Raw genomic sequence first — 72,089 nt, 5'->3', positions numbered from 1 at the left:
TGAGTTTGGGAGTGTTCCTCCCTCTGCTATATTTTGGAAGAGTTTAAGAAGGATAGGTGTTAGCTCTTCTCTAAATGTTGGATAGAATTCACCTGTGAAGCCATCTGGTCCTGGGCTTTTGTTTGTTGGAAGAATTTTAATCACAGTTTCAATTTCAGTGCTTGTGATTGGTCTGTCCATGTTTTCGATTCCTTCCTGGTTCAGTCTTGGAAGGTAGTACTTTTCTAAGAATTTGTCCATTTCTTCCAGGTTGTCCATTTTATTGGCATATAGTTGCTTGTTGTAGTCTCTCATGGTCCTTTGTATTTCTGTAGTGTCAGTTGTTACTTCTCCTTTTTCATTTCTAATTCTGTTGATTTGAGTCTTCTACCTTTTTCTCTTGATGAGCCTGGCTAATGGTTTATCAATTTTGTTTATTTTCTCAAAGACCCAGCTTTTAATTTTATTAATCAGTGTCTTGTGTAGGTTTCCTGATGGGAGGGACTGGTGCCTGTGTTCTGGTGGGTGGAGCTGAGTGTTTTCCCTCTGATGAGCAGGGCCATTTTAGGTGGTGTGTTTTGGGGTGTATGTAAGCTTAGTATGACTTTAGATATTATGTGTGCACATGGGTGGGTTTGTGTTCCTCTCTTGTTTATTGTTTGGTGTGAGGTATCCAGCACTGGGAGCTGCTGGCACTTGGGTAGAGCCGGATCTTGGATTCAGATAGAGGTCTCCAACAGAGCTCTTGGTGATTAATCTTCCCTGGGGCTGGGAATTTTCTAGTGGTCCAGCATCCTGGACTTGGTGTTCCCAATCCAGAGATTCAGACCCAACTTCTGGTTGAAGGAAAAAGACCACACAAGTCAGTCGTCCTAGCAATAAAGTGGATTTAAAAAAAAAAAAAGACTAACAAAACCCCAGACAAATGTTAAAAATTAAAATCTAACAAAAAGAAACAGAAATAGGGAAATAGGCATACACCCAAAAGAAACAAAAACAGAACCAAATAAATCAAATAGCAAGGGAACAACCAGACAAACAAAAGAACCCAAGAATGAAATCAAACAATTAAGAAGAAAGCTGACAAAAGTCCAAAACCAAAAAACAAAAACAAAACAGTGTGCCAACTGAAGAATGAACAAAGAAACAAAGCCAACTGACAAAAGTGATATAAAAAAAGAAAGAAAAAGATAAAGGGTAAAGACAGAACAACAGAAAAGCAATGCAGAAACAGAAATAAAGAAAAAAACAACAACACAAAATATATTAGAGGAAAAAAAAAAACCCAGAGAAATGGTAAAAACAATGTCAAATGAACAAAAACAGAAACAAGGAAACACACAGACATGTAAAAGAAACAAAAACAGAGCCAAATAAAACAAAATGCAAGAGAATACCCAGACAAATAAAAGAACTCAAAAATGAAGTCAAACAAGTAGGATTAAAACTAACAAAAACACATAACCTAAGAACAAAACCAAAGCAGTGTGCCAACTGAAGAATAAACCAAGGAAAGAAAAACCGATAAAAATGATTAAAAATAATAATAATAAAATAAAATGAAGTAAAATAAAAAGGGAAAAAACACAGGACAACAGAAAATCAAAGTAAAAATAGAAATGTATAAAAAACAATAAAAACAAAAAATAAAAACTGTTATAAATGATGGAGATCCCAAAACACTAAAAAACAACAACAAAAAAACTAAAATAACAACAACAAACAGAAAAAGAAAGAAAAAGAAACCTCCCCCCCCAAAAAAGCTAGAACAAACAACACAATGAATCAAAACATAGTAAAATTAATAGTAGTAATTACGATTCCCTGGGATGTCTGCTGTAAGTGTCCTTGCACACACAGTGAGCCACAGCTCATCTCCTTCTCCCCAAGAGGCTCTCCTCTGCCTCTGAGCTGGTATCTGGACCTGCTGTGGGCCCTGTGGGGACAATTCAGACTCTGATCTTCCCCAGTTCCTGCGTGTCCTGCCCCCAAAGTCCACAGGTGCCAGAGCTAGACTGTTTTCATTTGTGGGAACACTCATTGTCTACTCACATATTCCATAGATGCAGGGTCTACCTAGCTGATCTTGTGGATTTACTCTGCAGCTTGTACAGCTGATGGAAAGGTTTTCGGTCTTCTTCCTTAGTCACTCCATCCCTCGGGTTCAGCTTTGGTTTTATCCCCACCTCTGTGTGTGGTTCACACACAGGAGTCTGGTCCTGAGGCTGCCTTGGAGCTCTTGGGTCTGCCCCTGTGAGTACCGGGCACAGAGATGGTATGACTCCTTGGATGGCAGGAGCTCTGGCAGCACCAAATGCACAGGGAAGCAGGTGGCTATGGGTGCAAGAGATATGGCCCTAGTGAGGGCTTTTTCTGGCGCCTGGCATAAGGCACATGAGGGCCAGCACTGGCCGGCGTTTTTCTGGCACCGGCAGCAGGCATACAAAGGACAGCCCTGAGGGGGCATTTTTTTTTTTTATTGCCCTGCAGCCGGCGGCGTATGAGGGCCAGCTCTGAGGGGGCTATATTTTATTGCTCGGCAGCCGGCGCACAAGAGCCAGCCCTGAGGAGGCTTCTTTTATTGTTGCCGGCAGGTGCTGGCACGTGGGGAGAGAGAGGCTACAATAGTGGCTCCTCCCCCTGCGTGTGACTCAGCAGTAGCGCCCTGCTTCCATGGCAGTCCCGTGTCCCTCCATAGGCATTCCCTGCTGCACATTTCCTCCCTCTCGTCCCCTCAGTCCGTCTCCCCACAGCCAACAGCAGTTCTCTCTCTGGGCCTGTTCTCCAATCCCCACACACCAGCTCCCAGCCCCCTTGCACACCTATGAACACACATCGCAGTCTGGGGCACGTAGGACAAAAGTACGGACAGTCTGTGTATTTCTCACTCTGTCCCGTCTGCCACAGATCTGCAGCTTCACCCTCTTCCAACAGCCTCAAATGCTTCCCTTCTGTCCTAGTTGATTTCCCTGTCAGAGAGGGGTTTTCCTCATTGGAGAGGGGGTTTCCCCGAATTCGGGAATCTCTCCTCTGCTTCAGCTCCCACGCCCTGGGGTGCAGGTCCCATTCCGCTTCGTCTCCTCCTCCTTCTCCCTTCCTTTTTCCCATCCTACCCAGTTATGCAGGGATCTTTATAGTCCTTTCCGGTGTCCAAGGTCTTCTGCTAGTTTTCAGCCGGTGTTCTGTGAGAATTGTTGCATCTATAGATGTGTTCCTGATGCATCCGTGGAGAGAGATGAACTCCACGTCCACCGACTCCTCTGCCATCTTGAATCTCAGAGATTGTTTCTTGAAGAGAGAAGGCAAATGTATGCATTTACATAAAACAAGTTAAGTCTTGCAGTTTAAGGTTACCAGCTGCAGGATGTCTCTGAGGCTGGGCACTAGCACTTGAATTTTACTCTTACCAATGGCCACATACAGCAGTCTACAAGCTTACAAAAGACATATTCCAAGTTCGACATTTTACATTCTGACTCACATGATAGCAAGGCCACCTTCAAATTTCTGACATAAGGAAATCTTGTTAAGAAGGGGAAAAGCCTTGATTGTTAGTCAAAGGAGATAAAAGAAAATTGTTTTAACAACAGATAAAAGGCAGAAACCCTGTTCTTCAGAAGACAGGGCTATGCCCATTCTCTGTTTCCAAAGGTGCTTACCCCACAGACAAGACCACAATGACAGCATCTATCTGAGACTTTCAACTGAGGGTTGCTTAAGTAATCTATTCTTTGTTAGCTATTGACTGAAAGAACATCACATATCTGGACTTAGTTATGGCCATTTGAATGCCAGGATTCCAGTTTTATACACACCTAAAAAATGACCCAAAGAGTCACTTATGTTAGTATGTCATCTAACCAATAGAGGATGAGCTCTGAATTCTCTCTCTTGACTGAAATTTTTAGGTTGGAATTTAGACTCTCAAGGACTTGGAAAACAGTAGAGGTGGAAGTACTTGTGGAGGCCCTTCATGTGTATTCAGGAACTGGTAGGAATTTTTTCTTTGGTTGAGTGGTGTACATTCCTGTTTTAACAGTTTTTCCGCCTGGTTAAAAGTAATAAATCTTATATGAGTTGGTTGGGATCATTATCTTTGCTGTCTACAAACCCATACTGAATAAAAGTGAAATTACATTGACAAAGAAAGAAAGGCTCAAATATTTAGACTGAGACCTAGTCCCTCAGTAGCCTGACAAATGTTAAGAAATGAGCACTTAAAGCCAGAAATTAGGGAGGCCTGGCTGCTTCAGACAGGCTAGCCTCCAAGAACTTCTGATGGTTCATTAACTGGCCCTGGAAGTGACTGCAAGAGGCAAGTCACTCCAGATTGGTAGGTGGCAGGTTTAATAAGCAAGGAACTTACCTACGAGGCTTGTCTTGTGCAGCCACAGGATGAGTGGATTCCCACACACGCCCACCAGAATCTCAAGTGTGTATACAGAGAACTTAACGGGGTTCAGTTATGTATACCATGCATATGGTCTCAATGACACCTTACTTACTCAAAGTTATGTCCTTGGAACAGCTCCCACTGTGGGAATGGAGAACAGAATGCACATTCCAAGAACAGGGGAGGGGTGAGGAGCCTCTGATTTTCCAGGTCCGGCTCACCGGTGAACCAGAGGTCATGTCCTCTTGCTGACCTGCTCCTACAGCACACAGCAGGTAGCAAAGCATGGAGAGTGGACCTGGAGATGGATCTTAATCCATTCCAGAGATTTGCTCAGAGGAAAATATTCTCAGTCCAGGGGAGATACACTATCATTGATGGATAATCTCAATTCAATTATTCTCCCCCATGAAAGCACAATTATAGCATAGCCATCACCTTTACTTTTCAGATAAGGTAGCAGAGAATGATCAATTAAGTTAGAGCTGCCATGGTGTCCAGGGGTATACCTGGTCACTAGGCCTAAAACCTGATAATTATAGCTTTTTTCTTAAATCAGTCGTTCCATGTGCTATTCTCTGACAACATCTCTTACCGTTTGACAGCATCTCTACTTGGTAGAGTGATTCAAATATTTATTATTATCAGACCCAAGCCCTCACTGGGCCAGTCTTTATTGGATGGTTACAGTTTCCCATTGATGATTATAACTGGACATGGGAATAATAGGCACCCCAGTGAATCTTCTGTATTCACTGAATCTGCCCCTGTGTGGAGTAGCAGACCAATTCTCCCTTCATAATTGGGAATAAACACTGCGACCAGTGGGCTGATCTTAATCACTATCCTGTTTCAGCAGCATGACGAGCCCCAGATGGTCAGTGAGTAGTCTCAGCTCTCTAACTAACAGCACCATGACTATATATACACCACTCCTTCAGCTACTAGTACCTCCACATCCACCAAGGTCAAGGCTGTAGAGACAAGCAGCAAATGTTCAACAAATGGATTCTTAAATATATCCATGAAGGGGGCCTATCTTCACCTTGGTTCCTAAACTTACACATTCTAGCGGAAGAGAAATTGGAAGCATACATTGGGCTACATTGTAACTGGAGGACATAAGTGGATCTTCAATAAACCATAAAACTATCCCCTCAAACCCCTTTTTTCTGGGTGAGGAGGTCATGGTAAGACCAATGAAACCCTTGCACATGAGCTCATTGTTACAATTCTTTCACCGTAAAATGAGTTATTTGTCTGGAGACAATGATGTGTGAGCTAACAAGGCCATAAATAAGGCATTCTGTAAATCCGCTAATGGATGTTCTGGCAGAAGTATTTCAGACAGGGAAGGCAAGTTCGTATTTGGAATATGTACTTATTCTCATAAAAACAAATCACTGCCTCAGACCTGAGGGAAAGAGTCAAAGCAGTTTAACTGTAACATCTATTGATAGGTTGGGCAGGTGGTAACCAGATCATCCTTAATGAGAAAAATTCCGTGACTTTTGAGTCCATATCTCTAGGTGCCTGTCTTCTTTGTACACAGCCACTGAGGTGACAGAGAGGTGTTTGGAGAATGAGGTTGAACTGACATCAACAGGATGGCTCATCTTATCCATCTGATTATTGAAAGTCTCTTCTGCAGTGATGTCTCTGGAAGGTATCTATTTGAAACATGAATTCATTCTCTTTTTGCTCATTCTGTAATGCCCATCCATATCTTCCCAATCCTCCTTGTCATAAATATTCCAATTTGATTGTTTATTTTTCCAGTCTTTCCACAAGACTTAGCCACTACCCATGAATCAATATAGATCTATACCACACATGATCTCTTTAAAAAAAAATTATATATATTATTTACATATATTTATTAATAAGATATAAATTTACATATATAAATATTATATTATTTATATATATAAATAGGTACATTATAACATAATAATAATATGTATATCAATATAATTATTATAATAACATATATACACTGCTTGACAGTTGGTCAAGAAAACATTTATCTTTATCATTGTCTTCTACAACTTCCCCAAGTTGAGCTATAATGTAGCAGCTATGCATTTCCAAATGGAACATGCTACTTTGCAAACCCATCTGAAAACCAGGCAGGCCCATGCTTTTCCCCTTCCATTAACTGGTCCTAATAAGCTCTCCATGAATCCCAGTGTGTGGACTGAGTAAGAAATGGTGAAATTGTTAAGAGCAGGTATTTGTGAGTTGCCATCTGCTTATGCTTATTACTCTAGAGCATTTAGACCTTGGTCTCACATATACCATTTCCATTTACAATGAAATGCTTTTGTTAATGTCCAACATTATGATTTTATGAATAAGATAGGCCTAGTATGTGATGGAAGGAAGAGGTATGGCCTCTGCTCTTGATGTCAGCTGCCCCATCTAGCATCCCTATCGGCCACACAGATTTTCTTCATTATTAACTGTGCTGTGTCATTGGGTAGAAGCTTGCATCTCAGACTGAGTCTGTGGAAAAGTTTTCTCTTACTCTAGATTCTACTCAAAACTGATGATGTCATCATGGACTTCTCAGTATATGAGACAGAGCAGAACAATCTAAAATTCAACAAACCCCCAAAACTTTTTTTTGTTTTTAAAATAAAAGTTTTATTGGAGAAAAATAGAACCACCACATACACAGGGAAAAGAGCACAAAAATTCAACTGATACAGAACTGAAAGTCACAATTATCCAATGTTGTTTGTGATTACTTTTCAATTTCTTAAACAGCTCCCTTCAATTTGTTTAATAGTCTCACCAATTTTTTCAGCTGAAATAGCATCAAGTTTTCAAAAAATTAAGAGCCTCAGGGAAGGGACCAGCTTTCAAGATAACAAAGGTGACACCAAGAGTCTCCTAATAGTACCAATTCTACCTAAAAATTCCTTAAGAGTAATTATCGAGTCTGTTGGAACAGTCTACGAATCTCACAGACCATCAGGGATGAGTTAGAACACTGACTTAGATGGTCCAGTATGGAGAGAGGGTAAACAAAACAGCTGCATTTCCTTGTCAGATAAGCTCATGTAAGGAAACCAGGGAGGCGCTAAGAAAATACAGGCAATGGCTGCTCAAAAATAGTTAGGAAGGCATTCTAAATACCACATACTGTTGGACAACAGTCAAACCCCCAAAGCTTTAAAATGTGGCTTATTTCTTCCTGAATGGCAATATGTGTATTAAGTTGTCTTCCACCTTAAAGGAAGAGCCCCACCATTCCCCAAACACTAGAGAAAATCACTAATGTGGCAGCCTCCGAAGCTTCTCAGGGCTTCCTGTCTACACTCTGGTGTACATATATCCCATTAAAGCAGGGGTCCCCAACCCACGGGCTGCTGACTGGTCCGTGGCCTGTTAGGAACCTGGCCGCACAGCAGGAGGTGAGCGGCGAGTCAGTGAATCTCCATCTGCCGCCCCCCATCGCTCCCCATCGTTCACATTACTGCCTGAACCATCCCCCCGCCCACCCCTGTCCGTGGAAAAATTGTCTTCCACAAAAACCAGTCCCTGGTGCCAAAAAGGTTGGGAACCGCTGCCTTAAAGCATATGGAGAGCTTGCTAATCCCTCTTCACCAGCTCAGTTAGTAAAATGTTCATATGGTTAGAGATGGCTGATCCAGGTGAACATAATACATTTTCTCCAACATTCCCATTTCTTAACCCTTTGGATCCCTTTCTCTGTATATCAATAGTATACCAGGAAAGTTATGGTATCTTAACCTTATTAACTCTAGGCCATTAATGAGTCCAAGATTTCCTTAATCAGCACATCAAACTGTTGAGGTTCCTCCTAGGGGCTGGAGCTAACATGTTAAATGCTGAATTCCAAGTAACTGCACACATATCAATACATTTAGCCTAAAACAGCTTTATATTCCATCACCCTTTTTCTCACACAATTAAGATACTTCCTCATAAAGGATGGGAGCAAATACCTCAATGATAAGAAATTTAAAGGTTTTCTTTTTTATTAAAATGTAGTTTCCGCAGATTGGGGGAAGGTCTGATTTTGTTGCTAAGGGAAGTTCAGGGGAAATTTAGGGTGCAAGTTTCTCAGCGCTGTTGAAATCTTCATCTAACATTTTTCAATTTACTATAATTTGGCTTCAGTCTTAACAAGGTCATTCACATTTTCAATGAATATTTACTGACACCTCATGTCTATAAATACATCGTTGAATAAAACAAACAGAAATCCCTATATTCACAGTTACATTATTCTAGGAGATACAAATAACATGGTAAATAAAATATAAGTCTGTTAGTGATTAGTTCTAAGAAGAAAAATAATGCAGGAAAGGGACCTGATGGAACATGTCAGTGACAGAGGAGTTGTAAGTTAGATAGGTGTCCAGGTTGGGTGCTCACTAAGAAGATGACATGAAAGGTATGACCTTATCTTAACTAATTATGACCTTACCTTAACTATTTGTAACTGCAATAACCTTATTTACAAATAAGGTCACTTTCTAAGGTACTGGAGGTTAAGACTTCAACATATCTTTACGCGAGAGGCACAATTCAAGCCGTGATGTGGTTTTACTGAACTGCGTTTATGGGCATGATGTATACCTAAAGATTGTTCTAAGAAACCAAATTAGACTGGAACTCGTTCTTTTCTCACAGAGCAGCTGATATTGTCTCTCTATGATTTTTAACTATTCTGCTTTTACCATCAGAGATCAACAAGGAGCCAAAGGCTTAAGCAAATATTTCAGTTACAGGATTAGGGACATATTTTTGAGACTAAAGATATTGCAATTAATGTAGCCCAGGCTTCCTCCACAGGCACTCTTTTATTATAGGTAAATAAAGTTAATTCAATGATCTTAATAAAGATATATCAAGTTTGTCCTTGCTTATAACATGGAAAGCTTAACGGTGTACCAAATGTTTACTCACCTTACCATCACTAGATTTCCCACCAGAGGTACACTTTAAATCCAACTCCCCAGTGTTCAATAGTTTAAAACAGGTGGGCTTCTTATGTGTCTTGTGGGATAGATAGAAGGAGGCTGCAGGATTCCATATGCATTAACATTACTGTCTTATGAAGCAGCATGTTCTAATGGTAAAAGTGTGGGCTCTGAAATCAACCCAGAGTTTCTCCAGTTCTTAATTTTGTCATCATGTGTAAGATGGAGATAAGCTCCCATACCTTAAAGAATTCTGGAAAAGCCAACATAATGCCATCATATGGTTGGCACTGATACATATTGATTTCCATTTCCTTGCTTTCAGACTACGTGTGGTTGCTATTTCATTGAATTGCACATCAGGAAACCAACCTTCTCCTCTGATCTCCTTAACACTGTGGAAAGTGCCACAATACACCTTGCCAATAGACTCAAACGATAGTGTTTAAGAGTCTCATGAAAAAATACTGCTATGAACATCTAGGAAATGGCCAGGATAAATGTACATTATGTGGTGCTGACAGAACTGAAGGGGATTATGGAGCTCGGAAATGTGGATTCCATTACTCATGAGTAGAGCTTCAAAAATTTACTCGAGAGATCCCAAGTGACCCCAACTAGCCCTTATTTCACTGGGATCCCTGAGACAAGTTTTGAGAATACCTCTCACTCTCAGTTTGAACACAGGTGTGTGATCAAACTAGAGATGTTCTCCTGATCTTGCCCACTTATAAAGTTGTGCTCCAGGAAGGATAGGGGATATTTAAATAGAGGGACTATTATTGTTATGTATTCAAATGTTTCAAAACAAATATTCCTTGGGGATCAGTAAGGGCTTCCTGGAGGATGTGGGGTCTCAGATAAATACTAAGGGAGGAAGGGTATTTAACTATTAAAATGCGGTTGAGATTGAAGAGAAGATAAACTTTATAAACTGAGGGAATAACAAAAACTAATCTAGAGAGTAATGGATTGATTCAAGGCACAGGCACAGGATGTATTTAATTAGAACTGGATCATGGGGTGCAAGAAAGCCACACTTAAAAAATAAAGCTAGAGAGGCAAGAAGGGGTCTATATTGTAGGGTCCTATAAAATGGAAGGATGGAGATTTTATTCTGAATAAAACTAAGGAGGCAGGGAGAGAACAGACATATTCAGTTTTGTGCTTTAGAACAATTTGAGAATGGCTTACATATGGTCCATACTGGAAGCTGGCAGACCCATTAGGATGCTGATTCAGTGAACAGAGTGCAGATCATAATGGATTTAACTATGGCAGTGATAGTGTAAGGAAAGTGAAAAAGTAAAGATCCTCTAACACTACGTAGGAAGTCAAAAAACACAGGACCCAGGGATCAATTTGATATGAGAGCAAAGAAAGAGTGGTATCTAAGATGATCCAAGGATTTCTGGATAGAATGAAAGAGCATGTGGTGTTGCTATCTTCAGCTCAGAAAGCACAGGAAGGGGAAAAGGTGTGTTGGTGAGTGAGATGATTACGACTGATTCTGTGCCACTTTCGTGCATGAAGGTGATTATGATATTTCAGTACAAATGCTTAGAACTATACCCATCTCTGTGTCACTATGAGTGGGTCAAAGGCAGTGACTTTGCATACCAATGTATCACTAACACTATTACAGAGCTCACATATAAAGGGCATTCAATAAATATCTTATTTATATGTTTGTTCATTTATTCACAAATATTTACTGAACGTCAACTATGTACTAGACATTAGTCTAGGTCCAGCAATCTCAATCATTGCTGCAGCTGGAAATGTTTAAAAACCTCTGAGGCCTGAGCCCCTATGTAGACCCCTTATATCAAACTACCTGGGCCCAGCAAGCAGGTGATTATAAATGGAAGCCAAGTGGCCTCTAGAAAATTCCATCGAGTAACCACGGTTAAAAATTATTATTTTAAGAGCTGGAGATACTACAACCACACACACACACACACACACACACACACACACATACACACACACACACACACACACACGAGAGCCAGAGTCTCATTATTTGCAGCTTATGTGCAAAGATTTATCGAAGGCAGAAAGAAATAAAGGCAAGAAGTCAGAAATAGCTGCTATGCTAATTGAAACATTCCTATTTAAGTAAATCATAGTTAATAACACATTATGAAATAATTTAAAACAATACAACCAAATCATGTAATGAAAAAAAATCACATCTTTTATGTGGAGGTCATCACTAGAGACAACATCATCTTAGAACAGTCTTAAGCTTATAAGTAAATAACTAGATCATAAGGTTACTTCTTCCAAATTAAAATTCTTAACCCTCAGCCCTGTGTGTCATCTGTGACACAGAACATATTTAATTCACTTTAAAACAGCCTCGGAGGGCCTTCCCTGGTGGTGCAGTGGTTGAGAGTCTGCCTGCCAATGCAGGGGACACGGGTTCGATCCCTGGTCTGGGAAGATCCCATATGCCGCGAAGCAACTTGGTCCGTGAGCCCAACTACTGAGCCTGCGCGTCTGGAGCCTGTGCTCCGCAACGAGAGGCGGCGATAGTGAGAGGGCCGCGCACCGCGATGAAGAGTGGCCCCCGCTTGCCGCAACTAGAGAAAGCCCTCGCGCAGAAACGAAGACCCAACGCAGCCAAAAATAAATAAATAAATAAATTTAAAACAGCCTCGGTTTCTGGGTATTCTCTGGTTAGAGCGTATACACTAGAATCTACAGAGGACAGTGATGGGTGTATGGGTACACATTAACTGCTGCAAAAAGGGACCTCAGGACTACCCAAAGGACTGTAGAAGAACTGCAAAAATAAGACAAAAAGAATCTGGGCTTATTTTAAGTTAAAACAGCTATTTCTCTTATTCCAGATTTCACTCTTTTATTGGATAAGGAGGTAGAATAACAAAATAAACTATGGGAAAATGAATAAAGGGAGTGTTAAGTCCAATTTGCCTTAAAGGCCCCTACATGTTTCATGATGTTAGAGCATAGTACAACACCATGGTGCCTAATGTGACTTCTGAGTAATCATTTTGAAAAATTGGAATAAAAAAATTAAAAGGTAAGAAATTACATATCTCAGAGCATTTACAAAACAATGATAAAGAGTAAATATTTTATTTCAGGGTTTAAGCATTAATTATCTGGAAATTTTACTTATCCTGAACATCTAATTTCCCAGAGGGTGCAGTATAAATGAAACATTACTAGCCTATTACAAAAGGTGATCCATTATTGCCTATTACACAGAGCAAACTACTATTAATTTCATTTACCATTTGCCTTCAAGTAAAGCATGAGAGTCATTTCTCAAGAGATAATTAAAACATGGCTTCAGAATATTCATACAGAGGCAATAAGCACAAAATATCAGAGAGCTATTATGTATACATTTGCTGCCATAGGTAAAAATTATATACACAAATAATTTAATTCAATATTAGTAGATAAAAGTGTACATTTATTATTACATTAGAATATTACATATTATAGCTTTTTATACATTTCCACTGGCTTTTCATTATTTATAGTTCAATTAATTTAATTGATTACTCAAAACATATTAGAATAAAAACAAGTACTGTGTATTCATATTTATCAAGTACAAGGCAATGTACTAGGGATTTTCTCATGAAATTTCACAATAATATCTACAAAGTTATTCAAGATGAACACAACCATCCTCATTCCAAAAAAAGATGAATTAATTAATAATTGATGAATTTTAATATCTGAATAGATAAATCTCTGAACATCAGAGGAATTGGGAGAATTATTCACCGTTCAAGGTTAGTTCAAGCGAAGTCAGGATTCTAAATCTAGTTATTCTGGTTCTATAGTTCAGTGGTTCTCAAATTTTGTTCCTCGTAGCATCAATGACATCTGGGAATTAGTTAGAAATGCACATTCTAACAGGGAGAGGTCCCACTCCAGACCAACTGGCCAGAAACTCTGGAAGGGGGTCCAGTTATCTATGTTTTTAGTCTTCTAGCTGATTTTTATTCCAGCTAACAATTGTCAACTAAAAAAATAAATGTACAGTGTGAGAGTTGTGAGTTAAGTTTCATTTGGGGCAAAATGGGGACTATAGCCCAGGAGACAAAATCTCAGATAGTTTTGAGAAACTGCTCCAGAGAGGTGGGGGGGTGGGGAGAGGTCAGTATTATATATGATTTTAGTGAAGGGGGTACATGCTGTCAAGCACACGTTTTGGCAGAGCCTTGCTGCTACTTACGAGGAACAGATGTCACTGTTAATGATTTTAGTGCTTTTCTAGATATGAGGAGAAGCAAGAATTGGGCTTATGAAATCTTTTCCTGAAAATATCTATCTGAAGACCTGTTCTGCTAGTTTTTCCCAGAGCACAGAGTGCCTCATTCCCGATCTCTATCCTGAAGTCCTTTCTGGGTGTGTTGAGGGTCAGTGGCTGCAGCAGCTTGTGACTTAATTCTTGTAGAGGCAGAGGGCAAGTACCAATTTTTAGTTGGCACAATTGAGAATCACTATAATAGTGAAGGCTTCCTTCTCTGTGCCATACAACTCCCCTGATCTCATGAAATTTTGGTCACAAAAACTTTGTAGGCTGTAGTATTTTCATGTACTTTTCCAGGTCCATGCTCACTCTTCTGCACCCAACTCTGCACCCAGAGAGGATGATTCATATAGATGACTGCAAAAATGTCCCTTGACCTTGGACTTCTAGTTGGATTCTGTCAATAGATGGCACTGGTGGGAGATTTGATGAAGGGGAGAGAGGGCTTTTAGTGTGCTTATTACCCCAGTTTTTTTCACATCATGGTGTTGTGGCCTGGCTGCACCTCTTGATTAATTTTAACAATTCCATTTGGGCAACACTCTCCAGACAATTTCTCTCTAGTCTATAAATGTCTCATCCTCTTGTGCCTTCATTAATAGAGGTAGAAATGCAGCCTCCCCCTTTCACTAATCCAGGGTACTGTTTTCTGGTTTATTGTTGAATAATAACACATTGTCTGGATGTACCACATTTTGTTCATCAGTTGATAGACATTTGGGTTGTTTCCACTTTTGAGCTCTTAATAATGTTCTATGAACATATACAAGTTTTTGTGAGAACACATATTCTCATTATATATATATATATATATATATATATATATATACACACACACACACACATACACACTCACATGTGTGTGTATGTGATAGGACTGTGAGTCATGTGATAACCCTATGCTTATCCTTTTTTTTTTTTAATTTTTTTTTTTTTAATGCTATTCTTGTCTGCTTACATTTTTTTTATGTATGTATGTATGTATGTATGTATGGCTGTGTTGGGTTTTCGTTTCTGTGCGAGGGCTCTCTCTAGTTGTGGCAAGCGGGGGCCACTCTTCATCGCGGTGCGCGGGCCTCTCACCATCGCGGCCCCCCTTGTTGCGGAGCACAGGCTCCAGACGCGCAGGCTCAGTAATCGTGGCTCACGGGCCGAGCTGCTCCGCGGCATGTGGGATCCTCCCAGACCAGGGCTCAAACCCGCATCCCCTGCATTGGCAGGCAGACTCTCAACCACTGCGCCACCAGGGAAGCCCTATGCTTATCCTTTTGAGAAACTGCCACAGTGTTTTCCAAAGTGGCTACATCATTTTACATCCCCACCAGCATTATAGGAGGACTCTGATTTCTTCACATCCTGCCAACACTTTGTATTATATCCATCCTAGTGAATGTGAAGTGATATCTTATTGTGGTTTTGATTTGCATTTCCCTAATGACTAATGATACTGAGCAACTCTTCATGTACTTATTGTCTATTTGTATATCTACCCTTGAGAAATGTCTACTTATACCCTTTAACCAATTTTTAATTGGGTTGTTTGTCTTTTAGTATTGAATTGTAGGATCCTGTGTGTATCCTGAATACAACTCTCTTATCAGAGACATGAGTTGTGAATATTTTCTCCCATTCTGTGATTATTTTCTCCCATTCTGTGGGTTGTCTTTTTACTTTCTTTATGGTATCTTTAGAAACACAAAAGTTTTTCATTTTAAATTTATCTATTTTTACTTTTGTCACTTGTCTTTTTGTGTCATATATGAGAAGGTTATTCCTAATCCAAGGTCACAATGATTTACTCCTATATTTGCTTCAAAGAGTTTTATAACTTTTGCTCTTACATTTAGGTCTATGAACTATTTTGAGTTAATTTGTACTTATGGTACAAGGAAGGGATTCAACTTCATTCTTTTGTATGTGGATATCAAGTTGTCCTTAGCACCATTTGTTGAAAAGACTATTCTTTCCTTGTTGAATTTTCTTGACATTTTTGTTGAAAATCAATTAATCATAAGTGTGACAGTCTTTTCCTGGAATTTAAATTCTATTCTATTGAAAATACATGTTGATCCTGTGCCAGTACCACATTGTTCTGATTCTGTAGTTTTGCAATAAACTTTGATATAGTAAGGTGTGAGTCTTCCAAACTTTTTATTCTGTTTCAAAATGTTTGGGGCTTGCCTGCTTCACTTGAATTTCCATATGAATTTTAGGCTCAGCTTGTCAATTTCTGCAAAGACAACAGCTGGTATTTATACAAGGAGTTTATTAATCTGTAGATCAGTTTAGGGAGTATTGCTATCATAATAATATTGTCTTCCAATACATGGATATGGAATGTCTTTCCATTTGTTTGGGTATTCCTTAGTTACTTTCAATAATATTTTCTAATTTTCACAGTATATTTTTTAACTTATTCTGTTAAATGTATTCCTAAGTATTTTATTATTTCTGCTGCTATTGTAAATTGAATTGTTTTCTTAAGTTTATTTTTGCATTTTTTATTGCAGTTATATGAAAATACAATTGGTTTTTCTATATTGACCTTGTGCCTTGCAAACTGGAATTTTTTTTTAGTTCCATAGCTTTTTAAAGGATTTTCTATATACAAGATTATGTCATATGCAAATAGATGACTTTTATTTCTTTTTTTGCCTAATTGTACTGGCTAAAGTGTCTGGGAAAAATGTTAATAGAAGTGGCAAGAGTGGACATCCTTGCCTGGGCAAGAGTGGAAATCCTTGCCTGGTGCCTGATTTTAGATGAAAATAATTCAGTCTTTCACTAAGTATAATGTTAGATATGGGGTTTTTTATAGATGTTCTTTATCAGATTGATGAAGTCTCCTTCTATTTCTAGGTTTCGTTTCATCTATTTTGGAGCTCTGTTTTAACACATATACACTTATAATTATTGTATCTTCCTGATGAATTAACCCTTGGAGAGTTTTGAGCTCCTTGATTAATATTTTGCATCAAATTTAGGAAGTTTTCAACCATTATTACATCAAATATTTTTTCTGCTCCTTTCTCTCTCTCTTCTCATTCTGGTACTCCTATTATGAATCTTTTCGTGTGCTTAATGATGTCCCACATTTCCCTAGCTTTGTTCATTCTTCTCATTCTTTTACCTCTCTGTTCTTTGGACTGCATGATGTTTTTAAATCTATCTTCACATTTGCTGATTTTTTCATACATTAGTTTAAATCGACTAGTACATTTTTTATATTGTTTATTATGCTTTTCAACCTATGTTTTTGTGGCTTGCCTCACCTCCTTGGCAAATCTCTGACGCACTGCTCTGGAGAGGGGTAAGGACTTCTTCTCTCAGAATGACACCATTGGTTTACAAGATGGGCATTCAGCAGGAATGGCAACCTCTGGTCTTCTTGGCTTGCTTTTTCTGGCATGGAACCTTCACTCTATGAGGAAACTAGAGTGAAAGTAATAAGAGCCCCAGTATTCTTGGCTTGCCATGCCTGAGGTATAGCCTCTATATAATAAGTTATGGCTAGGTGGATGAAGGGAGACTGAACCTCTTGGCTGCACTCTCCTGGAATTACATTCTGCAACACAGAGCTAAAGGAGGGTGAGAAAAGCTGGCAGCCTACCCCTCCCATGGAGATACCTTAGCCCTTGACTGGGAGCTGGGGAGAGAGGGGTCCCCAACTTCTTGGTAACGCCCATCAGGAATGGAGCTTCTGTCATGCTGAGCTGAGGAACAGAAGGGAAGGAGCAGGTCCTTTCTGAAATGCCACAGACTCTCATTCTCACCTAATTTCGTAGTTTTCTTGAATAAAGTGTCTTCATGTACAGTTTGTTCTTACAAAAAAATTCCAAAGACTTTAACTGGTTGTGTTTTATAATTTTTATCCATTTATTATTGTTTTCCCGGGGAGTGGGTCCATGAAATTCCCCACGTAGCCATACTAGAAGTGTCTAAGGGTTGTTCTCACTGTTTAAAACTCCAATTAATTTCTCAAGAACTCGCATTTCTGATTAGTCAGAAAATCAAAATCTCTCTGGTACCCCATTATTCCACGAAACCCAGGAGTTTACTCAGTACAGGGGGCCATTCTCATTGCCAAGTTCAGATGGAGAAACAGGCAAAATCTGGAAAGTTCCTAGTAGCTATGGACTGAATTGTGTCCCTTTCAAAATCCATATGTTGAAGCATTAACTTCCAATATGATGGGATTTGGACATGGGCCCTTTGGGAGACAACTAGGTTTAGGTGAGGTCATGAATGTGGGGCCCTCTCATGATGGAATTAGTGCCCTTGTCAGAAGAGACACCAGAGAGCTTGTGGTCTCTCTCTCTGCCATGTGAGGACACAAGCAGAAGGCAGCCATCTATAAGCAGTTGGCCATCTATAAGCAGGAGTCCATCTGCAAACCAGGAAGAGAGCTCTCACCAAAACCAACCCTGCAGGCACTCGGATCGCAGACTTCCAGCCAACAGAAATGTGAGAAAATAAGTTTCTATTGTTCAAGCCATCCCATCTACGGTATTTTGTCATGGTAGCCCAAGCTGACAAGACACTGGTGTTTTTGGTCTTAGAATATGATATTGCTATTGGACACTATTCCCACGTATTCCAATAAATATCAGTTCACAGCAAGGGTTCTATCTATGGTGACCCAGATCCCTACACCAATCCTGGCATTGGATTTCAATGTTATAGCTCGTCCTGTTCACTCTCATATGTCTAACTCATACTCCCATACCAGTGAGACTGATTCTAGAAAAGACCACTGCAAGTTGTAGCCATATATTTTCTGGAACCAGACCTTCCATTTAAAACATCCAGTCTTGATGGTGAGCCTGGATTAGCAATATAGATTTCTTCTTCTTCATGTTGAGTTTTTTGGATGTCCTTAATAAATTTCCTTCCAGTCAATATCAGTTAGGTCAGGGACATTCCAACAGACAAATTATTAAACTTCAAAAGAAAATGGTTATGGTCTCAATCTCTTTCCTTTCAGAAGGTTTATTTGTCCCAGTTCAAATATGTTCACCTTCTAACTACTGATCAGCTCTGCATTCCAAGTAGCTTTGGGAGACATTCAAGGCCACAGATGTCTTATTTCACAATTCTCCAGCCATAGTGACTTCCTCTATGTAAATATGTAGGGATCATTCCAATGATTCTTCTCTGAATAAACAAGCTCTCTTCTAAGATGATATGCTTTGTTCACCAATAAAGAGAGCTAACAGTGTCATTTTATAGAATTTTAAAGGTTTTTTAAAAATTTGCTTAGAAATCCCATGACACATTTAAGAACATTTTAGTTGAAAGGTTAGCAAACCTAAAAACATTGACAAATCATTGAATTCATTCTTAAAATATAGTACATTCATATTTCCACTACATTTTATTTATTATCTCTATCAGTTCTGCAAAATGAGCAATACATTTAGCTCTTGCCCTCATGTGTACACATGTATTTTACAAGGACACTGGTGATATATTTTGCTATACAAGTCACATGATATAGTTTACACACAGAGCTCAGGTTTTTATACATTTCTCCCCAAAGGGTATTCATATTTGATAAATCACTGATTGAAATCTGAGGCAATTAAGTTGTGATGACCTTGGCATACTAGTGGATGTATTTTCCATTAAGACAATGTCAGTCCTTTATCACAGTCTGCCTGAGTTTAAAAAAAAAAAAAAAAAAGCCGCATCACATTTAATTTCTTATCCCTCAAATACATACAATATTTTAATTCACACTGATCAAAGCTACCTGGCAGCTCTTGCTTTATTAGGCCAAGTTAAATGCTTTGCTTAGAATTTCCACTTTTTAATTGAAATAAAAGCCGTTAATCTTCATAAGGCAAAACAAATGTCTGACACTGCATTGATTTTTATCTCTTGTATTCTCATGTTGAAATCATGAATAGAAAATTCTACTGTAGTCTACATTGTTGTAAAATACTATTTTAAAATATTTTGGTTATAAAATATTCTAGCAATATCCAAGTATATAGGCCAAGTTTATGACTATCACTTTCATGTTTTATTCCCACTCTCTCTTCTCCTCAGAGTTAACCTTTTTCACTAGCTCTTATGTTTTTATATAGGCCTTTCCATTCATTTCTATACACAACTTACAGAATATTGAATGAGACTTTTTCTGTTATCTTTTATCTAGCGTAATCTTAGACATAGCACATAGTATTTAATCCTGACAATCTGGGCTTCCTGGAAATTCTGTGACCCATCTAATGCCCTTTATTAAATTCTTTTCCTGCTTATGAATTCAGAATATATTGCTATTGGTAATAAGAAACCTGAATGACACAGGCTTTTGTTGACTCTTTTCCTCTGAAGATGGCCTGGATAAGTCCCTGAATTTCTGATTATCATTAAATAAATTTGCCAAATGATAACTTAACTGAGTACATTGCTTAGATGCTATTCTACTTTCTTCTATATTCAGGGTTACAGATAAGGCTGATGATAACACAGTTTCTTTCCCTTGTAGGCACTTGGTTCTTTCTGCCTTGAATCTTACATGAAGGTCTTTTCTCGATTGTTAGAGTTCACAGATTTTACCAAGAAATCCCTAGTTCTGTGTGCCTTTTCTCATCAGTGTAGTCTTTAAATCAGTGAGCTTTTTCTAGGCAACTTTTTAGTTTTTCAGTTCAGGAAAAATTCTTCTAATTGCTAAACTCCTGTCTTTCCATCATCAGTTTATATTTCATTTTATAAAACTTCTATTTTTCATACAATTCCACATGACCATATTCCCCAGTCTCTGACTTTGCCTTCATGATCTTGTACTTTTGCCCTTTGTTCTGAGATATTTCTTGCATTTCTTCTTTCAACCACTAATTTGCATTGGAGTATTTATTATTTTTTCCTTTAATAGAGCTACTGGGTTGTTGTTGTTAGGAGGATAATTTTTTGCTGTTGTTTTGAGCACTAGAAACCTTTTTTTGGGGCTTCACCTCAATTTCCTTAAGAACTCATCTATATTTTCTTGTTCAGATTGTTATCTGTCTCCTCCTCCACCTCTATTTGGCTAAACATGTGTTTGTTCTAACTGAGCTTTTTTCTTTGGCTGCTGGACCCTTCGGATGGGATGTCAACTTTCCTTGTTATCTAACACAGCTAGTTGTTGGTACTGGAACAACTGTCTGCCATGCTTGTGGATGTGTGTGGTTATGTAGAAACAGGCAAGTTGCCACACCATTAATAAAGGAACTGGAGAAAGTCTCATTGCTTGTACTTGTATAGTTTCAGTGTGAGGGAAGATTTGCTTTACCCCTTCAGTTCCCACTTGACCATCTGGGGGACAAAGAAACCCAGCACGCTTACAAGGAACAGGTGTTGACTTTGCCTGCAATAGTCCCTAGGTGGCTACAGAGATCTCTGGAGCTCCCTGGGACTCCCATTCAGGCTGCCCAACTCTCAGGGGAGAAAAGTCCTAGTCTCACTCACTTCCTGCTGTCTAGAGAGCAAAACTCATTATGTTTGGAGGCGAAGTGAAGCGAGCTTCCCTCAGGTCACTAAGTTTCCCAGGATTCTCCATAAATAACCTTAATAATCAATGTTGTGTATTTATTTTCTTTTTGGTATTTTAATTCTGCTTTTCTTCTTTGCTGGCTGAACTTAATCAAAATGTAAAAGAAATAACTGTGAAATAATCCAAAGAATGGATTCAGCACCGGTTTTAACCCTGATCTCTTAGCCATTCGCACCATTTGTCTCGACATCTCTATACCTCCCGCAACTCCAGCTTTCATACCTCTAACATTTTTTCCTCAACTGACAGAAATGGCAGTGGGGAATCAATGCTGAGCAAGGAGAGCTGTGTAGTACCTGTCAAATGAAACCACAGGGGATCCCCTGTCCACAGTGGCCCTGTTTCCAACATCTAGCCTTTGAGCAATTTGTTCCTACATTGCCAAGCCTTGATTTCCACTTTCACCATTCACCACTTGAGAGTATATCATTTTAACATCTTCTATTATGATAAAACAGATACTCTCAAAATCACTTGAAAGAATACCCTTTTGACTTGCTGGTCAACAGTTACTTGGAATCATTTCTCTCAGCTCTGAACATGACAATAAAGAAAGAATCAGTTTGAAGTGTCTTTTTTGCCTTATTTTCCTTGTCCACACCTGATAATACACTCCTTTAATGTAACAGATAATTTAAAAGCAGACTACGTCTTGCTCTGCACTGACCTCCCCTCTCCGATTTTATGGATCTCTCTAAATTGGATTTTTTTTAATGTAATGTTGTTAAAGATTTTACTAAATTTAATCAGAATCAATCAGAATTAATCAAATCATACCACATGGATCATAGGCTTGCCAGACTAATGGTATTTTAGCAGCATTTTAAAATATCTATAAATATATTAAATATTTCATTCTAATATTTTTGGTTTTTACATTGAAGCCTTTAATCAACCTGGAATTTATTTTTGTAGTTTTATGACTAGTGTGAGGAAGAGATCCAATTTCATGTTTTTTATACAGTGAGACAATTAATCCCTCATGATTTATTTTTTAAAAATCTATCCCTTTTGTACTGATTCTTATAACATTTTGAAAGCATGACTTTATATTTAGAACTATTTATTTTCATGTCAATTCTTGTTAACTGTTTCTAACATATTGGCTTTATAAGGTAAATGTTAGACTCAAGGAATTTTAAATCTAATGGTGACTTCTAGATATTAAAACAAATGAGGAATATTGTCCAAATCAAAAAGAGATCATCATTTTTTGGACTAAGTTATTTTTTGTTAAAATAATCATTTCACTCACTTTAAATCAAATGGAAAATTTTCTTCCAGATAGATTTAAGAACTTGACAATGATTTTATACTTTGACTAGCCTCATGGAGTTTCTGTCTGGTATGACTGAGTTTCACTAGGTAAAAATACCATGTATAGTACCAGCAAAATCTGAGAGATGAAAAGAAGGGATAACAACATGATATACACAAATATTTTTAAAATAGAAGAAATTGAAATTTGGAAAGTAATATTTGAATTTGCATTTGCATTTGGAGAAGAAGATTTATTTTTTACTCAGAACCAAAAAGCTGTCAATCACAAATCTGAACTTATTGTCTTGCTCAGATGCTGTGTTTTATTTTTAATTTTAGTACTGTTCTAGAAGCACTTTTTAGACTGGACATATTACGTTTGGACAGTTTACTGTCTGGTGCTAATTACAGCAAGGTATTGGAAAAAGCAGTCACATCTAATTATACAGACTGAAAGTGAAAAAAAACCTCTATTTGGAGGTCTACTTTTTTACCTTAATTAATAAATAATTTAAGTTCTATAGACACTGGTAATTAGAGAGAGCTTTTAATGTCTCTGACGAATTAAAACATATATTTCAGAGAAGTAAGAAATTCTATATGAAATCAAGAATTTGCAAACTTCCATCCGTTAAGAATCTTCACTTACAGACTAGTGGAGGAAAAATAAGCAGATCTTACTTAGTTTGAAACTGATGAAGATGTAATTTTCCTTAGAGTAGAAAGGAGAATGTCCTTGATATTTTGCCTCAGGTAGTAGAATATATTAACCCTTACATATGCAAGTATAACTTGAATTTGTACTTCTTATATTTTATTTCCTTTAGTTTGAGGTCCTAAAGATAAATGGAGACAGAACAGCTGCTTCATCCCTGTTGTAGCAGGTAATATTGTCTACTAGGAATTTGGCCCTCTATGATTACACTGGCAAATATATATTTCTCCAAGGAACCAGTCAATTGAGACCATATTTCAGACACATATCTCAGGTTTAAACTTAATTAACCAACTAGGTGAAGACAGGTCTAGCCATTAACTACAATTGTCGAGAGTTCCCATCTGCCAGGTGGTTTAGACCAGATCTCCAATAAAGGAAGAAACACTTATCAAAAAGTTCCATTTGAAATCTAACTGTCCCCTTACCACATCTGTGAATACAAATGTATTATGTTTTTAATGCATTGTGTTATAAATCTCAAAGCCCTAAGCTTTCACTTGCATGATTAACAAAAAAAAAAATCCAATATTTTTCTGGCGTCTCCATCAATTACCCAGCTATCTGGAGAGGCATGTATTTGTGGGTAGGTAAGGGTTGTTTGGTTACCATTTGATATTTTGTAATGCTTCCAACATTCTAAATCCTTGGCCCTAGTTTCATTTATTCATTTATTTAACAATTATTGATTGAGCATCTACTATGAGCAAGATATGATTCTAGATACTGGACATAATTAATTAACAAGATTGTGAAGGTCCCTGACCTCCTGGAGGTAGCTTTCTAGTACCACAGCCTTCACTGTTTTTCTGGGCCATTGATACTATTGATCTTCTGCCCCATTGCTACCCAAGTCCTTAGGCCCCATCTCCATGCTGCCCATCAGCTGCTTCTCTGTAGCTGCAGACCTCTTCTGGACTGTTCACTTAGCTGCTCTTTCTCTACTCAGGTCAGCATAAAACTTCTTATGCTTCCTGGAACAAGCTCTTTCAAAGGAATTTATCACAGCAGAGCTTTTGCACCCTTTATGACATGGTTCTTTCATTTATGCCAGTGGTTCTTAACCTTGGCTGTGGATCAGAATCATTTAGTGAGATGCTTAAAAGATAAAGATTTTCTGGTTCACTTCACGTTTACGTAACTGAGAGCAAAACCCAACAATCTATATTCTTTTTTGATTTTTTTTTTTTTTTTTTTTTTTTTTTTGGTCACACCGGGAAGCTTGTGGGATCTTAGTTCCCGAGCCAAGGATCGAACCCGGGCCCGGGGAAGTGAAAGCGCCAAGTTCTAACCAGTGGACAGCCAGGGAATTCCCAACAATCTATATTCTTAAAAAACCCCTCACATGATTCTGATGAAGGGTGAAGCTCAGCCTCATATTTCACCTGGTCTCATGAACCCCTTCAAATCTGAACCCTACTACTCAATTTCACTCGCTCTAGCAAATTCAATTCATGTGTTTGGTTTTGGCTCGTTTGTTTGCTTGTTTCAAGACCCTGATTTTCTTTTCCATCTCTCTGACCCCACATGAGGATTCTCAGTTCATCAAGTGTTTGAATATGCCCAAACCCTAATTGTGGGTAAGTTCAAGTTCATTCTCACAGGGCTCTATAAAATTCAAAGCTGTGGTTTACATGTTTATGTCCCTGGGCTGAGACTAACATTCCATAATAGTTACAAGATTCTTTCAATATTTACTAAAAATACAAAGGCTGGTGTGCACGGAGATCACAGAGAGACCCCAGAGGGTGGTGGTGTCTAAAACCCAGGAAACTAAATGTCATCTTCAACTCAGCCAAATTACAGTTACTCATAAAATTTCTGTGGGAAAGAACATGATGAGAGATAAAGATGAATATTAGAACATTAATTTAACAAAAATGTGTTTGTTTTTGGCTAACGTCTGCTTCTGGAAATATGAAGTTATCTCTGCAGAAGAGGAAACGAGGCTGGTGTTCAGGAGCTCATGCTGATGCGGAGCCACTTAGATTCAAGTCCTGGCAATGACACCTTCTATCAGGGTGGTCAAGACAAAACGTTTAGCCTCTAAGGTCTAGTTTCCCATCACTGAGGCAGAAATGCTAGTAGTACATACCTACATTGTAGGGTTACCCTAAGTTCTGGTTAAGACAATGCACATTAAGCACTTAATATATACAAGGGTTCAAGAAACTAATGACTGATACTGATATCATTATTACTGATATTGTTATCATTATCATGAGTAAATTTATGAAGTTGGGAGTCTTAGGTAGGACTTCTCACTGGATAAGTTCTATAACCAAAGTTATTATGGCATGTCCTGATAAGCATTTTCTTTCAGTGGTCATTATGCAAGAGTTATCATAAAATTTTTTCTTTCTCTTTTTTTGGAGGGAGCAAGAGGAACTTTCTCATTGTCTCTCAGGCCAAAATGAAGAAGCCTAATTCCTTTCTAAAGTAAAAAATTATCACTCTTTTTGGTTTAAATATCAATCGTGTTTATATTTTTTAAAATGTGTGATGAAACTACATCTGACAAGCTGTTTCCAGTTTAATTGGGAGATCTCAAGAGTTAACTGATTTTTTTTCTGGGATTCAGGCAGATAAAATTTTTTGACAAGTTCTGTTATCAAAAGGTACTTTCTAAATAAATCATATACAAATCAATGCAAGGGATAATTTTAAATTAAAAATCACATAACTTTCTGCTATGAAAACACAGTTTTGCGACCAAAATATTTGAGGATTCTTTAAATTATAAATCAATTGAGAATAACAATAGAAATAAAAATAAAAGATTATATATGTATAAAAATATGTATAATATACAATATAATGATCTGACTTCATTTATGAAGATCATAAGGGAACTACCCTATTTGACCACTACCTATACCTAATTCTAAAACTGTTTTTCAAGTTATCATTGGCTTATTTCCCAATATCTAATTTAAAGTTTTCTTTATAAAACATAGGCATTGGCCTGAAAGAACATGCAGTATAAGTTAATGGAATCTAGTATACTTGCCTTCTTTCTTTTCACTTTGAATCAATTTTTTCATGAGAATAAATGTTTGTGATAAAATTCTGAGTATATTTGCTACAGGTGGCTATTTGCTTCATTCAAAAAATAGGAAAAAGATATGTTGATGTCACAAAGAAAAAAATAATATTATAAAAGTACAGGTAAAAATTAAAACTTGAAAATTTAGTTATTTTATTTTTTTGTTGTTTGTTTTATTTTTTTTAATTTTATTCTATTTATTTTTTTTTATACAGCAGATTCTTATTAGTCATCAATTTTATACACATCAGTGTATACATGTCAATACCAATCGCCCAATTCACCACACCACCACCATCCCCACCCCCGCCCCCGGCTTTCCCCCCTTGGTGTCCATACGTTTCTTCTCTACATCTGTGTCTCAATTTCTGCCCTGCAAACTAGTTCATCTGTACCATTTTTCTAGCTCCCACATATATGCATTAATATACGATAATTATTTTTCTCTTTCTGACTTACTTCACTCTGTGTGACAGTCTCTAGATCCATCCACATCTCAACAAATGCCACAGTATCGTTCCTTATTATGGCTTAGTAATATTTCATTGTATATATGTACCACTTCTTCTTTATCCATTCTCCTGTCAATGGGCATTTAGGTTGCTTCCATGACCTGGCTATTGTAAATAGTGCTGCAATGAACATTGGGGTGCATGTGTCATTTTGAATTATGGTTTTCTCTGGGTATATGCCCAGTAGTGGGATTGCTGGGTCATATGGTAATTCTATTTTTAGTTTTTTAAGGGACCTCCATACTGTTCTCCATAGTGGCTGTATCAATTTACATTCCCACCAGCAGTGCAAGAGGGCTCCCTTTTCTCCACACCCTCTCCAGCATTTGTTGTTTGTAGATTTTCTGATGATGCCCATTCTAACTGGTGTGAGGTGATACCTCATTGTAGTTTTGATTTGCATTTCTCTAATAATTAGTGATGTTGAGCAGCTTTTCATGTGCTTCTTGGCCATCTGTATGTCTTCTTTGGAGAAATGTCTATTTAGGTCTTCTGCCCATTTTTGGATTAGGTTGTTTCTCTTTTTAATATTGAGCTGCATGAGCTGTTTATATATTTTGGAGATTAATCCTTTGTCCATTGATTCATTTGCAAATATTTTCTCCCATTCTGAGGGTTGTCTTTTTGTCTTGTTTATGGTTTCCTTTGCTGTGAAAAAGCTTTGAAGTTTCATTAGGTCCCATTTGTTTATTTTTGTTTTTATTTCCATTACTCTAGGAGGTGGATCAAAAAATACCTTGCTGTGGTTTATGTCAAAGAGTGTTCTTCCTATGTTTTCCTCTAAGAGTTTTACAGTGTCTGGTCTTACATTTAGGTCTCTAATCAATTTTGAGTTTATTTTTGTGTATGGTGTTAGGGAGTGTTCTAATTTCATTTTTTACATGTAGCTGACCAGTTTTCCCAGCACCACTTATTGAAGAGGCTGTCTTTTCTCCATTGTTTATTCTTGCCTCCTTTGTCATAGATTAGTTGACTATAGGTTCGTGGGTTTATCTCTGGGCTTTCTATCTTGTTCCATTGATCTATGTTTCTGTTTTTGTGCCAGTACCATATTATCTTCATTGCTGTGGCTTTGTAGTATAGTCTGAAGTCAGGGAGTCTGATTCCTCCAGCTCCATTTGTTTCCCTCAAGATTGCTTTGGCTATTCGGGGTCTTTTGTGTCTCCATAAAAATTTTAAGATTTTTTTGTTCTAGTTCCGTAAAAAATGCCATTGGTAATTTGAAAGGGATTGCATTGAATGTGTAGATTGCTTTGGGTAGTATAGTCATTTTCAGAATATTGATTCTTCCAATCCAAGAACATGGTATATCTCTCCATCTGTTGGTATCATCTTTAATTTCTTTCATCAGTGTCTTATAGTTTTCTGCATACAGGTCTTTTGTCTCCCTAGGTAGGTTTATTCCTACGTATTTTATTCTTTTTCTTTCAATGATAAATGGGAGTGTTTCCTTAATTTCTCTTTCAGATTTTTCATCATTAGTGTATAGGAAGGCAAGAGATTTCTGTGCATTAATTTTGTATCCTGAAACTTTACCAAATTCATTGATTAGCTCTAGTAGTTTTCTGGTGGCATCTTTAGGGTTCTCTATGTATAGTATCATGTCATCTGCAAACAGCGACAGTTTTACTTCTTTTTTTCCAATGTGTATTCCTTTTATTTCTTTTTCTTCTCTGATTGCCATGGTTAGGATGTCCAAAACTGTGTTGAATAATAGTGGTGAGAGTGGACATCCTTGTCTTGTTCCTGATCTTAGAGGAAATGCTTTCAGTTTTTCACCATTGAGAATGATGTTTGCTGTGGGTTTGCCGTATATGGCCTTTATTATGCTGAGGTAGGTTCCCTCTATGCCCACGTTATGGAGAGTTTTTATCATAAATGGGTGTTGAATTTTGTCAAAAGCTTTTTCTGCATCTATTGAGATGATCATATGGTTTTTATTCTTTATTTTGTTAATATGGTGTATCACATTGATTGATTTGCATATAGTGAAGAATCCTTGCATCCCTGGGATAAATCCCACCTGTTCATGGTGTATGATCCTTTTAATGTGTTGTTGGATTCTGTTTGCTAGTATTTTGTTGAGGATTTTTGCATCTAGATTCATCAGTGACATTGGTCTGTAATTTTCTTTTCTTGTAGTATCTTTGTCTGGTTTTGGTCTCAGGGTGATGGTGGCCTCATAGAATGAGTTTGGCAGTGTTCCTTCCTGTGAAATATTTTGGAAGATCTTGAGAAGGATGGGTGTTAGCTCTTCTCTAAATGTTTGATAGAATTCACCTGTGAAGCCATCTGGTCCTGGACTTCAGTTTGTTGGAAGATTTTAAATCACAGTTTCAATTTCATTACTTGTGATTGGTCTGTTCATATTTTCTATTTCTTCATGGTTCAGTCTTGGAAGGTTATACCTTTCTAAGAATTTGTCCACTTCTTCCAGGTTGTCCATTTTATTGGCATACAGTTGCTTGTAGTAGTCTCTTAGCATGCTTTGTATTTCTGCGGTGTCTGTTGTAACTTCTCCTTTTTCATTTCAAATTTTATTGATTTGAGTGCTCTCCTTCTTTTTCTTGATGAGTCTGGCTAATGGTTTATCAGTTTTGTTTATCTTCTCAAAGAACCAGCTTTTAGTTTTATTGATCTTTGCTATTGTTTTCTTTGTTTCTATTTCATTTATTTCTGCTCTGATCTTTATGCTTTCTTTCCATCTGCTAACTTTGGGTTTTGTTTATTCTTCTTTCTCTAGTTCCTTTAGGTGTAAAGTTAGATTGTTATTTGAGATTTTTCTTGTTTCTTGATGTAGGCTTGTATAGCTATAAACTTCCCTCTTAGAACTGCTTTTGCTGCATCCCATAGGTTTTGGATCATCGTGTTTTCATTGTCATTTGCCTCTAGGTATTTTTTGATTTCCTCTTTGATTTCTTCAGTGATCTCTTGGTTACTTAGTAACATATTGTTTAGCCTCCATGTGTTTGTGTTTTTTACGGTTTTTTCCCTGTAATTCATTTCTAATCTCACAGTGTTGTGGTCAGAAAAGATGCTTGATATGATTTCAATTTTCTTAAATTTACCAAGGCTTGATTTGTGACCCAAGATGTGATCTATCCTGGAGAATGTTCCGTTCACACTTGAGAAGAAAGTGTAATCTGCTGTTTTGGATAGAATTTCCTATAAATATCAATTAAATCTATCTGGTCTATTGTGTCATTTAAAGCTTCTGTTTCCTTATTTATTTTCATTTTGGATGATCTGTCCATTGGTGTAAGTGAGGTGTTAAAGTCCCCCACTATTATTGTGTTACTGTCGATTTCCTGTTTTATAGCTGTTAGCAGTTGCCTTATGTATTGAGGTGCTCCTATGTTGGGTGCATATATTTATAATTGTTATATCTTCTTCTTGGATTGATCCCTTGATCATTATGTAGTGTCCTTCCTTGTCTCTTGTAACATTCTTTATTTTAAAGTCTATTTTATCTGATACGAGTATGGCTACTCCAGCTTTCTTTTGGTTTCCATTTGCATGGAATATCTTTTTCCATCCCCTCACTTTCAGTCTGTATGTGTCCCTAGGTATGAAGTGGGTCTCTTGTAGACAGCATATATATGGGTCTTGTTTTTGTATCCATTCAGCTAGCCTGTGTCTTTTGGTTGGAGCATTTATTCCATTCACGTTTAAGGTAATTATTGATATGTATGTTCCTATGACCATTTTCTTAATTGTTTTGGGTTTGTTTTTGTAGGTCCTTTTCTTCTCTTGTGTTTTCCACTTAGAGAAGTTTCTTTAGCATTTGTTGTAGAGCTGGTTTGGTGGTACTAAATTCTCTTAGCTTTTGCTTGTCTGTAAAGCTTTTGATTTCTCCATCGAATCTGAATGAGATCCCTGCCGGGTAGAGTAATCTTGGTTGTAGGTTCTTCCCTTTCATCACTTTAAGTATATCATGCCACTGCCTTCTGGCTTGTAGAGTTTCTGTTGAGGAATCAGCTGTTAACCTTATGGGAGTTCCCTTGTATTTTATTTGTCATTTTTCCCTTGCTGCTTTCAATAATTATTCTTTGTCTTTAATTTTTGCCAATTTGATTACTATGTGTCTTGGTGTGTTTCTCCTTGGGTTTATCCTGTATGGGACTCTCTGCGCTTCCTGGACTTGGGTGGCTATTTCCTTTCCCATGTTAGGGAAGTTTTCAATTATAATCTCTTCAAGTATTTTCTCTGGTCCTTTCTCTCTCCCTTCTCCTTCTGGGACCCCTATAATGTGAATGTTGTTGCATTTAATGTTGTCCCAGAGGTCTCTTAGGCTGTCTTCATTTCTTTTCATTCTTTTTTCTTTATTCTGTTCCGCCGCAGTGTATTCCACCATTCTGTCTTCCAGGTCACTTATCCGTTCTTCTGCCTCAGTTATTCTGCTATTGATTCCTTCTAGTGTAGTTTTCATTTCAGTTATTGTATTGTTCATCTCTGTTTGTTCTTTAATTCTTCTAAGTCTTTGTTAAACATTTCTTGCAACTTCTCAATCTTTACCTCCATTCTTTTTCTGAGGTCCTGGATCATCTTCACTATCATTGTTCTGAATTCTTTTTCTGGATGGTTGCCTATCTCCACTTCGATTAGTTGTTTTTCTGGGGTTTTATCTTGTTCCTTCATCTGGTACATAGCCCTCTGCCTTTTCATCTTGTCTATCTTTCTGTGGTTTTTGTTCCACAGGCTGCAGGATTGTAGTTCTTCTTGCTTCTGCTGTCTGCCCTCTGGTGGATGAGGCTATCTAAGAGGCTTGTGCAAGTTTCCTGATGGGAGGCACTGGTGGTGGGTAGAGCTGACTGTTGCTCTGGTGGGCAGAGCCCAGTAAAACTTTAATCTATTTGACTGCTGATGGGTGGGGCTGGGTTCTCTCCCTGTTGGTTGTTTGGCCTGAGGCAACCCAACACTGGAGCCTACCTGGGCTCTTTGGTGGGGCTAATGGCAGACTCTGGGAGGGCTCACACCAAGGAGTACTTCCCAGAACTTCTGCTGCCAGTGTCCTTGTCCCCATGGTGAGCCACAGCCACCCTCACCTCTGCAGGAGACCCTCCAACACTAGCAGGTAGGTCTGTTTCAGTCTCCCCTGGGGTCACTGCTCCTTCCCCTGGGTCCTGATGTGCGCACTACTTTGTTTGTGCCCTCCAAGAGTGGAGTCTCTGTTTCCCCCAGTCCTGTCGAAGTCCTGCAATCAATTCCCACTAGACTTCAAAGTCTGATTCTCTAAGAATTCCTCCTTCCGTTGCTGGACCCCCAGGTTGGGAAGCCTGACGTGGGGCTCAGAACCTTCACCCAGTGGGTGGACTTCTGTGGTATAAGTGTTCTCCAGTCTGTGAGTCACCCACCCAGCAGTTATGGGATTTGATTTTACTGTGATTGCACCCCTCCTCCCGTCTCATTGTGGCTTCTCCTTTGTCTTTGGATGTGGGGTATCTTTTTTGTGAGTTCCAGTGTCTTCCTGTCGATGATTGTCCAGCAGCTAGTTGTGATTCTGGTATTCTCGCAAGAGGGAGTGAGAGCACGTCCTTCTACTCTGTCATCTTGGTTCCAATCTGTCCAAAGTTTTAAATTTACACTTTCCTCTGGCTATTAGGAATTGCATGTTAAGAAGTCCAAGACTGGCCTTCAGAAGAAGCTGAATCAAGCATTCTCTGCCCCTCAGAGTTTGGGACTAGAGCTGTGTCCCAACCACCTTCTGCTACTAACTGGTTGTTAGCAGTGACTGTGGGCAAGTTGAACTGTCTCTCTGGGCTTCTCTGTCCTCATCAGAAAAATAAAGGGATTGGATTCAAAATTTTAGTTATTTTAAATAAAACTATTTACATTTCATACTGTAATGTATAATGTTAGTTTCCAAAAGAAAATTTACTTATAAATTTCTACATAGGAAAATCCTAAGACTTGGTTATCTGTCTGGAAAGAAAGACAAAGACATGGCTTGATAAGGTGGTAATACAGAAAACCCATCATTGTGACATACAGTGTTTCTTTTTTGGATGGCTTGGGCAAACAGATGGTTATGTGATTATGTTGGCAGAGGTGGCATTGAGGGGATATGTCTCTTTGTGTCACCATGGCTCCCTTCTCTCATCAGCTATTATAACAATAAAATTGGTCACAGTTACTCCAACTGTAAAAGCAGGGGAAGAATTAAGAGACTACAATCTCTCACATCTCAAGTTGCAATACTCTCCAATAATCAAATAATCAAAACTTAAGATATTAAATGCAACAATAAAACTTTTATCTTATAATTGATTCTAACAATCTGAGATGATCTTATATTGTACTTTTGATTCTATGTTGGAATTGTACATTTTGTAGATAGCTATGACTTCCAAATATGTTTCAATCTGGGAAATAATAATTCTAATGTGAGACATAAAAAAATTAAAGTCTTTTTAGTTAATGAATGAACCTATGCAGATTCAGCCTCGGGGGAATGATGATAATGAAAAGGATAATATATTATGAGAATTACTATTCTTTTGAATGACAAGGTCTATTTTTTCCTTTTTACACAGAGAAACCCACTAAAGAATAAAAATGAACCTATCTTTAATTCTCTTCTATATTTTGTCTGCAGTTTGAGGAGTTAATTTTTACCTGAATAAAAAACCTGTAACAGAGAATTCCATGCTGGCACTAAAACTCTTTCCCCAGATTTTTCTTTTCTGAAAGCTTAATGAAGGAGATACTAGTTCCATTCTCTAACATCTTAGCACAGGACTTTAGGGATATAAACAATTAACTTCATCTAGCATAAAGCTGAGCTTCCTGGCTCAGAAAGCAAATGTATACACAGTTTGATTCTACTTATGCCATTCTATGCCATGAATTTCTAGGTTAGTTGGACATACTTGTCACTTTCCTTTACTTCCTAGTGTGAAAATCTAATTGGCTGACTGTCTTTTAGTTTACCCCCAAAATAAAAGACTGTATTACAAAGCAGGCATCTAATGAGAGAGAAAATCAGGATGGAGGTATATGATTCTTCCTTTATCCCATAAATCTCCAAAGACAATATGAATAAATTTGAAAGAAAAAAATATTACTAAAAGGAAAACCAGCCTTACAATCTCATCCTAATGGGATATGCAGAAGTATGAATCATATTTTACACAGCTAAGTTGGTAAGATGTTAGGTTGACAGATGTTTATAGAAAATGTGTGTGCTTCCTCATAGGGAAATGTAAATACTAGCTTTCATAGCTTCCCAGTATACTTGAATGATGTTTCCTTTGCTAGCTGTATAATCATACAAAGTGGGCAAATATATAATGATTACGTCTAAATTTTTGCTTTTTAGATTCATTCAAAATATTCAGATGCTGTTTTGTGAGTTATTCTCTAGTGAATGACTAGAGTAAACGCAATTGACATTAGTGCTATTTTATCTTTATTGCTGCCATGTTAAGGTGCATACCGTTTTTATTTACCTGTACTAACCCAACTTACAAATAAAATGCACATTGTTCAACTGCCCCAACATTCTACTTAACTTTTTTAGCCTTTGGCCCAATTTGTGCTTTTGACATAGTAGAATAAAGATGAAGAGATTGGTTCTGGTACAGATCAGGTTCTTATCAAAGTGAATTGAGTTCTTTAATCAACAACATATTTTTTAAAAGAAATTAAAGCCAATGTTTGGAGATTTCCTGATTTTCTAATGGTTTGCTTTTCTCATTTTTAAAGTAGCCTTAAGCCAAAGTAAAGTTGAAGTTGGGGGTGGGGGGGTTTAGTTATGCAATCCAGAAGTTTGTTGACAAAACTTTTTTGATATTTTCCAATTCATTATAGAAAGTGAATTTCCAGAATAGTATGAAAAGCAAGTGAATCACATTATTCTCAGTCAAAAAATTTAAATGCAAAACAGTTCTGAAAATGTTTAAGTTTTGTGCCTCTGTAGCAGATTCTTACTTCCGAGCAGTTTATTCTGTACGAAAAACAAGTATCTAAATACCTACCTATGAAACTACTAAATAGAGTTGGTAAAACTAATTTCCATAGTAAGAAAAACTCAAGTTTCAACTTAGTGAATTGATCTTTTGTGTATGCTTCTGTACTTGAAATAAATTGAGGTCTTTAGCCAGAACCAAGAGTAGAGCTAAACCATGTAACGTTTCCAAATCTTTTCTCTTTCAAAATCTTGTTTTCCATAATTAAAGGATCCACAGAAGAAGACTAAAATCTAAGACTAGACTGATTTTGTTTTTCCCCCTTGGAAAGAGAGTATTGGTGGTAATTTGACTCATTTTGTTCACTCTATTTATTTTTAATCTGTTCTTTCATCTTATGGCAAATACTCCTTCTGTTTTATTGCAATATTGTAATTTTTCATTATTTTGATAAGTTTTAAAAATATTTTCCTGTAAAAAGTATTGTTTAAATTTCATTAAATTTAAAACTTTGGTCTACAAAAGACAATGTCAAGAGAATGAAGAGACAAACCACAGACTGGGAGAAAATTATTTCCAAAAAATACATCTGAGAAAGAACTGCTATCCAAAATATATAAAGAACTCATACAATGCAACAGTAAGAAAACAAGCTCAAAAACATAATATAAAACAAACATTTTACAGTTTGGGACTAGCAGATACAAACTACTACATATAAAATAGATGAAGAATAAAGTCCTACTGTATAGCACAGGAAACTATATTTGATATCTTGTAATAAACCATAATGGAAAAAAAAAAACCCAGAAAACAAATAACTTGCTTAAAAAATTGACCAAAGATCTGAACAGACACACCAGTAAGGAAGATATACAGATGGCAAATAAAGTTATGAAAATTTGCTCTACATATATGTCATTAAAGAAATGCAAATTAAAACAATGAGATACCACTACACACCTATTGGACTGGCCAAAATCCAGAACACTGACAACACTTAAAATACTAGAGAGGATATGGAGTAACAGGAAGTCCAATTCATTGCTAGTGGAAATGCAAAATGGTTTAGCCACTGTGAAAGACAGTTTGGTGGTTTCTTATAAAACTAAGCATACTCTTGCCATACTCTCCAATGTTGCACTCCTTGGTATTTACCCAAAGGAATTGAAAATATATACCTACATATTGTGCATGTGTATGAATTTGGGGTATATAGGAACTCCCTGTACTTTCCACTCAATTTAGTTGTGAACCTAAAACTGTTCTAAAAATTAAAGTTTATTAATTAAAAAAGCATTGTATGAAATATATTTTTCTGTGAGCTTTCAAGGTGAGGCATCTTCGCCATTATGTTCCAATATTTTTAAATCGTTTTTTTCCCCCTCTTTCTCTTTCTTAACATTTTATGGGGAGAGATTTATTCAAGTCTTCTTTTTACACAAAAGCATAAGAAGGAGGAAAGTTATATAGCTCTTTTCACTGTTTGTTTGGATGTTTATAGATTTTTCCCTTTCAGACCTTAACAATATATCAAGTTACTATTCTGTATAGCACTTACCTCCATCTGTGAGAGTAATTTGACATTTATTTAGGGCATAACTGCTCAAGATTCTTCTGCTCTCTTTCTGGCCATTTTAGATAGCCATATAAACAACCTGGACATGTCTAGAATTTTGAGGTTAGCTACTGTAGTCAGATACCCTTTTTTTTTAACTCAGCAATCAATAGTCATATTATAGTATAAAGTATAATCCAAAATTAAATCAAAGTAAATTGGTATTAAGATTATAATAATCACTATTAATATAATTGTATAAATTATTATTAGAAAATGCTATAATTAGAAATCTTATTTATGAACTTGTCTTACATATTTAGTAAATTTAATTAAAATGCAATTTTTATTTTTCATGTATAATAAATTTATGAATACTTTGGTGTCAATATAAATTGAAAATATTGCTTCTCATAAACCACACATGTCCAAAAGTATAAAGTTATTGTTAAGAAAGCCTTTCAAAATGTTTGAAATCTATTTTTATTATATACTCATGTAAGTCTCCTTTATTCTTAGAATTTGAGTGATGGCATTATCCAGTTATGGAATGCATAAACAAAAATAAAAAATAATTTTCAATAATTAAAATATGTTATAGAAATGTTTATACATAGTCAATTATTTTAAGTATAAAGAAAGGGATATATGTTTTTATTTACATAGAAACAGCTTATCTCCACTGTCATTTAATAAGTATCTAATAAAGTTGACAAACAGCTGTTTCAACTTCTGTTTCAAGATGGTAGGCTGGGCAGAAACTGCAGCCTCCCTTGGTCTCAAATCCTTACACATGATTTTTTTTTAATTAATTAATTAATTTATTTATTTTTGGCTGTGTTGGGTCTTCGTTTCTGTGCGAGGGCTTTCTCTAGTTGCGGCAAGCGGGGGCCACTCTTCATCGCGGTGCGCGGGCCTCTCACTATCACGCCTCTCTTGTTGCGGAGCACAGGCTCCAGACGCGCAGGCTCAGTAATCGTGGCTCATGGGCCCAGTTGCTCCGTGGCACTTGGGATCCTCCCAGACCAGGGCCCAATCCTGCGTCTCCTGCATTGGCAGGCAGATTCTCAACCACTGTGCCACCAGGGAAGCCCGATTTTTTAAAACATATTTTTAAATTATCCAACAAATGAGAAAATCTGTGAGAACAATTTCATGAAATCAGAGACTATGAGAAATCCTGGGAAGACAGAGATCATGTCAGGTTTGTATTGAAAATGGAAATCACAACCCCAAATAAAAGAGAGTTCTTAAACCAATTTGAGACTGCTGTAAAAGAACTTCGCAGGCAGAGGTGAAAGACACAAGAACATGCAGACTAAGGAGCAAACAATAAGGTAATCAGCTGGAAAAGGGATTGGTGCAGCCAAGTGCAAGGATTTTTGCACCTCTTTGCTCCCACACCCCATTGGACAGGACAGCAACTCCAGGCAGGAACAGTCTATGTGGCTCCAAGGGTGGGGAAGTGACTAGAGACTTTCAGCAGACCTGGGAAACTTTCATATCTAGGAAAATAGGTCTTCCACATTCTCTAAGGTCAATGAAAACCACCTCCACTAAGTCCACAGCAACTGCTCCTGACCTTCCCTCAAACACTGAGCAGAAAAATATAGTGCAAAGAATACAACATGGAATGAACAAAAAACACAACTTAGGAAGAAAATCTCATGATTAAGGATCATCAAAAAGCATATAGAAGAACTTATCTCTGAGGAAGTAAAGAAACCAGAGCAAAAAAATATGACTTTAGAATAATTTTAATTTTAATCCTCTGAAAGATGTTGACAGAGTGATATATAGCCTTGAAAAATAATCACAATAATTAGAATTCTGATAACTTAAGTTAAAATCTCAGCAAACAAAACTAAAAGAATTTTCAGAGAGAAAGAGCCAATCAGTGAGCTGCAAATTTGAGCAAAGGTATTCTCCCAGAAAGCAAAACAAAAGTTTGGAAGGAAAAAACATTAAACATAAACCAAGCAGTGCCAACACCTAATTAGATCTTAAGAATATGAAAATCAAAAAGGAATAAAACATATTCACAATGATTTTCAGAACAGAAAACAAGATTATTCTATATGTAATATTGATCAGCATATAGAAATTCAGGTGTAAATAGCATAGTACAATTTAAACAAAATAACTTTAGGAAAAAATATGTTCAATATACTTGTGGTAAAATTGATTTTGTAAGAACAAAATATTTTGTTTTTGTACACATAGTATGGTCTCTGCTGGAATTGAGTAGAAAACTCACAAGTTCTGAGTAACAGTAATAGCCCATTGGTCTTGAAACAGTCTAAAACTACAGATCTAGAAAGAAATTTGTTGTTATCAGAAAATATTGATATTTAGCAGATTAAATTAGAAATACATTTAACTGTAAAGTATAAAAGAAATAACTCCAAATTGTATTTCTAATTATTTTCCCATGACTTTTTTCTTAAGAAAATGACCAGTGAAGTATAAATTTTGAATCTCTTCTGATATTTTATTACTATGTTTCATCATTAGGGGGTCTCTTTGGTGCACACTTTTTGTACATAAAATTAAAATATGACACAATATAATTTTGGGGGAATAGAAAGTACTGTGAGTTAATACAGTACATGGTCAAATACAGAAAAATTCCAGTGATGTCAACATATAAGATGGGATGGTGGGGAACAGAGAAGCTGTAAGTAAAAACATGCTTTATTCCACATCTAGTAGGAGGATAATAGATAGTGATAACTCTATAATTTATGATTAAAGCAGATTTAAATAGGTACAATAAAAGTATGAGGGGAATGATTAGGATAGAAGTAGATACATAACTTTAAAGCAGTAGAATAAAATGAACTGGACAAAAAAATATTTATCGCAATCACAAAGGGTAAGAAGGGCAGGGAACTTGAAATATAGTGAAGAGAAAAGAAAATAATAGAGAAACTATAGGGTCACACAAATCAATAGCTACAATTAATGTAAATAAAAACTTACTTGAAATTTATTTAAAGACAAAGAATCGAGAACAGGCTCAAAAATAATTCACAATACACTATTTGCAGGGACAAACTTGCAACAAAAAAGAAAAAAATAGATATTTAAAGTAAAGAGTTATAATTGCATTTGTCAGGATTTTCCAGAAAAACAGAGTCAACTGGCTTTACCAGATAACAAAACCCAAAGCAATTGGAATTTAAAGGTATAGCTCTGGTGCCAGAAGAGAAGACTATACCAAGCCATGGGTATGAAATGTACAGTGTGGGGAATAGAGTCAATAATAATGTAACATCTTTGTATGGTGACACATGGTAACTAGACTTACTGTGGTTATCATTTTGTAATGTATAGAAATATCAAATCACTATGTTATGTACCAGGAACTAACACAGTGTTATTCCTCAAAAAACAAACAAAGAAACAAACTCTTAGAAAAAGAGATAAGATCTGTGGTTACTGGAAGTGGGGGGGTGGGGGAGGGGAAATAGGATGAAGGTGGTCAAAAAATACAAACATCCAGTTATGAGATAAGTAAGTACTAGGGATGAAATGTACAACATGAGTAATATAATTAACACTGTTGTATGTTATATATGAAAGGTGTTAAGAGAGTAAATCCTAAGAGTTCTCATTACAAGGAAAACATTTTTTCTTTTTTCTTTTTTTACTTTAGATGATGGGATGTTCACTAAACTTACTTTGGCAATAATTCCATGATGTATGTAAGTCAAATAATTATGCTGTGTACCTTAAACTTAAAACTTGTATGTCAATTATATCTCAATAAAACTAGAAGGAAAAAAATTAAGTGATAACAAAAATAAATAAATAAACATTGTTTTCAATGAGTGATATGTGTTATTCTAAAACTCATAAGTGAATTTTTCAAAATGATGATAAATAAATTTCCAGAATACTTCCAAGTAATGTACAAAGGACAACACATAGACTGAGTCAGATACTGTTAAAACAGAGTATGCAATCAGGTATTCATTGTAAAATAAACCCCTATTAAATGCTAGTTCTCCTCTACAAAATTTTTTTTAAAAAAGAAGAGATGAATATACCAATGAAACATAAATGATGTAGGTGTATTTCAAACAAATGTTGGAAGGATGTACTATTAAATAAATCATCCCCAGAAAACTGCAAATCCATTAAAAGAATAATTCCTATTTCACACAATTGGATCAAGTCTAAATAAGTTCCTAAGTATATTGTTTTCAGAAAACATGAAATATGTTAATAAATTTGGTATTTGTGGAGCCTTCTTAAATAAGACACAAAAGCAAAAACAATAAATTAAAAATCTGTATACACCTAATTGTAAAATATCTTTATGGCAAAAGACAATGTAAATAAGGCTGAAAGACTGGGAAAGTATTTACTACATAACAGTAAAGGATTTATATTTAGACTATATTAAGAATTATGAATGCAAATCATTAGAAAAAATATGAAAATATAATAGAAGTCTAGGCAATTGAAGGGAGAAAAAAATGCAGTCAATAAATGAAAGAGGTCCAGTCTCACCAGTCATCAGGAAAAGGCAAATTAAAGCAACAAAAAACATAATGTTTACCATCTGATGGGTACGTACAGAAAAAAAAATATATTGTAGATATGTGTGGACATATACATAAGTAATTTAATATAATACAGACATTTTGGGAGTCATTGTGGCAGTAAAAATTATAATTTTATACAAATCATCAAGTTTGCAAGACTTACCAAGAGAAACATCTGCACACAAGGACTTTTAAATATTTAAAGAATATTCATGGATTTCAGTAGCAGAAATTAGGACAAGCTAAATATCCTTCCATATAGAGAATAACTGGATAAACTTTTACACACCCGCACTATGCAATATTATACTGTAGTTAAAATAAGTGATGCAAATAAATACTGATCTGGAAGGAAAGCAAATTGCTAAACACTAGCTAATAAATAGCAAAATAAATTGCTAAACAGTATATATTCACTGTTGTATAATCACACTGTAGGTACTGTGTGTAGATATGTGTGTGTGTGTGTGTGGATAAACAACCAAAAATATGTTATATATTTTATGGGCACATATGCTTAAGTATTTACTCTGAAAATCCTAAAGTTATACATTGAACTCATAAATATGCCTATTTCTAATTAAGGGAGCAGAATTAAGGTTAATCTTTAAAAGAAATTTTAGTCTTATTAATAATATTTAATGTTTTATAATGAGGATATTCATGTGTTACTTGTATAATTAAAATTTAATTTGAAATATAAAAAAATATGAGTGAGGAAGAGGACCAAATTATTAGTCATTAGTTGGCCTGGGGCATGTGTATTTTTCATACTGTCTGTCCCTATAGTATAGCATTCTTATGAGCACTATATAACAAGATATATGATAAAACATTGTGAAATGTAAACCATAATATAAATTCTAGATTTTATTCAAGGATTTCTTTTAACTTCAGGCAAAATGGTTTTATTGCTATCAGAGTATAATGAAATCTTTGCCAACAAGAATGTTAATGACCATTACGCTATTGGAAAATGCCTGGAGCTAAGGAAAAAAATTACTTTCCTCTCAATCGCTTTTCTTTTCAGAACTGTGTGAATGGAATCTTCGGATAGACAGAGCAGACCTATGAAGAAATGGTTTGTCAGTGCATGGAATGGAAATAGGAGTGCAGGTATGTGGGGAAAACAAATAACAGCGATATAAATTAGGATTCCATTAGTAGAAGGAAAAAATGTTTTAAATAGGCATTTTTTTCAGAGGAGAACAAAAAGAAAAATTGTAAAGGAAAGTCAAAGCTCAGTGAAAGACATGGCTTGTTGAATTAATGAAGGAATTGGCTATAGGTGTATTGTTAGTAGTGATACAAGCTGAAATGCATGAGAATTACAGGCTTCAAAGCTAGAAAGGATTATACACAAAATCTGATCAAATCCACCTATTCTACAGAGAGAGATTATTTATCTAAAAATAAACATGTTATATGGCTTTATCAAAATTACAGTTTATGAAGCAAAGGTAATATGAGAAACCACAATTTCATGCTACATTCCAATGAGATTTCTCCCCATACTTTAGGGAAAATTCCCACTGGTAAATATTTTTCTATTTATTTTGACCACCGACAATGACTTTTTTCAATGATGTACCCAAATACATTTCTATCCAGTGGAATCTGACATTTCCTTCTAGAAGAGTTAAAGATATTAGCCCAACTTTCTAGTCAAGACAAATCTAGTTTTTTTTTTTTTTCTATGCTTTGTAACTCAGCAAAAGTTTCTACTAGCAACCTGGTTGTCCAAGATGGACACAGGGGATATACTAATAATACTTCTTTCAAACTCACTGACTTGCAGTCAATAATAAAGTCTAGTATATTTTCCCCTAAATATTTTTCAGGTCTGCTATACCTTCCCCTCTTCATTCTGACACAATTTAGGTTCCCATCATTTGCAAGATACAGGAAAAAACAGACAAATCACAAGTATATAACTTGATGAATTTTCACATCATGTTGAACACCCAAGACACTAGGAGTAGATAAACTGAATTTTAACAGCATCACAGAGGTCACTTCATCCACTTCATCACTACTTTCCCCACCCAAGAGTTAAAACTATTATAATTTATAACACTATTATTTTTGCCTGCTTTTGAACTTTCTGTAAATAAGATCACACAGTATTTACCCTTTTATGTCTGACTTCTTTGGCTTGGCATTAGATTTTTGAGATATATAGGCATACTATCACAGACATAGTTGTTCATTCTCATTGCTGTGTTGTATTCCTTTGTATGGGTATATAATAATGTATTTACCCTTCCTATTCTTAATTGATATTTCAAATGCATCCAGTTTGGAGCTGTAACAAATAATGATGTGAACATTCTTATACATTTCCTTTAATGAACATATGCTTGCATTCCTATTGGGTATATGTCTACGAGTGGAATTGCTGGGCAATATAGAAACCAAAACAGCAAATTAGGCAAAAAGAAGCAACAGAGGAACATGTTTCAAATGAAGAAACAAGATAAAACTTCAGAAAAAGAACTAAGTGAAGTGGAAATAAGCAATCTATCTATAAAGAGTTCAAGGTAATGACAATAAAGATGCTCAAAGAACTCAGAAGAATGGAAGTACACAGTGAGAATTTTAATGAAGAGTTAGAAAATATGAAGAACAAAACAGAGCTGAAGAATACAATAACTGAAATTTAAAAAACAATATGCTAGAAGAAATCAACAGCAGATTAGATGATACAGAAGAGCCAGTCAGTGAACTGGAAGACAGAGTAATGGAAATCACTCAACCAGAATGAAAAAAGAAAAAAGAAAAAGAAAAAGAATGTAAAAAAATTGAGAACAGTTTAAGAGACCTCTGAGACAACATCAAGCATAGTAACATTCATATTATAGGGATCCCAGAAGGAGAAGAGAGAGAGAAAGGGATAGAAAACTTATATGAAAACATAATAGCTGGGCTTCCCTGGTGGCGCAGTGATTGAGAATCTGCCTGCTAATGCAGGGGACGCAGGTTCGAGCCCTGGTCTGGGAAGATCCCAGATGCCACGGAGCAACTAGGCCCGTGAGCCGCAACTACTGAGCCTGCGCATCTGGAGCCTGTGCTCCGTAACAAGAGAGAGGCCACAATAGTGAGAGGCCCATGCACTGCGATGAAGAGTGGCCCCTGCTTGCCGCAATTAGAGGAAGCCCTCGCACAGAAGCGAAGACCCAACACAGCCAAAAAAATAAATAAATAATAATTAAAAAACAAAAAAAAGAAGCCCTGGTCCAGGGGAAGATAAAAACAAAAAAACAAAAAAACATAATAGCTGAAAACTTCCCTAACCTAGAAAAGGAAACAGACATCCAGGTCCAGGAAACACAGAGAGTCCGAAACAGGCTCAACCCAAAAGGGACAACACCAAGACACAGTGTAATTAAAATGGCAAAAATTAAAGATAGAGAGAATATTAAAAGCAGCAAGAGAAAAGCAACAAGTTCTGTACAAGGGAACTCCCTTTAGGCTATCAGCTGACTTTTCAGCAGAAACTCTGCAGGCCAGAAGGGATTGGCACAATATATTTAAATTAATGAAAGGGGAAAAACTACAACCAGGAATATTTTACTCCACAAGGCTATCATTCAGATTTGATGGAGAGACGAAAAGTTTATAAAAATTAAAATTATAAAGATCAGAGCAGAAATAAATAGAGACTTAAAAAATAAATAAGACCAATGAAACTAAGAGCTGGTTCTTTGAAAAGATAAACAAAATTGGTAAACCTTTAGCCAGACTTATCAAGAAAAGGGATCCCAAATATATAAAATCAGAAATGAGAAAGGAGAAGTTAAAACCAATACCACAGAAATACCAAGGATCATAAGAGATTACTATGAACAATTATAAGCCAATGAAACGGACAACCTAAAAGAAAAGGTCAAATTCCTAGAAATGTACAGTCTCCAAGACTGAACCAGGAAGAAACAGAAAACATGAACAGACCAATTACCAGTATTGAAATTAAATCAGTAATTTAAAAGAAACTCCCAACAAACAAAAGTCTGGAACCAGATGGCTTCACAGGTGAGTTCTACAAAACACTTAGAGAAAAGTTAACACCTATCTTTCTCAAACTATTCCAAAAAATTGCAGAGGAAGGAAAGCTTCTGAATTCATTCTACCATCCCAGGGTAATGCTGACACCAAAACTAGACAAAGATATCATTAAAAAAAAAAAAAAGAAAGAAAATTTTAGGGCAATATCACAGATGAAAATAGATGCAAAAATCCTTAACAAAATATTAACAAATCAATTCAATAATACATTAAAAAGATCATACACCATGATCAAGTGGGATTTATCCCAGGAATGAAAGGATGGTTCAATATCCACATCAATCAATGTGATACACCACAATAAGAATAAAAATCATATGATCATTTCAATAGATGCAAAAAAAAAAAAGCTCTTGAAAAAATTCAACATTCATTTACAATAAAAACTCCTCTCAACAAAGTGGGTATAGAGGAAACATGACTCAACATAATAAAGGCCATATCTGACAAGCCCATAACTAACATCACACTTAATGGTGAAAAGCTGAAAGCATTTCCTTGAAGATCAGGAACAAGACAAGGATACCCACTCTTGCCACTTTTATTCAAGGTAATATTGGAAGTCCTAGCCACAGCAATCAGAAAAAATTAATTAATAAATAAAAAGATTCCAAATAGGAAAGGAAGAAGTAAACTAAATGTTTGCAGAAACTACTAGAACTCATCAATGAATTTGGTAATGTTACAGGATACAAAATTAATATACAAAAAGGTGTTGTATTTCAATACACTAACAGCAAACTATCAGGAAGAGAACTTAAGAAAACAATCCCATCTATAATCACATCAAAAGGAATAAATATACCTAGGAATAAATCTAACTATGGAGGTAAAAGATCTGTACTTTGAAAACTTTAAGACACTGATGTAAGGAATTGAAGACAACACAAATAGATGGAAAGATATACAGGGCTCATAGATTGGAAGAATTTATATTATTAAAATGACCATATGATCCAAGGCAATCTATAGATTCAGTGCAATCCCTACCAAAATACCAATGGCATTTTTCACAGAACTAGGACAGATAATTCTAAAATTTGTATGGAAACACAAAAGATCCTGAATAGCCAAAACAATCTTGAGAAAAAAGAACAAAGCTGGAGGTATCATGCTCCCTGATTTCTAACTATATTACAAAGCTATAGTAATCAAAATAGTATGCTACTGTCACAATAACAGACACAATGGAACAGAATAGAAAACCCAGAAATAAACCTACGCTTATATGGACAACTAGTCTATGGAGGCAAGAATATACAATGGGGAAAAAACAGCCTCTTTAGTAAATGATGTTGGGAAAACTGGACAGCTACATGCAAAAGAATCAGACTGGACTACTTTCTCACACCATGCACAAAAATGAACTCAAAATGGATTAAAGACTTAAATGCAAGACCTAAAATCATAAAACCTCTAGAATATAGGCAAGTAAGCTCTTTGACATCTGTCTTAGCAATATTTTTTTGGATATGTCTCCTCAGGCAAAGGAAACAAAAGCAAAAATAAAAGAATGCGACTACATCAAACTGAAAAGCTTTTGCACTGTGAAGTGAACTATCAAAAATATGAAAAAGCCGCCTACTGAATGGGAGAAGATATTTGCAAATGACATATCTGATAAGGGTTAACATCCAAAATATACAAAGGACCCATACAACTCAACATCAAAAAAACAAATAACATGATTAAAAATTGGGCAGAGGACCTGAATAGACATTTTTATGAAGAAGACATACAGATGGCCAATAGGCACATGAAAAGTTCCTCAACATCACTAATCATCAAGAAAATGCAAATCCAAACCACAACAAAGTATCACCTCACCACTGTCAGAATGGCTACTATCAATAAGAAAACAAATAAGAAATATTGGTGAAGATGTGGAGAAAAGGGGACCCTCCTGCACTGTTGGTGGGAATGTAAATTGGTGCAGCCATTATGGAAAACAGTATGGAAAGTTCTGAAAAAATTAAAAATAGAACTACCATAGTATCCAGCAATTCCACTCCTCAGTATTTATCCACAGGAAATGAAAACACTAATTTGAAAAGATATTTGCACCCCCTATGTTCATTGCAGCATTATTTACAGTAGCCAAGATATAGAAGCAACCTAAGTGTCCATCAGTAGCTGAACAGATAAAGAAGATGTGGTATATTACTCAGCCATAAAAATGAACAAAATCTTGTCATTTGAGACAACATGGATGGACCTAGAGGGTATTGTGCTAATAAGTTGGACAGAGAAAGAAAGACAAATACTATATGATTTCACTTATATGTGGAATCTAAAAAACAAAACAAATTAATAAACATAACAAAACAGAAAAAGAGTCACAGATACAGAGAACAAACAGCCAGAGGGAAGGGGTACAGAGGGAAGAGAGAAATAGGTAAGCGAGATTAAGAGATACAAACTTCCAAATAAATGAAACATGGGTATGAAATGCATAGTGTAGGGAATAGAGTTGATAATTATGTAATATCTTTGTATGGTGACAGATGGTAACTAGACTTATTATGGTGATCATTTTAAAATGTATAGAAATATTGAATCACTACGTTGTGTAACAGGAACTAACACAGTGCTATAGGTCAATTATACTTCCAAAACAAACACACAAATATACAAACCAACAGAAAAATAGATCAGATTTGGGGTTGCTAGAGGCAGGGGGTGGGGGGGAGGGGAACTGGATGAAGGCAGTCAAAAGATACAAACTTTTACTTATAAGATAAGGACTAAGGATGTAACATACAATATGATAAATTTAAGTAACTGCTGTGCGTTATGTACGAAATTTGTTAAGAGAGTAAATCCTAAGAATTCTCATAACGAGGAAAAAATTTTTTATTTCTTTAATGTTGTATCTATATGAGATGATGGATGTTCACTAAACTTAATGTGTTAGTCATTTCAAGATGTATGTAGGTCAAACCAGTGTTGTATGTCAATTATATCTCAGTGAAACTGGAAGGAAAAAGTCAGTTATCGATATTTTGTTACTTCTTTGAGGAATATACCGTATATTTTTTCTCAGACTACTTGCAAAATCTAATTTGTCTACTTTTTTTTCTTTTTGATTTGAGCAAATTATCTGCGATGTGCCTCTGCATGTGTAATGGTAGCTTTATATTTATATTGTTTGAGGAAGTTCAGTGAGTTTCTTATTCTGTGGGTTATCTCTAACTTTTAAAAATAATCCCAAATATATCTTGCAATGTTGCTTTTATCCTATTATCTCCTTGCTCTCTCCTGCTGGGACTCCAATTACATGTATGCTATATTACATGACCATGTATGTACTCGAGGTCTATAATAATTAGCTTTGATCATTTCTCTGTTTTTTCTGTCTGTGCTTGAGTTTGAATGTTTTCTATTACTCTAGCTTCAAGTTTATTAATCTTGTCTTTTACCATGTCCATTCTGCTGTTAAATCCATACAATGAGGTCTTAATTTCAAATATTGTAATTTTAAAAATTTCTGAAATACCATTTTAATTATATAGACTGTAATTCTATAGAAATTTTTCATTATTTATTTGCTTTGTCGTTTTTCTTTATTTTCTTTAATATATGCATAATAGTTGTATTAAAGTTCTTGCCTGATAATTTTAATATCAGATTATTTCAGGTCTTTTTCTATCATCTGTTTTTCTTCTCTCAATTATCCATCACATTTTCTCTTTATTCACGTCTTTTAATTTTTTAATGTAAGCCTAATGTAAGTCTCGTAGTGTCTAGAAGAATTATAGAGACTATGGTTATTATTCCCCTTCTTTCCCGTCTAGAAAGAATTCTACTTTTCCTCTGTTCAGCAGATTAGGTGATCAACTGATCACCTCAATCCAATCAAGGAATGATTTGGGTGGTTGGTAGAGGTTGCAACTTAGTAAGCCTTTGTCAATTCTGGTTTATCCTTGTTCCTCTTACATGGCCCTCCCAGGCCTTTGATTGACTGGTGAACGACTATACATAACTTACTGGAGGGTTCTGGTTTTTGATTTGCTTCGTTCTAGCTCTACTGATTCTCGACATCTGCTGCTTCAATATCTGGCAAATGTCTTGACCTGGAGACTACCCATTTATTTGAAGCAAGCCCCTGTCTCTAGTGGGATTTTATCTCCTAAGTGTCCACACATGGCAGAAGATTTTATTCTGCATTTTAGAAGTTAACAAACTAAGCTCTAGCCACCACCACCATCATCAGTGCCACAGACACAAACAAGTCACTCGACAAATGTCTGATCAGGAAGATGTACTTGGGCTCCACTAGGTTCTCCTCCAGCACACCAGCCTACGTAACAGTCAGAAGCTCTTCTGGGGCTTCCCTGGTGGTGCAGTGGTTGGGAGTCTGCCTGCCAGTGCAGGGGACACGGGTTCGGGCCCTGGTCTGGGAGGATCCCACATACCGCGGAGCGGCTGGGCCCGTGGGCCACAGCTGCTGAGCCTGCGCGTCTGGAGCCTGTGCTCCGCAACAGGAGAGGCCACGATGGTGAGAGGCCCGCGCACCGCGATGAGGGGTGGCCCCTGCTTGCCACAACTAGAGAAAGCCCTCGCACGAAACGAAGACCCAACACAGCCAAAAATAAATTAATTAATTAATTAATTTAAAAAAAAAAAAAAAAAAAGCTCTTCTGGATTCCTTTTGCCTCAGGAGAGTCCATGCCCCTTGTTTAAGCCCAATTTTCTGCTTGTGCTCGGAATCTGCAAATGATTCTAAGGCATGGCAGTAATTGTCAGATCATTTAAAAAGGGCTCTTCCCACTATGTAATTTTAGCTTCTCTAGTCTTTGTTGATATCACGCTTTTTGACATCTTAAAAAATAGATTTGTGAATATTCTTTTATTTTTTAAATATTTTATCACAAGCATTGACCTGATAAAATACTGGCTAACTTTCAAACTTTTCAACAGAGGGATAAATTCTGATGTGTTCTCCCCCTTCTCCTCTCCCTTCCTACTATTACTTATTGTTTATTATGTGTCAAACACAATCTAAATGCTTTACTGTAAATAACTCCCATTGGATACAATAACTATTCTAACTTTCCCTATTTATTTTAGAGAAACTCAGGCTCATGGAGGTTTATACAGCTAGGAAGTAAGGGCATTTGGATTTTGTCACTGGCCATAGGACTGCAAAATGCATACTTTTTACCATAATTCTATATAATATTGATTTCTCTCTCTGTCTCTCTGTCTCTCTTTGTCTCTCTCTCTCTATACATACCCACACACACAATATTTTATGCATACTATGTATATTCTAAATTATAAATATTCAATATCTAATATATTCTATATAATTCAATATCTATTATGGGCATATATATACATGTACATATATATATTTCAATATCTTTCCCAAGAAATGATCCATACACAGGTTTTCCATCAGAAAAATGGGTTTGTCCTCCAGCTCTTGCACTTTAAAGTGTGACCTTGGGCTCAATACTTAACTTCCCAAATGTCACTTTCCTCTCTATAGATAGTAAGAATAATACCCCATTGAGCAGTTCTATGACAGGAGTTAATGATATGGAACCAATTTTTAAACCATAAATCACTATAAATATTTCAGTTACTATTTCCATTAACGGACATGCACATTCATAACTTGACAAGCTTTTGGTTGTTCATATCTTTTTTGCAGTTAATGTCATCACATGCCAATTATAGTTAAACCAAACAATCAACTTGTTATTCAATTGTGCAGGATAACCAGCTAATCTCATTATTGAACTTGGTCCATTATGCTGAGTTATATACCTTAAGTGTCAAGGAAAGGTCCCTAAATAACCCATCAGCAGTAATAGGATTTTAACCTATTGGCTTGCCAAAGACATTTTAATTGACTGCACTGTTAAGTTTGCTGAAACTACTAACAGAGGCCATAAGGAAACTGAGCTGCCAGTTGTTTAAAAAAAATAACAGGATGAAGGGAGAGAAAGTTAGAACAATGTTTAAAACGAAGACAGATATTATGTTGAAAATCATTCAGGCATAAATAATGTCTGCACAGTATATTCAGACTCTATTTGGCCAAAATGCCTATAACAGAAAAGCATGAAGTAAGGTTTTTGTTTTCCCTTTAAACAGCACCAGATACTGAGAAATTGGTTCTCATCGTGATGGACTCTGATGCACTGCCATCAATTTCCACACCTTCAGTCAACTGAAATTATGTTCCACATAATTATGGTGTAATTACAGTATGATGTTTATTTGTCAAAAAGTAGAGTCTTAGCACACACCCATCTAGTTTACACAAATATAACTACATACTCTGTAAAGATCATTGAAACTGGGAAAGAGAGAGAGAGAAAAAAGGGAAGGGAAATTGAGGAAAAAGAAAGAAAGAAAGCCTGGAATGAGAGAAACATCTCTGTGTTGAATTTTGTAGCCTTTGGCTTCTCAAATTATTTTTCCAGAATTAAAATGCTAAAAACAAACAAGCAAAAATTAACTGTTGCAATTTTTCCAGAGTAATTTTGATTATATGAGCTTTTGTAACCTGACCCCTTTTTAAGATGTTATTCCACTCTGCTTTGAAATGGGTAATTAATTAATTTGTTGTGCTTTTGAAAAAACTCCCTCCTCTTCTTATTATTTGAAACTAATTTACCTTATGAAGAAATCATGGCAGATATTTCTCTCTCATAAAATCAGTCTCAGAAGTTCAGAAGATTTACCTGACATCACACAGCAGTTATTTCCATATATGCAAGAGTACAGTCCTTATTCTCCATGTTTCTGCTCTTTTTATGACTTCATATTTCTTGTACACTACACTTACACATGCAAGTATACATGTGCACACAAGCCACACGCATTTGGGTACGTCACAACGCACACAAAAAATTTTAAAAGAAACGTAAGAAAAGTAGAATTTTTTTAAAAAGGGAAATGAAGTTTCCCCAAGGTTTTCTGTAACTCTTTAATTTTCAATAAACTGAAATTACTATTTTCATTTATTTTGTCAGTTGCCATGCTTTACTGTAGATTGTTCAAATTATATTCAATTTTTAATTTATTAAAGGACTAGTGCTAAAAGCTACAGTTTATGTTTTCCGTTGTCTCAATTTTTTTGACAATTTTTTCCTAAATTTTTACAGGCTAATTAATGGACCTTTCCTTAAAAGGTAAAGTACTATGTGGAATGTGTTATAACACTTCACGGATGGCACTTAGGCTCCTTTGTTGGCCTAATCTTCCCTTCCAATTTTAGTCTTTGCCATTTGAAGGCAATGTCAGAGAAATCAAATCTATTGTCTATATAAAATGCAGGTATACCTAATAGCAAGCCTCACATTTTGACAGGTTTTTAATTAACCAGATGTTCACATACACTAAACACACAATCAGACCAAGGAATGCATTACACATCCAGGTCCTGATTAGTGTTCGCATTTAGACTTCAGATGGATTATACCACTTACTAGCTTATTGACTGAGAGAAACCAACTTGATTAAAATATACCAGTAACAAGAAACATAAGTACTTCAAAAGAAAATGCACTTTAGAATAAAAAGCATTTTAAGAAAATAACTTAAGCTATTATGGGATATGGACAATATTATGAAGCAAAATATAAGATAATTTTTTAAAAAATGACTATAAAATGCACTCTGAAAAAAAATAACTGAACTTTTTTTCTCAAAGAGTATATAGTATCTAGTTTTAAATTGACCTCTCTACACCTTCTTGTGATTTGATTTTTAGCATCTTACCAATAAATGATTATAAAAATGAGTCATATCATGAAACTTTTATATCTACACTTGATTTTAGCTGAAAAGTTGAGAAGCAGTTAAAACTTTTATATCTAGCACAATTTAAAACATAAACAATTCTAATGGAAACGAAGATAATATATATCAAATTTCTTTATGAATTTAATTCTCCCTTTGAAATTTAGGACTTTTAAAATTTCTTCAATTTGTACTTATAAACTTGGTAATAATTTTCACCTATTGCCCCTCTAACAAACTTTAAGAACATTTTCTGTGCTAGGGGTTGTACTAAGCGCTAAGTAAGTAATTCTGAGGCGTAACAAACAAGGTCCTCATGTCAAGGATCTTATCTCAAAGTGAGTAATTAATTATGGAGTGTTCCTGAACCTCCTACAAGAAACAGTAAAAAATTAAGGAAACTGGAGGGAAAAAAAATTGTAGCATATTCTCTGTGTGGTCTATTCCGGTCCTCAAATTATTTATAAAATCAAGATTGAAGTGGAAATATCCACTTTAAACTAGAGATGACTGGTTCAACCTGAATTTGGTCGATCTATGTTGAGTTAATAAAGAAAAAATAAAAAGATTTAACGGGGAATTCTTCTTGAAAAGAATCACAGCACCTTTTAAGCACATAGTCATGGGCATTTACAAAACCTCCTCTCTATTGCTATTAAAATATTGGAAATATCAGTCATGCACAATTGGTTCTTACTCATGTTATTTAGGTTTTTCTTTCATTCTTTAATATATTTAGTCATTCAAAAAAATAATGACTTTGGATATAACAGGTACCTAGATAAAGCCCTTACCTATAAAGACATTAATTTGTAATGGTGTGTGAGAAGTTGTCTTTTTAAAAATTGACCACGGCATATTTCTGGTCCCAACTACTCTTGTAGACCTTTCCCACACGTGCATCAGGAGCTGGAGTTTCTCTCCCTTCCACTGAAACTGGGCAGGCCTCTGTGACTCACTCAATGAATAAAACTTAGCAAGAGTTATGTGGTGCATGAGGTCTAAGACAATGTCACAAAGGGAAAAATAACTTTTCTCTCTGTCCACTGGCTTTGGAATCCTGAGTCTCCATGCAAGATTCCTAGTTATCCTAACACTGCCACGCTGGGGAGAGAGCACATAGATATATAGAGAGATGACTGAGGAGCCCCAGTTTTTCCAGCCCCCAGATATTCATGTCTTCAGGTGTGGAAAATGTGAGGAGGTGAGTGTGCTTCTGAGCTCCAGCCATGTGTAACTGTGTAACTGCATGGGAGGTTCTGATAGAGAACCCAGTACTGTAGCTAAGCCCACCCAAACTCCAGATTCATGAGCAAAACAAGTGATTCTTATTGCTTTTAAGCCATGGTTTTGGAGCGGTATGTTATGCAGTAGATAAGTAGAACGTGGGAAGAGAGAGAAAATAAACAAATAAGTCAATGAATATAGAGTACGTCACAAAGGCAAAGGAATCAAATAAAGCAGTGTAAGAGAGATCAGGAGGACCAGGTAGGGAAAGGAGGTGTTCACTATTTTATACAGAGTTCTAGGGAAATCTTGGCTGATATGTGGACATTTGAGCAGAGACCTGAAGAGAGCTGACCCCGTGGATGTTTAGGGAGAAACATTCTGTCAGAGAGAAGAGCAGTGCAAAGGCACTGGGGTGAGAGTGTCCACAGTCCTTTGTGAACAATAAGGGACAAGGTGACTAAAGCAGAATAAAGGAGGGTGAGAATAGTAGGAAACTGGGTCTTTGAGTTTAAATGGGCCAAAGGGATATAAAGGTATAATTGTTTGCATTCCCTATAATTAAGGGAAAGAATAAAAACAAAGTATGGCATTAAAAGTCCTTACTGTACCAAGAATAACTCCATCTTCAAGCTCTTTGCCAAATTTTCACAATCTACTTTGATTAACAAGCATAGCCTCATTTTGCTTGGCTAAATTCAGTTCATATCCTATTTGCATACCAATGATTTTTAAACCACATAGAAAACAAGTTGTCCCTGGCATGGTTCATAAGCACTGGAAGGCAAATAAATCATAAAAGACAACTTTTTAAAGCACATATTGTAAAACATTCATCTTGTAGATATATGTTTTACTAGGATGCCCTAAATTTTACTGCCTATTCCAGAATAAATGATTAATCCAATTTGTAATTCTGTTTGTGAGATAAATGCTATCTCGAAAACATAGCCATTGAACAGGAAAGCATCTTTTATCTGTGGCTCAGATTATCTCAAAGTGTTTTACCGTTGGCAGAAAGTATGCTTTTGTCTGTCGCTAGTGGAGTAATATAAACTCACATAAGCTGTGCTTAAGGGATTGTGTTAGTTGACATGAAGCACTGATTGAATCTGGATTTACGTACAGCTGTCACAAGGGCTGCTGGAAAATATGATGAGGTTTTGGACTTGGGAAATGATAGATTACCTAGATAAACTTTATGTGGTTCCACGTCCTTTCCCCGCCATCATCACGCAAACTTTCATGAAAGAGGATACTAGTGACATTTAACCGGTTTATGTTCAGTAGTCATTAAAAAAGGAAAAAAAAAAAAGGATGAAAAACTTAAATACAAGTAAAAGAAAGTTAGTTAAACCTTGGAAAAATTCTGCTAGGGTAATTAAAAAATGACTGAGTGACTGCTATTCAGTAGAATCACACACCAAATCCCAGGAAGTTATATGTAAAACAATGTTTATTTGCTGAGACTTATGGGCTCTTACGGTTACTTTTTAAATATTTTATTTATTTATTTTTATTTTTAACATCTTTATTGGAGTATAATTGCTTTACAATGGTGTGTTAGTTTTCTTATGGTTACTTTTTGAAATAGATAGTAAATTGTTCATTCATTATGCTACTTTTCTGGATCCTTTTTTTGTCTTCTTGGAGCCATTACACTGTTTATGCTATAGCTGTTATTTTGTTTCCCAGTGATTCTGGGGTTCTGTTTGTTTGTTTACTTTTCAGAAAATAGCAGAGAACTTTTTCACCGGGCAAGCTCCTGTGGTTCAGTGGCTGGCCCATTATCCCAAATTTGAGTTTTAAAGGATAATTGTGCAAAATCATGGATCTTTCTTTTTTTCATTCTTTCTGTGGGAAGCAGCTTGGCACAGAAGAAGGAACATAAACTTTGCAGTTAGACAAAGATTTGAACTCTGCTTCACCACTTACCAACCCTGTGGCCTGGGTCAAATTATTGAACCTTGCTAAACCTTTGTTTCCTGAATCTTTAAAATGGAGATATCTAATACCACCTTAGAAGGTTTAATTGAGAAAATGTATAAAATGCATAGCACAATACCCAGTACACTTTCTTCACTCATTCAACAATTATTTGTTGAACTTTTAGCATGTTCCAGGAACTGTTATGGGTTCTGGACATTCAGGGTTAAGTATTTGACTTTGCCGAGGCTATATTTTTATAGATGCTTTTTTAATGAATTAATATTTTATAAGCTGTTGCTGTAAAACGTAACCCAAGAGGGAGAAAAAGACACTTGGTATCTATTTCTAGCTCTGATACTAACTTAGTAATGTTATGTCCTTGGGCTTAAATATGATATGAGAGCAAACATGCAGGTGTGTCTGTATAAAATAAAATTTTTTTTTCTAATTTTAGAGTTCAGTGTTTCTGAATTAGCAAATATTGAGAGTGGAGTACATCTCAAGTTTGCATTAAAATACTATTAAATACTTCTGATTCTAGGAACTTGGATTAAATGTAGTTTTTCCTATTTGTAGCATTATGTAGATCTAAAAGGTAGGGGATATATATATATATATATGTAAAATAAGAAGACTGAAAGTTGGAGAGAAGATGGCAGACCAGCTAGGAACCTAAGACCTTGGGACACAGTGGTGGGTTTTCTGCATTTTCTTTGTGTCCCATATATCCCAGAGTTGAAAATGGAGGACTCAGAAACTTGGAAATGCCAAAGGAAGTGGGGAAGAAAAAAAAGTAACAAAAGCCTGATCCCTTTAGCCAAAGGGCCAGGGAAGGAACAACACAGCAAGAGAGAAACTTTTAGATAATAACTGCTCTACTTCCAACGAACACCACAGAAAAAAATGTGGCTTCATTCCCACTCATGCCAGCAAAGGCCAAGTGGGCAACCTAGATATTACCTCTTGCTAGTCTGTAGTGAGGCACCCCAAGCCCTTTCATAGGCTCGTGCAAGAAAAGGCTGCATCCTGAGTAAGAAACTGAGTACCAATCCATCATATGGTAACAAGACTCTTCCCCGTCTTCCATCAGTATCAGTAGAGACCATGGTGGGGAGGGAGGCTGCCTGTATTTCTACCCCTACCCAGTAGTAACACTCCACATTCCCACTGAAGTATTTTCAAAGGAGACCTAGTAGAGAGTCAAGACTTTCACAGTGCCCTCTGTGGCATCAGTGGAGGCCACACGATGAGCAGTAACAAGGCATTCCTACCCCTTCCCAGCCAGTGAAATATCAGTGATGACTTGTTGAGGAGTTAAAACTCTCATCCCCATCCATCATAAGGAGAAGCACCCCCTATCTCTCCAGGGTCAATGGAGGCAAAGAGGGGAAATTGGACATCTACCACCATCTGACAGTAATGAAGCTCCAGTCTCTCATTCCTTGCTGGAGCAGTGTCAAAAGAAGCCAGCTAAAACAGAAGGTTTAAATAAGATCCAGAGTCCTATAACAAAATACACAAAATGTCCATGTTTTAATAAAAAATCACTTAGCATACCAAGAACCAGGAAGATCTCAGACTGAATTAAAAGTGACAATCAAAAGATGTCAACACCAAAATGACAGAGATGTTAGAATTCTGGCAAATATTTTAAAGCATCTATCATAAAAGGCTTCAACAAGTAATTATAAACACATTGAAATAGAAATGAAAAAATAGAGTCTCAGCAAAGAAATAGAAGATATAAAGAAAAATCAAATACTACTTTTGGAACTAAAAACTAAAATAACTGAGTGGGAACAAGAAAGAATCAGTGAATTGGAAAATAGAATGGGAATTACTCAATCTGAACAACAGAGAGAAAATGGACTGCAAAAACAAAATGAATAGAGCTTCAACAACCTGTGTGAATACAACAAAAAGCTAACATCGGTATCATCAGAGTCCTAGAAGGGGAGGTGAAAGAGAATGGGGCTGAAAAAGTACTTATAAAATTTGGCAAGAGATTCAAGAAGCTGAGCAAACCCCTTACAGAATAAATTCAAGGAAATCAACACCAAAACAAGTAGAATCAAGCTTCCATAACTAAAGACAAAGAATATATCTTAATAGCAGAGAAAGAGAAACAACCTGCCTATAGGGGAAATACAATTTAAATGGCAGTGGGTTTCTTACCCCAAACCATGGAGTCCAGAAGGAAGTGACACACGTTTTTCAAGTGCTGAAAGAAAACAAATGTAAACCCAGAATCCTGTATCCAGTGAAAATATCCTCCAGGAATGAAAGGGAAATCAAGACATTCTCAGATAAAAGAAAACAAAGAGTATTTGTCACCAGCAGAACTACCTAAAGATTGGCTACAGGAAGTTCTTAAAATAGAAAGGAGTGTTAAAAGAAGGAATCTTGAATATCAGAAGGAAGAAAGAACACAGTAAGCAAAAATATAGGTAAATACAATAGATCTTCCTTTCCCTCATGTGGTCTAACTGATGTTTGATAGTGGAAGCAAAAATTTTAACAATGTGTGATTTGGTTCTAAATTTCAGTAGAGCAAATAGTTCAGGCAACTATATTATAAAAGGGGGAAGGTAAAGGAACATAAAGAGAAGTTAAGTTTTTTAAACTTCATTCAAATTGGCAAAATGATGACACTGGTAGATATGACTATTCAACACTCTTCTTTCAACAACTGATAGAAAAACTGGACAGAATATCAGAGAGTATAGAAAAACTAACTCCATCAACCAACAGGATATAACTGACATTTATGGAAAACTCCACCCAAGGACAGCAGAATGCACAGACTTTTCGACTGTCCATGAAACTTATACCAAGGTAAACCATATCTTGGAACATAAAACAAACCTCAAGAGATTTAAAAGGTTTGAAATCATACAGAGTGTATTCTGAAATCATACAGGGTGTACTTTCTGCCACAATAGTATCACATAGAAATTGATTTTAAAAAATAAGAAAATATCCGAATGCTTGGAAACTACACAAAACTCTTCCACTTCACACATGGGTCAAAGGGGAAGTCTCAGGGAAATTTTTAAAAATGCATTGAACTGAGTGAACAGTATTTCAAAATTTGTAAGACACAGCTAAAAAAGTGCTGAGAGGGCAAATTATACCCTTAAGTGCAAACATTTGAAAAGAATAAAAGTCTCAAATCAATCTAAGCTCCCATGACAAGAAATTAGAAAAAGAAGGATAAAATAAAACAAATCAGGCAAATAAAGGAAATAATGAAGATAAGAGAAGAAATCGATGACAGTGAAAACAGACAATAGAGAAAAATCAGTAAAACAAAGAGATGGCTCTTTGAAAAGATCAATGAAATAGACAAACCTCTAGTGAAACAGATAAAAAAGAGAGAAGACACAAATTACCAATATTAGAAGTGAAACCAGAGATATCATTACAGAACCTGCAGACATCAAAAAGGGTTTTTAACCTTAAAAAATGTATAAGGACACACACTGATCTTCTTTGTTCAAAAATGGGACCATTCCACATGTATGGTTCTACAACTTGATTTTTTTTTAATGTATTGGGTTGGCCAAAAAGTTTGTTTGGGTTTTCTGCAACATCTTACAGAAAAACCCTAATGAACTTTTTGGCCAACCCAATAACAATATGTTAGTCCATTCATTAACCAATATTTACTGAGATCTTAGTGAGTACCAGTTCCATTAAATGAATATATCAGTATTTAAATTATATTTGTTATTGCTAGTTTTTCACTATTACAAACTAAGTTAAGGGAACATTATAGTAAAAAAGAAATACTATGCACAACTCCTAACCCATAGATTTGATTACTTAGATGAAATGGACCAATTCCTTGAAAAAACCCAAACTAATACAACTCACCCAATTTGAAATAATTTCAATAACCATATAACTATAAAGTATTTGTAATTTACAAACTCACAAAAAAGTGATCTCCAGGTCCAGATTATTTTATTGGATAATTCTACCAAATTTTAAAGAAAAATTAACAACAATTCTACATAATATTTTCCAGAAAATAGAGGAGGAAAGACTACTTCTCAGTTTTGGCTTAAGACAGAACTAAAATGAATAACACTACAGATGATATCCATCATAAATATTAATACAAAAATTCTTAAAACATTAGCAAATAGAATTCAGCAGTATATAGAAAGTATTATATACTATGATCAGTGGTGTTTATTCCAAGAATGAAAGGTCCATTTCAATATTTGAAGCTTAATCAATAGAATCCAATGTAACACACGAAAAAAAAAAAAATCACATTATCAATTGGTGTAGAAAAAGAATTTTACAAAGTTCAACTCCTAGTCATGATAAACACTATCAGGAAAAAATAGGAGTAGAGTAGAACTTGTTCAACTTGATAAAAAAGATCTACAAAAACCTACAACATTATACTCAATGTGAAAGAATGAATGACTTACCCCTGGAATAAGATGGAAATGTTGTCTACTATTACCACTCTTAGCATAATGCTGGGAGCTCTAGCTAGTGCAATAAGTCAAGACTGAGGTTAATGATATACAGATAGGAAGGGAAATAATAAAACTGTCCATATACACAAATGGTATGATTGCTTAGAATATCCCACAGAATGTATCAAAAAAATTTAGAGGTAAGGAGTGAGTTCAACACGGTCATAAGATACAAAATAATCACAAAAATCAACTATATTTTCATATATAAAAATAAAAATGAGGACACTGAAATTTATAATACAATTTACAGTTGCTCAAAAATATTAAGTACCTTAGTGTATATCTAACACAAACATGTATAGTACTTTTATATGAAAAAGACTAAATACTGATTAAGGTAATTGAAGAAGATAATAGATTGCAAGATTCAACATAGTAAATATGTCAGGTTTCCTCCAATTTACATAGAGGTTTTATACAATCCCTATCAAAGTCCCAGTAAGAATTTTTATAGATATAGGCCAGATTATCCTAATATTTATATGAAAAGGCAAAAGAATTGGAAACTGAAACAATTTATATATATATATAAAACATATATGTATATAAAACATATTTACAGTAAACAAGATGGTCCAGTATCAGTGTGTGAATAAACACATAGATCAGTGGAACAAAGTCAAGAATCCAGAAGTAGACCCATTCAATATTACCAACTGATTTTTGACAAAGGCACAAAAACAACTCAACAGAGGAAATGTAGACCTTTCAACAAATAGTGCTGGAGTAATTGAACATTCATGGGTATAAAAATGGACCTCAACCTAAGAGTCATACCTTATACAAAAATTAGCTCAAAATGGATCATGGAATTAATGTAAAATGTACAAATACAAGACTTAAAAAAAAATAGGAGAAAGTCTTTGGGACTTAAGGATAGGAAAGAATTCTTAGATTGGCACCCAAAGTATGATCCATAGGAAAAAAAAAAAAAAAAAAGATAAGTTGGACTTCATCAAAATTTAAAAATTTTGCTCTATAAAAGACTCTGAGGATAAAAATAACAAGTCAGAGAAAATATTTCAAACCACATACCTGACAAAAAAACTAGTATCTAGAATACATAAAGAACTATCAAAACTCAACAGTAAAAAAACCCAAACATTCCAATTAGAAAATGAGCAAAAGAAAAAAAAAAAAAACCCACACATTTCACTGAATAGGATACAAGAAGGCAAAGAAACACATGAAAAGATGTTCAACACCATTAGCCATTAGGGAAATGCAAAAGACATCACTCTGCACCTCCCAGTGGCTAGAATAACAATGACAAAACCAAATGCTGTTGAGGATACAGAGAGTCTAGATTACTGACACTTTGCTAGTAGGAATGTAAAATGAAACAACTACTTTAGAAAGCAGCTTGACAGTTTCTTTAAAAAAGTATGCAACTACCTATATCACTTACCAATTGCATTCTTGGTCATTTATCCCAGAGAAAGGAAAACATGTTCACACAAAAAATAGTACAGGAATATTTATAGCAATTTTATTGAAAATAGCCAAAAACTAGAAACAATCTAGATGTCCTTCAAGAGTGAATGGTTAAATAAATTGTGGTATATCTATACCACGAAACACTATTCAGCAATAAAAAGGAACACAAGACTGATGCATTCAATAACCTAGATGAATCTCCAGAGAACTATGCTGAGTGAAAAAAGAAAATCCCAAAAGATTATGGACTATGTGATTCCATTTACAGAACATTTTTGAAATGCTAAAATTATAGAAATAAAGGATATATAAACAGAAGCAGGAGTTAAGGAGAGGGAGGAGTTGAGGGTGGGTATAGCTAGCTATAAGAGGGCAACATGAGGGATCCAGGCGGTGATGCAAATGTTCTGTACTTTGACTTTATTGCTGTCTAAATTCTGGTTGTGACACTGTACCACAGATTTCAAGGTGTCATCATTGGGAAACTGGGTAAAATGTGTACAGGATTCTTCTGTAGTATTTATTACAACTGCATGTGCATCTACAGTTATTTCAAAGTTAAAAGATAAAAAAGATTTTAAAAAATTCTAAGTGTCAGCCTGAACAACAGAAAAAAACTAGAGTAATGAATGAGAATGACAGACATATTTGTCCAAAATATTTTCTAAAGCAATACAAATCAGGAACAGTGATTCAAAATCATGGAATTCTTAAAGGATAGAGACAATAAAACAATTTGTGTTTTGCATGACTTGGTTCTCATCACATAATCAATATGTGATTCTAATGATCTGTGTCATTTTTGAAGAAATAAAACATTTATGTCTTTTCTTATAGAAAAAGTAATGTATCAAAATTACAGCAGTATATTTCTTTCTCTATTTTACATGAGAATTACAGTTAAATATATGGACAAAAGTGAATTATTATTTCAAAAAGTACATAAAGACTTTTAAAAAAATAAATTTATTTAATTAATTAATTAATTTTTGGCTGTGTTGGGTCTTTGTTGCTGTGAGCAGGCTTCCTCTAGTTGCGGTGAGCGGGGACTACTGTTGGTTGAGGTGCGCAGGCTTCTCATTGCGGTGGCTTCTCTCATTGCGGAGCATGGGCTCTAGGCTCACAGGCTTCAGTAGTTGTGGCACACGGGTTTCAGCAGTTGTGGCTCGCAGGCTCTAGAGCACAGGCTCAGTCGTTGTGGTGCACGGGCTTACTTGCTCCGCGGCATGTGGAATCTTCCCGGACCAGGAATCGAACCCGTGTCCCCTGCATTGGCAGGCAGATTCTTAACCAGTGGGCCACCAGGGAAGTCCCAAGACTTCCTTTTTAACATGAGATATTTAAGCACTATTAGGATAACCCCCAACTGAAAAATTTGTTTAAAAAAATTACTACTATTAATATCAATGTGAAAATACAATACGGACATATATTTATTGAAACTATTGCCAAAGGTTTTTTTTCTTTGAAAGTTTATATACATACATATAAATACATATATTAATGTATATATGTGTGTGTGTATGTGTGTATATATATATATACACACATACACACACAAACATAGAGAGAGAGAGAGAAACTGCAAAAGAATATTTAGAAACTAAGAATGTAAAATATACATGTTAAGCCAATGAAAAGTTATGGGCCAGGTTTATTGACAATATTCCTGATATACAACTTTAAATGTTACCTTCAAAGTTTTTGATGATTTTACGGCAACCGTAAAAAAGTGAGTATTAAAATCCATACTTCAGGGGGAAAAGCATTTTTATATAGAAAGAAAATCTTCCGTTTTCATATATTAGAGGTAAAATTTCTTTTTTAAATAGCTCTTTATTGGAGTATAATTGCTTCACAATACCGTGTTAGTTTCTGTGGCACAACAAAGCAAATCAGCCAGATGCATACATATATCCCCATATCCCCTCCTTCTTGCGCCACCCTCCCACCCTCCCTATCCCACACCTCTAGGTCATCGCAAAGCACCCAGCTGATCTCCCTGTGCTATGCGGCTGCTTCCCACCAGTTAGAGGCAAAAATTTTAAGCTTGATGCAAATGGGGATGGTAACAGATATGCAAGTTATTTTAAAATACAGTTTTATTGATTTTATTTTGTCTACAGCATCTGTTTATACTTAATCCTCATTCAACAGTGAAAATTTCATGATTTTCTAAGTTTCAGATACTGTACAATGAACTAAATATGCAAAAGTAAAGAAAACAGGGTTTCAAGTATTTGTGAATTGGAACAATAACTATTAAAGAATTTTAATAATTAAATTTAATTCTGAGGATGATGTAGTAATTTTTGCAATTCTTAAACAGCTCAACAGCTTGCAGGAATAGTATAGCAGTGGAGTTTGAATGGAATAATAAGAATAAAGAGATACATTGATTATTAAATATTTATCAGCATATTTGAGTTTGGAGGTACCTCAATAATTGATGAAATTCCCTCCTTATATCCTTGAGAAAACTAACACTCAAATCTCACAATTAGTGTGTCATAGAAGAAGGATAAATATGTCTAAGTCCTAAGCCAAATAAATTTTTCCACCTAGCAAAATGTAATGATATGTGAGACAACGCTATTTGCTTAACACTATACAATTCCTTAGGTTTTGCACAGCAATAGGTAACAAAATTAAGTGCTACCTAATGCTATTATTTCTCCTATACTTTAGCAAGCCCATGAAACTTAGAGAATATGATCACACAGCATCTACTACAATGCTTAACAGATAGCTGTTTCTCATTATTTGCTGAACTTCCTCCTCTTTACTATGTTTTTGCCTCATTAATACTTTATTGCACTCATCACAGCTTACTGTTCCCCTAGTGGATATTGAATTCCTTGAAGTCAAAGACTTCATCTTATATAGATTTGCATCCTTAGCATTTTCACAGTATTTAGTTTTTAGCAAGTCCTCAAAATAGGAGTATTAATAGAACTTAGTGTGCTTAACAAGAGGCACAGAGAATAATATGAATTACTAATTGAATTGTGCCTTATCGAGTTAAGATTCTTTTCTTTTAATGTGCTTGCCAATAGCCTGAAATGCCTATAATACATCAGGAAATGGCCAAGCCACCATTCTGGCACCACATCTTAACTGAAATATCTCCATAAAGATTGGGAGAAATTAGATGATCAATAGTTCTCTAATGCTTACAAAGAAGGTGAAAGACAGGACTAAAATTAGAACATAAGTTGCAAATGGCCAGGATTAGAGTGTTGAACAGTAATAGGTCTTTTTAAAAAAGCATTTATTATATAATTATATTATTTTCATTTTCATCAGAATTATAATTATCTCACTATCCATTTCTTCTGTAACTGCTGATAAGAACAAGTTTTGTTTTTATTTATTTATTTAATTTAACATCTTGATTGGAGTATAATTGCTTTACAATGGTGTATTAGTTTCTGCTTTATAACAAAGTGAATCAGCTATACATATACATATATCCCCATATCTCCTCCCTCTTGCATCTCCCTCCCACCCTCCCTATCCCACCCCTCTAGGTGGTCACAAAGCACTGAGCTGATCTCCCTGTGCTATGAGGCTGCTTCTCACTATTTTACATTTGGTAGTATATATAAGTCCATGCCACTCTCTCACTTCGTCCCAGCTTACCCTTCCCCCTCCCTGTGTCCTTAAGTCTATCCTCTATGTCTGCGTCTTTATTCCTGTCGTGCCCCTAGGTTCTTCATAACCTTTTTTTTTTTTTTTAGATTCCATATATATGTGTTAGAATATGGTATTTGTTTTTCTCTTTCTGACTTACTTCACTCTATATGACAGACTCTAAGTCCATCCACCTCACTACGAATAACTCAACTTTGTTTCTTTTTATGGTTGAGTAATATTCCATTTTACATATGTGCCACATCTTCTTTATCCATTCATCAGTTGATGGACACTTAGGTTGCTTCCATGACCTGGCTATTGTAAATAGAGCTGCAAGGAGCATTGTGGTACATGACTCTTTTTGAATTATGGTTTTCTCAGGGTGTAAGTCCAGTAGTGGGATTGCTGGGTCATATGGTAGTTCTATATTTAGTTTTCTAAGGAACCTCCATACTGTTCTCCATAGTGGCTGTTATCGATTTCCATTCCCACCAACAGTGCAAGAGGGTTCCCTTTTCTCCACACCCTCTCCAGCAGTTATTGTTTCTAGATTTTTTGATTACGGCCATTCTGACCGGTGTGAGGTGATACCTCATTGTAGTTTTGATTTGCATTTCTCTAATGATTAGTGATGCTGAGCATCTTTTCATGTGTTTGTTGGCAATCTGTATATCTTCTTTGGAGAAATGTTTATTTAGGTCTTCTGACCATTTTTGGATTGGGTTGTTTGTTTTTTTGATATTGAGCTGTATGAGCTGCTTGTAAATTTTGGAAATTAATCCTTTGTCAGTTGCTTCATTTGCAAATATTGTCTCCCGTTCTGAGGGTTGTCTTTTCATCTTGTTTATGGTTTCCTTTGCTGTGCCAAAGCTTTTTTAGGTTTTGCTGTGCCAAACCTAAGTTTCATTAGGTCCCATTTGTTTATTTTTGTTTTTATTTCCATTTCTCTAGGAGGTGTGTCAAAAGGATCTTGCTGTGATTTATGTCAAAGAGTGTTCTGCCTCTGTTTTCCTCTAAGAGTTTTATAGTGTCTGGCCTTACATTTAGGTCTTTAATCCATTTGGAGTTTATTTTTGTGTATGGTGTTAGGGAGTGTTCTAATTTTATTCTTTTACATGTAACTGTCCAGTTTTCCTAGAATCACTTATTGAAGAGGCTGTCTTTTCTCCATTGTATATGCTTGCCTCCTTTATCAAGCATAAGGTGACCATATGTGTGTGGGTTTATCTCTGGGCTTTCTATCCTCTTCCATTGATCTATATTTCTGTTTTTGTGCCAATACCATACTGTCTTGATTACTGTAGCTTTGTAGTATAGTCTGAAGTCAAGGTGCCTGATTCCTCCAGCCTCGTTTTTCTTTCTCAAGATTGCTTTGGCTATTCGGGGTCTTTTGTGTTTCCATACAAATTGTGAAATTTTTTGTTCTAGTTCTGTGAAAAATGCCATTCGTAGTTTGTAGGGATTGCAGTGAATCTGTAGATTGCTTTGGGTAATAGAGTCATTTTCACAATGTTGATTCTTCCAGTCCAAGAACATGGTATATCTCTCCATCTGTTTGTATCATCTTTAATTTCTTTCATCAGTGTCTTATAGTTCTCTGCATACAGGTCTTTTGTCCCCTTACGTAGGTTTATTCCTAGGTATTTTATTCTTTTTATTGCAATGGTAAATGGGAGTGTTTCCTTAATTTCTCTTTCAGATTTCTCATCATTAGTGTATAGGAATGCAAGAGATTTCTGTGCATTAATTTTGTATCCTGCTACTTTACCAAATTCATTGATCTGATTCCTTGATTAACCCAGATAAAAACATGTTTCTAATCTGGGGGATATTATTTCTGAAGGTTGCTTCTGTTCCAAGGTGATGTGAAGGAGCAAGAAGAGTAGGGAGGAGGAAAGGAATGCAAACCAAAAAGGAATGCATGTACACTTTTTCCTCTTTTAATACGCATGTATCTGTGGAGGAGCTACAGTATTTGAAGATGTCAATATGAATGCCTGCAAATAAACCATAAATGCTGGCAATAAAAGAATGTGTGTACAATCTTGAAAGAAGGTAGTTTTACTGTTCAAAGCATTGAACATTCTTTAGCTACACGGGGATAAGGAATGGACAGGTCCACACAGACTCATAATAGTTCATATACCATGAAACAGAGGAATAACCACACCTTTATTTGTTGGGATGGGATTCTGGTCTTTTGCTAGCTACAAGAAATTTACAGTAAAAACAAAAATACATGACCTTTTCAAGGATATGGAATTTTTGTAAAGGAAGATGATCATTAAGACAAATAGAAAATATATGAACAGATATGTCCTGAAATTTATTTATCTGTATGGAATACCAAGACTTCCTTAAAACTAAGCATTGTTGTAAATGTGTATCATCTTTTGAGGAATAATCACCTACAACTGAATTTGCATTACTGTGATTCAATCTAGTTATTGGTTATATTTCTCTATGAATCAAAGCAATAATACAATGCCAGTTCTTTTAAAACACTGCAACTGATACTAAGAGTTTTCCTGTTCTGGGAGGCTACAACTAAAGCTTAAACATCTTCTTATATTTGCATGCATTAAATTGATAATAAGTCTTGTTTCCAAGACTGTTGTATCTTGGAAACTGGTTGTATCTCCAGGAAGCAGTCAGAGGTATACCACAGAGAAAATATTATAAACTATAGGGTATCAAAAGGCCTAAATTATTAGATGGTAGATAAGACAAAACATTTTTCACACATTATTTAAAAAATAAACATAAACCAGTAATGAAAGACTTTTACAGTGAATACCTTGCTTTTATGTACATTTTAAAAACTTCTGCCTTTTAATGTGGGTGTAAGTCTATTAATATTTAATGTAATTCTTGATGTTTGGATTTAAGATTACTATTCTACTAGTTATCTATTACCCTTGTTGTCCTTTCCTCATTTTCTCCTTTCTTGCCTTCCCTTGAATTCAACAGTTTTTAAAATTGCATTTTAGTTTACCAATAGACTTTTTTAGCTAAACCCTTCTGCATTAATTTTTAGTGTTCATTTTAAGTTTACAATGTGCATTCTTAATATTTCACAGGTCTGCTTCCACATAATGTTGTAACACTTGGAATTATATAGGTCTGTTCATTCCACCCTCTTTCTTTTTATGGTAGAGTTTTCATGTGTATTATATCACATATTTTCTAAACCCAAAAGATAATGTTACAGTGTTTAGTCAATAGTGTGCATTTAAAAGAAATTATCATATCCAACTTTTTCATTTATTCCTTAAAATTCAAGGGTTCATACTGTATCATCCCCTATAATCTGAAGAACTCCTTTAGCATTTTCTGTAGTATAGGTCTGTTGAGACTGAATATTGAATTCTAGTGAATTAGTTTTCTTTTTAAATCTAAAAATATATATAGTTTCCCATTATTCTGGAATGATATTTGTCCCAAATGTCATATTTAGGTTAATAGACTTTATTTTTTTAGCACTTTAAAGATGTTATTTCATTGTCTTCTGACCCCTATTATTCTTGGTGTGGTCAGTGATCATTAGAATTTTTGCATAGCTATGTATAACGTGTCTTTTCTTCTGGTTGCTTTACAAATATACTTATTTCATTTTATTTTGTCAAATTGATTATTATGTACTTAGGCATGATTTTTATTATCTTACTTGGGTTTCATTGAACTTTTTGCATTTGTAAATGTATGTACTTTACCATATTTAAGACATTTGCAGCCATTATTTCTCTAAACATTTAAATTTTAGTACCAATTTTCTCTTATTTGGTAGGTCTTTTGATATTGTCTCACAGGTATTGAAGCTCTGCCAATTTTTCTAATCTTCCTTTTTGTTTCCTTCTATTTTCTAGATTGATTAAATTCAATTGTCTTATATTTGCTTCCTCTTTCCTTTGTTATTTCTTCTTCCGTGAAATTCACCCAGTGAATTATTTTTCATATATTGTATTTTTCAGTTCTAAAATTTTTATTTAGTTGTTTTTATGGTTTCTATTTCTTTGCCAAGATTTTCCATGCCTTCATTTATTATAAGTTTATTTTCTTTCATGTCCTTTATTGGCTAATTCTCATATTTGGTTCATATCAAGATGCATTTATATTTATTATATTTTTCTTTGGGAATGGTTCACATTTTTCTATTTCTTCATATGTCAAATAATTTGAGATTCCATCATGCACATTGTGGTACATTCTGTTGTACTTTTCCCAAGCAGATTGTTTTATGAGACATTTAAATTAGTTGGAATCAAACTATAATTCCATATCTTAGGCACATGTCAAAATCTCAGTTCAGTCCTTTTACCTTTGCCTGAGCTATTCAGAGTTTATTCTGCAAATGTGTAGTTTAGGGGACAAGCCAGAAATGTTGGCAGAGTTTATAGGAGAATTGATACTCTCTGTCTCTGTTCTCTTGTTTCTAGGACTCCTCCTTCATTTACCAGTGGTTGTGTTTGCCTCAAACTAAAGCATTTGAGTAGGGGACCTACATGACACCTGATGGGCCTCTCCTTAGCAAAAGTTGTAAAATAAGTTCACAGGTGCACACATACATACGTACATAAGGAATAAAGCCACCTACCACATTCCCTATTCTAAATTATCTATTCCCCCTGCTGTCAGATTATGGCTGCTTTCCACTGTTTTTGATGTTTTGTAAATGGTTTATACTTGGCAACTGGAGGAGGGTCAGTTAAATATGAGTTTTCTTGACCATTGCCTAAAGCAGAACTTAGAGATAAGTCATTTTAATATTAAAATGAGCTAGAATATGGGCCAAAAAAAGTAGGTTTAGGGTCTTATTGGTAAAGTTGGACTGTAGAGTTGGTCCGCTATTAACCCAGATAACAAAGCTCTAACCCAGCTAACTAGATCTTGATGTTGATCTAAACAAGCCTGTCTCTGACATTCTCATAATGCACTTGGATTTTTTTTCTTTAAGTATTAGTTGCTTCTGCTTTTTTATCATTTATTTGTTTATTTATTTATTTGGCCACACCACGCGGCTTGTGGGATCTTAGTTCCCTGACCAGGATTGAACCCTGGGCCCTCGGCAGTGAAAGCACAGAGTCCTAACCACTGGGCGCCAGGGAATTCCCTGCACTTGGATTTTTATGTGAACCTCAAAACCTGATAGAAACTTGTTTTGCAAATTTTTAGGAATATGAATTTACTATCTATTTAAGAGGGAAAAAAAAGTAAGCCCGTGGAAAAGACTAAAAGTTTTTGAAAAACAAACTTCTCATCCCGATGGTAAAAGACAGGATTTTCCATTCCACATTTCTTAATAATACCTCTCTGAGTTTCTCTGCATTGAGTAGCATGTTTGCAAATTGTTTCTGAAAAGAATAGTTTTAGGGGAGAGATCACAAGTTTTATTTTGTTTTTTAACAAATACTGTGACATGACATATGAAAAAGCTGATGGCGTCCATTTTTATGTTTTAAATAATAAGCAAGTTATATTTAAAGTGCTTGGGAAAGCATACATTTTGTTGATTTTCTGAAGGATTTCTGTTTTTGGCAGTTTTAATAATTCTTCTTGAAATTTTGCATGCGATTTTAAGTCAAGATCCCATCATCTGCCTTAGGTAGACTTTTCAAGGGAGCTTCATTCTTAGAAAAGAAGGTCTTTAAAGTGATGAGATAAAAGAGGGAGGGAAGCTTTCATTCCTTTGTGTCACTTATTTGAAAAGTAGTGCAGACAGCTTTCAATCAATCATGCAATTTTGTGTGTTCTCACTCAGAATAAGTTACAGTTTCTGTATCCCTTTGAGAAGACAATGTTGGACCTTGGATTAGCAATGTCAACAGAATTATATACAGTGTGTTTTTTTTTCAATTCCCACAGCGGGTTTCACCTATCAAGTCTTTCTGACCTGCAGGTTGCACCTGCTACAACAATCATTTACTCTTTGTTCTCTAAATTCTACCAGAAGGGATTTTTTTTTCTTTTTTAATTTACTTGGATGGCTTCTTTCCTTAAAGACTATGATTAACTCAGGTAAAAATACTAAATTACTGAGAAAAATTGAAATTAAAATCAAGACAATATTTTTGTAATTCACTTATTTGGCATCATCTTGAGTGAACTCACCATGGAGCAGGCATCATTACCCTGTGACTACTTTGATGAATAAGAATTGTCCTTATCTTGAGGAACTTGTATAAATTATGTGGCCATATATATTCTATCTACTATTCTGTTAATGTTTTCATCAACTTTGGATTGGTCTCAAATATTCTTTTAGTATAGTTATCTCTATACTTTTTCTTTAGTATTTAAGTTCTTTTGTAATAGATTTGTCCATTGGAATTCCCCACACAAGATTTTTAAACAAACACTTTGATGATAATAATCACTATAAAAGAACAAAACTTTTCATCTTTATTAAAGTAAATAAATTTCCTTAAAATAAGTAAAAATGCAAAATAAAATTTATCTTAGCTCTCATTTCCTTAATTTAAAGAGTTTTTTTCTCTTAAGGTAGGAAAAAAGTGAGTTTAGAATGAGCATCATTTAAAATGTATTTGAGAGTCAAAGCCAACACTTTACTTTCCTAAAATGTGCAGTTATATTAGAACAATTCCTCATTTATCTGGCACTCTTTGCTGGGAATGAGTCTTGCAGATATTTTGATATTTATTTATTCACAAGGCCGAGCAATGTATTTGTAATCACTATTGGCAAATACAGATTAACTTTTAAGCATTTTTAAACAGACTTTTAAACATTTTATCATTAATTCAGGTTCACTCTTATAAACATCCATGAGAGTACTGTTCTGCCTATCTTCTCACTTTCCATA

Source organism: Balaenoptera acutorostrata, chromosome 4 (genome assembly GCF_949987535.1).
Source record: "Balaenoptera acutorostrata chromosome 4, mBalAcu1.1, whole genome shotgun sequence".
Taxonomy (NCBI): domain Eukaryota; kingdom Metazoa; phylum Chordata; class Mammalia; order Artiodactyla; family Balaenopteridae; genus Balaenoptera; species Balaenoptera acutorostrata.
This window is presented reverse-complemented; position numbering follows the sequence as displayed.